Raw genomic sequence first — 68,397 nt, forward strand, 5'->3', positions numbered from 1 at the left:
TCTCCCCTCCCAGCCCCCGTCCTGTCCAGTGCTGTCCAGGTGAGCTTGGCACCATCCAGTGCTGTCCAGGTGAGCTTGGCACCATCCAGTGCTGTCCAGGTGAGCTTGGCACCTGGAGGCAGGTGTGTGTCCTCCGCACCCCCAGCCTGGAGGTCCGTGGAGAGGAGTAGCAGAGCGCAGTGGCCAAGCACTCCCTTTTGGGGCCACCATTTGGCCTTTCTGTGATCGGTGGCATCTCCCCTAAAGGGAGTCAAAAGCCAAAACCTGGCCCCTGGTTGTGTCTCTGCTTTGGCCAGAGGCTGGGAGAAGGGACCAGCCCAAGTAGGTCCTGGGAATGTCAAAGATACCCCTGCCCTGGCCCCACAGAGCCAGCCCGAGGCAGACTACCTCCTGCAGTGCAGCCAGGGGACGCTGGGCTCTCCCAGGCCCCTCTGGGCTTCTGTAACAGGAGACGATCCAGCTGCTGGGTGCCCGAGACCACGCCTAAGCTTTCTAGGCTGTGACAAGAAAAATAACAACTCGCCTAAAAGCTGGTCTGCAAAGCAAACACCGCTTGGTCGTGGTATTTCACAATAGAAATAGCTCCTTTGTTCTACTGGGCTAAACGGAGTGGCCTCCCAGGCCTGCCACCTGGACAGTCACGCCGGACCCTCCACTCAGAAGTGTAACGCTCTGCTGTGGCCGTCTGTACACGACTGAGCAAGGGGCCGCATTTTCGTTGTGTACGGGCCCGCAGTTCTGCAGCTGATGCGGGCTAACGGTGCTTGGAATGCCCGCCGAGGAGAAGCCGCGTGGACGTGTCTGCGATGTTCTGTTCTATAGGGTGATGGCACCTGGAAAACAGAAGTTGAACGTGTCCTCAGTGTCAGTGCCTGGGGCAGGGGGAGAGGGTGAGCCAATGAAGACAATGCTGGCGGGAGTTGAACTGTTCCAGGGGATGGTGGTCCCAGATGCAGTGCAGTTATTCTCCTTGGAGCCAGACATCTCCTGTGGTGACAGCCTGCTAATCCCCACCCTCTCCTTTTCCATGGGGGGTAGGGGGTGGTGTGGAGGGCACATGGCCTGCCTCCAGGTGCCATGCTCACCTGGACAGCACTGGATGGGGTGGGGACAGGCACATGGACAGCTGTCCTGGTGGAGGTTGGGGCAGGAAGCTGGGGGTGGGGTGCGGCACAGCAGGGGCAGCGGCGAGGACAGATGAATGTGTCGCAGGGAGCAGGCAGGCGAGGTGTCAGATGGGCACGCTTCGCTTTTCTCCTGGGGAAGGCAGGCTGTGCTAGGATAATGAGCGGGCCGTGGCCATTGTGAACAAAAACTGCTTTTCCCAGAACCCTTTGCAGCTAGATGTGTCCAAGCGACTAAGTGCTGGCCAAGGGGATGTACCTGGGAGTGTCTGCCACCATCCAGGAGCCTTCAGAAACAGTGGGTGCGTCTCCTTTCTTCTGAGTCATATGGCAGAGACATTTTAAACCTCTAGGCTAAGATCCGAAGCAGTCAGAAAAACACATGCTATCTGTTCTTTCACAATAGAAATTTACGTGAGGGTGTATTGGCACATAGCTGCCCTTTAATTTTTTTATTTTAATCCTGACCTGAGGATATTTTTCCCATTATTTTTCAGAGTGGAAGAGAGGGAGGAGGAGGAGGAGAGAGAGAGAGGAGGAGAGAGAAACATCCATGTGGGAGAGACACATCTATTGGTTGCTTCCCACAGGGGCCCTGATGGGGAAGGGATCGAACCTGCAACCCAGGTACTTGCCCTTGACCAGGAGTTGGACCGGAGACCCTTCAGTGTGTGGGTGGATACTCTAACCACTGAGCAGCACCGGCCAGGGCACAGTTACCCTTTACTGTTCAGTTCTTCCAACAGAGTCCCGTCTTTAAAGGGGATGGGAGATGCTGGTGGGGGAAGCAGATAAGTAAAAGCTCAGGCATGTGCAATGAAGAAGCGCTGAGTGGGGTAAGGGGGGTGCTGAGTGACAGCGGTGCTATTTTAGGGTGACAGGAACGGGCCTGAGGAGGTGCTATCTGAGCTGTAACAGACCGCTGGGGGAAGAGCACTCAGCGAGAGGGATACGTTCAAATTGTTTTGCCATAAAGGGGATCCCTTACTAAGACTCAGACTTACGTGTCCAACTACCTGTTGTCTTCTCCATCTGGATGTCCCAGTGGCAGCTCAGACTCCACGTGTTTACAATTTCTCTCCTGCTCTGCACCAGCTCCTCCGCCTCCCGGCTCTACTTCTGTTATTAGTGCCACTATCTCCATAATCACCTGGACTGAAATCTTGGACTTGTGTGCACCGGGTTCCCAGGTTGTGCTCATGGCTTCCACAAATGCTCTCCTCACAGGCCTTCCTGCCTGCAGCCGCTCTGGCTTCTGCCCACCTGTGGTCATTCAGCTTCTTTCAGCTCTGCTTTGACTTAATTCCCCTCTTGAAAAGCTTGAGTGTCTCTACAAATATAGCCTGCAGTCCTTACTCAGAACGAAGGTCCCCCTTTCCTTCCCACCCCATCTTCCCGCAGTTCCCCAAAGACAGCCTCTCCTTGCCTGTCCTCACATCCGGAGCCTGGCCGCTTCCTCCTCTGACTGAAATTCAATCGCCACTTCTCCCATGAATTCCCTCCTCGGTTCTCACTCAGCAGAGCTTTCTCTTCCTTTGACCTACAAAATTCGATCTGCACCCCCTTTTTTTTCTGGCCCTTTTCGATTGTAACATTGAGAAAAGTATTGAAAATGAAAATACAATCATTCATATTCCCATTTCAACAAGTGAGTTCACATCTGACTGGGGTAAAGGGGATGGTGAGTGAAAGAAGATATTCTTTTCCAGGCCTTGGCTATCTGAATGCATATTTTTCTATAATTGTAATCACAGTAGACAGACAACGTTGTTTTGACTTCTACCCAACATTTTCCCCATCTTCCTACAGTCTTTTGAAAATTGTAGGAGTGTCAAAATAAGTCTGTAAGTGTCTCATTCAAGGATGTATCTCACAGAGTTGATCTAGCACTGGGTATTGGATGTGTTTTGGTTTGGGCTATTATAAACTAGAAGCTTTCTGAGGGGGAAAAAAGATCCTAAGTCTTCTCTGTATTCCTAGCACCTAGCAAACTACTTCAATCAGTATTTATTAGGTGAATAGATGACAAAATGCATACAACAAACATCATTAGGCATAACTTTTTTTTCCCTGTTGATTATTTTCCTAGGATATATTTTCCTGGGCTCAGTGAACCAGAGTAACAATATTTTGGGGGAGTGTGGGGCATTGCACATTGTTTATTGCAGGCACTCGGTAAACGCGGGTACATAAATGTTCAAAGTATATATAACCAGGGTACGCATTTGTCAGACTGCCCTGGTCAGGAGGCAGACTATGACCATGGACTAGCCAGGGGTGGGCAAACTTTTTGACTGGAGGGCCACAATGGGTTCTTAAACTGGACAGGAAGGCCGGAACAAAAGCATGGATGGAGTGTTTGTGTGAACTAATATAAATTCAAAGTAAACATCATTACATAAAAGGGTACGGTCTTTTTTTTTTTTTAGTTTTATTCATTTCAAATGGGCCGGATCTGGCCCGCGGGCTGTAGTTTGCCCATGGCTGGCTAGACCATGCATGTCAAACTCAAAGGCTAACATGGGCCAAATAGACAAGGTTTAAGTTTCTTGGGCCACAAAAAAACAAAAGCTTCAATTTGCATAGAAATGTAGGTTTATTTCGATAGAGACATGCTGAATACAAAGAGCTAAAATAAATGAGTCATCGTTAACATAAAATAATAAAACATTTTAATAAAAATTAATATTTTTTCTTGAACATTAACTTACCAGACACTGAATAACTGCACAAATTCATAAGTGTAATGCAAATAAACCTATTTTTCTAGTTCTCCAAAAGTGAAATATTTCCTGTTGCACACACCAAACAAGTCAGTACAAGACTAATGGCATGGCAATCGGCTGCTAAAATATTCACTGCTGGTATTAGTGGAGAGAAACGGTGCGCCTGCATGTAAGGGAAATGAATAAACACGATTATAGTAATCAGTCATTAGCGAATGTTGTGGTTTGTTACTAATAATTATGTATAATACGGTATTGTAAAATTAAGTTATTTTTATTAAAAATTTCTTACATACCGTTATATTGGCTGGGCTGCAAAAATATTCGTTGTGGGCTGCATGTGGCCCGTGGACTGCGAGTTTGACATGCTTGGACTAGACTAAGGCTATCTTTATTTATTTTTTTCCTTTGGCGGGGGTACCCGGATTTGAACCGGACTAAGGCTATCTTTAAAAAAAAAAAATGTTTGAGAGAACCAAGATGGCAGCGTAGGTACGTACCAGTACTCGCCGCCTCCCAGAACCACATTAAAATTATAATCAAAATACAGAACCATCATCATTCAGAACTGCCTGAAAGCTGGCTAAATGGAGGTCCTACAACTAAAAAAAGTAAAGAAGTACATTGAGACTGACAGAAGGAGTGGAGGTGAGAACAGGCTGGTCCGACCCGACATGTGGCTTTTTTTTTTTTTTTTTTAATCGGGAGAGAGAGAGTCTCTGTGGAGGCTGCCTGTGAGGAGCAAGGGGTCCCAGCCCCACAACAGACCCCCAGCCCAAGGTTCCAGACTTGCAACTACGGACAATGAAAAACAGCATGGATTGTGGCTGAGTGACAGGGAGCTTCCATTTAAAGGACCAGCACACGAACTTACTTGGATTCCCAGTACCGAGTGGCTTTAAGGAACCTAGATACATATGGGGAGGAACTGGATTGTTTGGCATCAGGGCAGGAACTTGGGGGTGGCTTTTTCCCAGATGGGGGTGCTCCCAGGGGTCACTGTTCCTGTGCTGGGCTGACTGGCAGCCATATCTGAGTCCCCATCATCCTGGAGCACACTTTTTTACCCCCTGGGGGTTCCCTGAGACCCCACCTCATTGAATTTGCAGCCCCACCCAAGCTGTTTGCAACAGCTTTTCCATATGAATGGCCTGTCCATGCTCAGGTTTCAGACTTTACTAAAACCTCTGAAACAAGCTCCATTTGGTGACAGCATGCCCTGAACCTATCAGTAAAAGGCCCATAATCCAGCACTAGCACCAGCTGCCTTGCTTCACATCTGGGCCTCACCTGGGCACCTACAAGCCCAATACAAATAGCAAATAGCAGACATCTGCAAATCCCTCTGCTGCTCCTGCTGGGTAGCTCCAGGCAGTGGCTGACTTTGCACCTCCCTGGAGGCTCTAGAACAAGTATGCCTGGTGGATAGCTTCAGTCCAATAGCAGATTACAATTCTATACATCCACAAGTGATACATTCCAAAGTCAGACTCAGTGAGCACCAAAACCCCACTAAAGCAAGTCCTGCTCCATAGGGGTGTCTACTACACAGCAGCTCTCCCACTGTAGTCGCAGCTGGTTCCCACAACCAATTGGCCTGGAGCTCAATTCCTCCCAGTAATGCCAACAGCAATCAAATCTCAACTACAACGAGACTGTGCACACAGCCCACACAGGGACATACCTAGTGTGCTCAGCTCAGGTGACTGGGGAGGCTGAGCCACTGGGCCCTATAGGATACCTACTACACAAGGCCACTCTACTAACTCAAGGAGATGTAGCAGCTCTACCCAATACATAGAAACAAACACAGGGAAGCAGCCAAAATGCAGAGACAAAGAAACATGTCCCAAATGAAAGAAATGGAAGAAAGCAAACTACTGGATATAGAGTTCAAAACCAAATGTTGTAAGTTTACTCAAGAATCTTTTTGAGACCTCCAAGGAACTCAGTGAGACTTTCAAGAATCTTAGTGAGAATGCCAAAAAACTGGAAAAGGACCAGTCAGAAATTAAGCATACACTGACTGAAATAAAGAATAATATATGGGGATTCAACAGTAGAGAATTCTGAGAATCACATCAATGATTTGAAATACGAGGAAGCAAAAAGCATCCAATCAGAAGAGCAAAAAGAAAAAAGAATCCAAGAATATGAAGATAGTGTAAGGAGCCTTTGGGAACGTGTACCAACCTTTGCATATGGGGGTGCCAGAAGAAGAGAGAGAGCAAGATATTAAAAATCTATTTGAAGAGATATTGACAAAAAACTTCCCCTACCTGGTGAAAGAAATAGACTTACAAGTCCAGGAAGCACACAGAGCCCCATACAAGAGGAACCCAAAGAGGACCACACCAAGACACATCATAATAAAAATGCCAAGACGAAGAGAGAATCTTAAAAGCAGCAAGAATAAAAGCAGTTAGTTACCTACAAGGGAGCTCCCATATGACTGTCAGCTGATTTTGCAACAGAAACTTCGCAGGCCAGAAGGGATTGGCAAGAAATATTCAAAGTGGTGAATAGCAAGGGCCTACAACCAAAGCTGTCATCTAGAATTGAAGGTCAGATAAAGAGCTTCACAAACAATAAAAAGCTGAAAAAAAAGGAGGAGGAGGAGGAGGAGGAGGAGGAGGAGGAGAAAAACTATGAACAATAAAATGGCAACAAATACATATCTATGAACAATTGAATCCAAAAATCAAAATAAGTGAACAAGAAATCTAAAGAACAAAATATACTGGTGAATAAAATAGAATCAGAAGCATGGACACATGGAACAGACTGGTGAATCTCAGAGGGAAGGGGGCTGGGGGATGGGAAGAGATTAATCAAATAGTTTATCTATGAACACAGACAGTAGGGTGGTGAAGGCCTGGGGCGGGGCAGGAATGGGGTGAAAGGGGGTAGTGGGGCAAAAAAAGGGGGACATCTGTAATACTCTCAACAATAAAGATTTTTAAAAAATGTTTAATATGTTTTTATTGATTTTACAGAGAGAGGAAGGGAGAGGGAGAAACTTTGATTAGCTGCACCCCCTCCCCACCCCCCGCAACAAACTCCCTATGGCAGTGGTTCTCAACCTTGAATGAGGCCCAGAAATCAGGATTTTAAAAAGATTCCCAGGTGATTCTAATGTGCAGCCAAGGTTGAGAACCACTGCCCTATGGGGATCCAACCCACAATGCAACCAGGGTGTGAGTCCTGACCAGCAATTGAATCAGTGACCTCTTGGTGCACAGGACGCCGCCCAACCAACCAAGCCACATGGGCCAGGGCCACTAAGGCTATCTTGATTTCCCCATGGGAGAAGGCAGATTCCAGAGAAACAGCTCAGAAAATACATCCTGTAGTTGCTACATACATATTTGGAGAAAACTCTATGGTTTCAGAGAACAGGATAATGGTGTCCTGTGACTGGATCAGAGTGTTCCCAGCCCTCATACCTTGCATTCACCCAAATACATTCCCAGCTATGAGGGCTTGTGATGCCACCAATTTTGCATCTTACTGAGAAACTACTGGCAGATATGTATCTAGATGGCTTCCCCCACCCCCAGCCATATACACACCCTATACTATTCAATGTTTTCATAGAGCCCACCACAGAGGAATGCATGGACATGCAGAGTGGGCCCTCTGGCCTTCCCTTCTGAGTTTTGATCAAATTGCCAATTGCCAGGGACTTGCTTCTCTTCTCTATCACACTTATACTCACCAGCCAGAGAGCTCTCCATGCCCTTCAGCATGAAAAAAGTGCTCACTGAAAATTTCAGTCCAAAAAAAGGCTTGCTTTTCCAATGAATTCTGCTTACTTAACCTAATTATTGATTCAACACATATTTACCAAGCATCTAATACACACCTGCTCTCAAGGAAGCTGCAGTCTTGTTTACAGGAGTTTCATCCAAGAGACCTGCAGTTTGCCTTGGGTGTTTTTCTAGCTTTTGCTCCACTGTTGCACCTGCCAGGATAGGGGCAGGAGAGCAAGCCAGCAACACTCACAGCTCCCTCTCTAATAGAAACTACGGGGGTGGGTGAGTGGAGAGGGGGGATGTGTGGGGAAATAGAGTTGCAAGGTGGGAAAAAGCAGCAACGTATCCAGAGTAATAAGTAACCTCGAGGAAACGTAATTACTCTGGCTACATGGAAAATATCTAGTCTTACTGAAGAGACACTATTCTAGGATGCGGATTTTGCCTCCGAGTTCTGTCCAAGGCGCTTGGTCTAAGTGGAGTCTAACCACCACTTTAAGGCATTTAACTCCAGGAATGTTCAAAATGGCATAAAAAAGACTTTAAAGAACTCAAGCAGAACATTGCCCTGACTTTCTTTTTAAGGGCGGGTGACAAACTTGAGATGGAAGCTATATAACACTTTCTCAAACCACCAGGTTTGGGGGCTGGTGGCTTTAGTTCAGACTTTCCAGGAGTTAGCTGGACCCCTCTCCGCCCCTCAGGCTGTCCAGGGGAAGATACCCCTCCCCATTCGGAACACAAGGAGCCTTTCTTTGGAGTTGGAGCTCAGTAAGCTAATGCCTGTATCCTGAGCCAAAACTATCACAGAGCTGCCTGACTCGTTTACACACCACGTGTTTGAGGAAGAAGCATGCCTGGCTGCTGCTCCTGAAAAAACAAGTTTTGTCCCCGACAAAGCAGATCACCACCTTCTGACTTGCCTCCTATGGGTCGCAGTTCATGAAAGCAGAGTCTGATTCAGGATTGTTATTTTTTCCCTCCGGTTTAGAAATGGGAAAGGAGAATGTTTTCTTGGTAGACCAGAAAGCCCAGCCGCTAGGCTACAAGGACAGTACTGTTATGACTGGGGATGGCCTTGTCTGAGGGGGTAGAAGAAGGGGGGGGTGGGGCAAAGGACAGAGGAAGGAGACCACAGATACAGTTGGGCTAGGATGGTTGGGGTGTCAAGGCCATGAAGATCTGTAGTTCAGCACGACCCCAAAATGAGATAGTTGTGTTACAAAGCCAAAGGGGCCATTTCCTATGTTTACACTAATGTTATTTTGAGAGACTTTTAAATGCTTTTTTTTTTTTTAAAAAAAAACTACCTAAAAGTACTATCACTTTTAGCTTCTCAATGATCTGAGGCATCTTTATGTTAATCAGAAATCACAGTGTAAAGGTTAATTGCCCTGCCCCAGTCAGTGACAAAGCTCAGTCCTCACAAGTTACAGCCCATTTAGGCCACTAGCTGTCCTAGTTTGACAGGCGTTGGAATATTCATTTTGTTTTTAGGGCATGAAAAAACTTACTTATAGCTTTCAATTTCATCCATAGCAGTGCCCAGGGTTGTTTGTGTGTGACTTTGCTATGAAATATCTTTGGGGTCACTGCTGTCCTAGGTGGACAGGGTCCCAGGGACACACAAAGCTGTTCTCCATGTCCATCCTGCTGTATCAGACTCTTCTCCCTAATCCCAAATAAGGTGCCACCCCCATAGAATCAATAACCTGTTCCCCAGGTCAGTGCAGCTCACTCACTGTGGAAATGAAGTTGCTGATGGCCATCCAGGGAACAAATTGGCGATATGGCTCACAGCTAATGCCTACTAATCCTGCAAATTCAGCAGAGAGCCACTGTCATACCCAGCGAGAGACCTGGCAGTCACTGGGCCCAAGAAGCACAGGTGCTGACTGTGCAAATCCCTCTAAGTGGCAGACAAGGGCCCCACACAGATCCTTCCCCGAAGCCTTCTTGCCAGAGAGCTCAGCCCTCTGCTGCCTGCCCTCACACACTGTCCGGGACAGCTGGAGGGATACGGGAACCGGTAGCTTCTCCCATCCCTCCCGTGGGCCCTGTGGCAGCTGGGACAGTGTGCTGCTGAGTGCAATGGAAGACCCCAAGAGTCCATGGAACTGGTGGTGTCGTTTTCCTAACACCTTCACTTTTCACTTTCAGGCAGCCCCCCTGCGGCAGCTGTCCAGGAGCGTGTCCTCCTTACCTAGCCACAAAGGAAAGCCGCAGTGCTGGGCTGCTCAAAAGGTGCCTGTCCTTCAAAGAGATGAATGTAAGCCTTTCTCAAAAAGCAGCGGTCTTCACCGAGTTCTCTTCAACAAGCAGTACAGCTGTACAAAAACTGTTCTTTTATGAGGATGAAGCAAGATATAAGGATACTCTGTTAGAGAGACTAGAAGTCATTCATGAATCCATTCATATGACTGCTGGGTACCAAGAAAGGGGCACAGATCTAATCACCCTGGGGAGAAATGGCTGGCAGCTGGAGTAGTCAGGACCAGCTCCAAAAGGTAGGAAGTTTCATTAGAGTGAAGTCTGTCAGCAGGGTAGACTGTGGAGGTGACGGGGCATCCCCAGGGAGTGATCAGGATGACCAGAGGTAGCTTGCAGGGGGCCCAGCAAGGAGCAGCCTGCACCAGCTAGAGCCAAGGTCTGGGGGATAAGGCTAGCTTGGGACCAGATTGCGGAGGGCTTTAAATGTCAGGCTAAGGAATTTATCAGGGAAATGAAATGATCAAACAGGTGTTTTAGAAAGATGAATTTGAAGAGAATGTGCAGGATGAATTGGAAAATCTGGAAGCATGGCAACCATTAGGAAGCTGTGAGATTAATTAGGCTGTTGCAGTAGTCCTATGTGAGTTGATAAGGGTGTAAATGAGCATAGCGGCAGCAGAAATGGAAAGGGACAGCTGCAAGAGACATTGTTAAGAAAGAATGAATGAGGTTTGCTGCCTGATTGGATTGGGGACCCAGGGAGCTCAAGGAATCAAAGATGACACCAGAGTTTTGAGCGTAGGCAACTGCTGATACACTGAACAGAAAAAGGGATGTTAGAAGAGGGAGCTGTTTTCAGCAGATGCGAATTCAGTTCAGACAGAGCCTGCAGGATGCCTAAGTGGAAATGTCTGACAGGTCACAGGAAATTTAAACTAGAGCTCATGAGCGATGTTTTGGTTGGTGATGAACTTGAGACTCTCAAGTGCAGAGAAGTGATAAATGAAGTCGTTGAATGACTGAGATCTCTAAGGAAAAGCCTAATACAGTGAAACAGAGGACCGAAGACTGACCTCTGAGGAATGCCCACATTTAAAGGGTTTCTATTACAAACCTGAGTTTAGAAAGTGCCATCCACATGCTGCATGTCCTCACCATTAAAATCAGTTTAAAGTGTGTATCAGTTTGAGAAACCCAAGCAACATAGCATTTTTCTGACTCAGTAGGAACTAAATTATAATAACCTAACTATTCCCCTAAACAAATTTGGCTGAATTCAAGGCTCATATCCAGAGAAAAAAGAATAAATGATATAGTGAACATAATCTAGAAGATTAGTAGATTTAAGCCCACAAGGATGTCAAGCAATAAAAACTTGTGAAAAATATCCTATAAATAACATTTAATTAGAGAAAAGTAAATACTTACTCATTTTTAACATAGGACCAATAAATTTACCGTATTTGTAGTACACTGTCTTCCTGAGTGTGAATTTTTTAATAAAGGCTGCATTAAAGCATAAGCTGGCTCAAACATTTGTGAAGATGAGTTAATATAGGAAGGCTACCCAGAGTACAGTAAGCCCCACTAGACTTAGCATGCAAACAGAATATCTTTTCTTTTTTAGGCCTAGCCTTTTTTACTTGTATATTTACAGTATATTGTATTTTTTGACAGTCATTTAAAAAAAGGAAAATATTGTAGCTTTGAATTTTTGGACTAAAAGATGCCTTAAATCCTATAAAGAAATATTTTTGTTTTATGTATTGCTAACATTTTCTCTTTATGGCCTTTAATAAAGAATATGCACCAAATAGTCTAACAGCAAAGCAACTGTTATCCCATGACACCTTTAGTAACTATTGAAAGAGTAGAATTAGCCCTGGCTGGGTTTGCTCAGTGACAAGAGCAGCGGTTCTCAACCTGTGGGTCGCGACCCCTTTGGCGGTCGAACGACCCCTTTGGCGGTCGAACGACCCCTTTACAGGGGTCGCCTAAGACCATCCTGCTTATCAGATATTTACATTACGATTCATAACAGTAGCAACATTACAGTTATGAAGTAGCAACAAAAATAATGTTATGGTTGGGTCACAACATGAGGAACTGTATTTAAAGGGCCAGAAGGTTGAGAACCACTGGGCTAGAGCATCAGCCTGCGGATTGAAGGGTCTCGGGTTCAATTCCGGTCAAGGGCATGTACCTCCACTGCAGGCTTGATCCCAGCCCCGGGGGGCAACCAATAGATGTGAGAGTCTCACACTGATGTTTCTCTCTGTCTCTCCCGCTCCCTTCCACTCTCTCTAAAAATCAATGGAAAAATATCCTTGGGGGCGGATTAACAACAACAACAAAATGAAACAGACTTAGACCATAACATGTCCTCATATTTAACACGTTTAATTAACATTTTCCTCTAAAATATCATAGCAAACATATCAACATATATCAAAAGCAGTTAAAAGATAGAAACACCTTTCCAGTGGACATAAGACTTTTAAAAAACAGAAACAAGTTTAAAAAAATTTACAAATTATACAAAACGGGCTGCACATAAAATACTGACATGCAGTTATTCAGAAGATACTGGTTTTAGTTATTTCCAGGTGATGGGAATAGTCTAATATGGCAATCCAGAAAATATATGCAATTGTTGGCTGGCCTTAGAGGTACTACATATACACATTAAAAAAATAGTCATGCAAAACTTATAAACCTGGTAACTTCTCATTCTCCAGATATTTTGAATACCTAAAAAATGTAAACATATCATCTTAAAGAGAACTCTCATGGAATGAAACTTTTTAAAGTGGATGATACAGAGATAGGCCTCTTAGAAAATTTTCCCTATTTGACTTGAGTTATTAAAACCAAAGCAGCACTGGCCAGTATGGCTCAGTTGACTGGAGCTCTGTCCCATGAACCTAAGGTCACCGGTCAGATTCCTAGTCAGGGCACTGCCCACGTTGCCAGTTTAAACTCTGGTTGGGGCGTGTTTGGGAGGCAACCAATTGATGTTTCTCTCTCTCTCCCTCTCTCTTCCTCTTTCTAAAATCAATGAAAATACAACAACATATAGAGTGAGGATTAAAACAAAAAACAAAGCAGTAGTTTTCTTGATGTCCTCAGCTTCTTAACTAAGACCAAATAGTAATTCTATTAGCTAAATTTAATCGAAGAGTTGACTTTTTAAGCACAATGTGGTCAAACTTCTTTCATCAAGTTTAAAAAATACATAGGAACTAACTAATCCATTACTTAGGAGTTGATTTCATTTTTAAAACATGGGTCTTGGGCTGATTTGCCAAACACTGGGAAAAGATAGAGATGAAAAAAGGCAGACAATTTGCTTGTTTCTTATTAAGTACTTACACTAAATAATGTAATTGACGAGTCAATTTTTGTGGGGAAGAATCAGGTAGATGATTCTTATTTGAAAGTTACAATGAAAAGGGACTCATCTTTATTTAATTAAGGGGGACTGCACTGCTTTAGGTTAACAACAATCCCTGAAGGGTTGCAGTTTTGTAAGCAACTGAAAAATCTGAAATGTGATAAAAAATCGAGAGTAATGTCTGTTGTTGAAGATATAGGACATACTTTCACAAGAAAGTTTCCAAAATAAATATTTTTCATTAAATCTAAAGAGTCTGTAATATACACATGTCATAAAACAAAAGAGGTGGTGACTCAGAGATACTTAGATTCAACTTCTGATTCAGACAAATAAAAGTCCAAATGTTTGGAATTAAATGACCAACTACTCGCCAAAAATCCACAAAATATTCACACCAGAGAGACCAAGATTAACTCTCCTATAAAGAAAAAAGAAAGAAGTTTTAGTGAAACTGATTGCCAAGCACTGAAGGTCTTTTCTCATATAACTAAACACAGAGTACATGTTTAACTGATGACATTTAACAGTATTCTATAATAAGTTATGGTCCACATGGTTTATCAGATGAATTCTAGTAACAGTAATTACTTTCTTAATTGTGCTTAAAACCCAAATTTAGAATAAATGAATTTACAGTGTTGAAAATTAATTTTTCAGTGAGCCTCAATAACTATTATATCAGGTAGAGTTAACAGGATCATTTTAGTAGGTAAAATCAATGAATTTTACCTACTAAAGTGAATGTGTAATAAAATTTTTCTAAATGGAGAATACAGAGACAGGCCTCTTAGAGACATTTACCTATTTGACTTGAATTAGGAATTTTTCAATATTAGAGATGCTTTAGTGGGTTTGCATATGGGCATTAATATAGCTTAAACTAAACCATATTTCACATATAAAAAAAATCACTGAGGGGGTAGGTAGGGGCTGGGAGGAGGGGAGTAAGGGGGGGAAACAGGAGATATCTGTAATACTATCAACAATAAAAAATATATTTAAAAAATAAATAAAGAAAAATCACCCTAGCTGACCTGCTCAGTGGTTAGTGGTGGCCCACACACTGATGGATCACAGGTTTGTGTGCAGGCTCGTTTCCCGCCCTAGTTGGGGGGCGGAGGGGTGTGTGTACGGGAGGCAACCAGTTGATGTGTCTCTCTCACATCGATGTCTGTCTGTCTGTCTGTCTGTCTCTCTCTCTCTCTCTCCCCCCCACTCCCTTCCACTCTCTTTAAAAATCAATGGGAAAAAAAATATCCTCGGGTGAGGATTAACCAAAAGAAAAATCGGTTTCTACTCCAGAGAGTAATATAACTGTATTTAAAGTGTGACAAGAGGGCTATAAGAGAGATAAATTACTCATCTAACAGAGTAAGAAATCAATCAACTATGTCCAACACTGAAGAATCAAGAGAGAGCTGCACACCTCTATTACTTGGAATCATAGGAGTAATACCAGAATGACAAGCTACAGGAGTTTCAAGTGGTGACTTTGGGAAGTGGGCTTGGGTAATACAGGGAACTGCTTATTTCTGTCACTAACTTTTAGCACTATATGATTTATTAAATTATGAGTATGTACTCATTTTGATAAAAATTAAAAATATATTATTACAAAAATGCCCTTCAAAAAAGGTAATTTCTATCAGCCATTATTTTCCTATTTTTTCATACCCTCACCGACACACAAATGATAAATCTCAATTTGATAGAAAAATGTTTTAATTTGGGCTTGTCTATGAGGCTAAGCATCTTTTCATGTTTATTAACCATTTGCCTAACATTTTCTATGAAAAAGTCTTTTGTGTCTTTGACCACTTTCTATATTTGTCTTTTCTAATTAACTTACATGCTTTACATGTGATGAATATTAACTTAGGTTTGCTATATGTGTTGCAACTATAATGCTTTGTTTCAGTATGACATTTAACTTTAAACTTTATTTATGATGTCTTTCGCTGAACAGAACACTTACATTACTATGTGGTCAATTCTGTCTAGATTTTTTCCCCTTTGGAAGTAAGACATTCATCTTATTCCAGTAACGACACAGATACGTGGCATTAAATTAAAAATGTTTTTGGATCAATCTGCTGATTTACGGGCATGATTCCAAATGGAGTATATTTGAGCCACTTGCTATTTCCTTTAAGATACAGGGTAGTAGTTTTTAACCATTTCGTTATTTTAGACTATATTAAAAAGAGTAAGCAATCATACTTTTAAATTTAATTCAAAGTTATTTTCCTTGGTTAAAAAAACCCCAAAATAAATAAAACACAAATTAGTCTTGGTCAAAAATGTTTCATTTTCTACATATAAGTTGTACACTTAAAGATAAGCACTGTATCAATCTGTTTTTTGGCCTTTGAGTAAATTATTGTTTCATTGAGTACTTTTAAAGCTTTTACATTTTTATAACAAATTGTATATGGCACTCAACATAAGATTCACACCATCATGGCAAATCATTTATGCATCTAAATATCAATTTGGATCTACAGAAGAAAAGATAAATTTTCAATTAAAACAGAAACTAGCCCTAGCCAGTTTGGCTCAGTGACTGGAGTGTTGGCCCATAGACTGAAGGGTCCTGGGTTTGATTCCAGTCAAGGGCACGTACCTCGGTTGCAGGCTCAATCCCCGGCCTGAACCAAGGCCACCGATTGATGTGTCTCTCTCACATCGATGTTTCTCTTTCTCTGTCTCTCACCCTCCCTGCTACTCTGTCTAAAAATCATGGGAAAAATATCCTTGTGTGAGGATTAACAAAAACAAAACAAAACAAAAAGACAAAAAACTAAAACTTCATTGTTTATTTAAAATATGTCTAAAGCTCCAACCAATTGAGCCACCGTGGCTAGAAATTACCATTTTTGAAGGGCATTTTTATAATACATTTTAAAATTTTTTATCAAAATGCATACTCATAATTTAATAAACCATATAGTGCTAAAAGTTGATGACAGAAATAAGCAGTTCCCTATATTGCCCAAGCCCACTTCCCAAAGTCACCACTTGAAACTCCTGCAAAATCTTAAAGGAAGAAAATCAGTTAATAAATTATGTACTTGTGTTTTTAAAGCACAAATACCTACCCAAGCATTCCTGACTCTTTGGTCTTTATGATGTAAAGGAACATTAATAATGTATGAAACATATTATTTCGGCCCTGGAACAAAGACAAAGACAGCAAGATTTAAACTAAACCAAGCAAAAGAAAACAACAACAAAAAACAAGCAAAAAAACTAAACCAAGCAAAAGATTCAGTCTGATAGATAAATGCAGATCCTATCAATTCACATTCTACAAACTCAGAATTCCATGTAACTCAGATTTTCATTCACTCATTAAAGACAGTGCCTACTTTGTACTAGGAAGTGGGAATACTGAAGTGAGTAAGACAGAGAGGATCCACTAAATCAAGGAGCTTAAAGTCTAGTAAAAGGCAGACAGAAAATTCAGAATTACAAAAATTGTGATGAATGTTATGAGGAGGAGGGGGAAGGTGCCATGGGAACACATGTGGGCCTCTGACCCAGACTGGTGAACCAGGGAATGCCTTTCTGAGGAAGAGATTTTTAACTTGAGACCTGAAAGATGAGCAGAAAGTAAACAGACTGGGAAGTTTCTACACATGGAGAGTAGCATTTATAAAGGCCTGGAAGAGAGCTATTGTTAGGCTGGAGCCCCTGCATACTATACACACAAAATGCTCTATCTCAAAAATTAACAGCATAAACAAAAGTATGGGGATTAAAAAACTTTAAATCATACTTCAATTATATGTTAATGACAATATAAGTAACAGGTTAAACATAAATTTATTTTATCTACAAGTGACTACATGGCAGCATTTTGCTAGCCCTAAAATCACGCAATGATATGTAATTTCTGGTCTTTAAACTAGCTCGTAACTTAGGTTTTCAATTCACTGATCAACTTGTACCTACTTACTCTGATTCAGTCTTTTCACTCAAGAATCTAAAGATATATAATTTTTAAAACACAGTGTTTCTTTAAAAAAAAAAGATTTCAAAGGAAGTTCAATGGCCCAAAATATTTATACTTTTAGAAAGTTGAAATATTAAAATTGAAAAAATGAAATTAATATTCTTCCTTGGGAATCTGATGGAGAACACATTTTATAATTATAGTCAATGTAAAAATTTCTTAGTAAAGGCACTGATAACAAAAATAACTGCAAAGGTCATCAAAAGAACTGATGTTAATCAAGAATAAAACCCCTGGGTAATGCTGGCTTCAGAAGCACATATACGAAGATTAGAACAATACAGGGAAGATTAGCATGGACCCTGTGCACGGTAACACACAAATTGGTGAAGTGTTCCATATTAAAGACAAACAAACAAAACACTCGATAAAGTGTAAATTGGTACAATTCCCTTTTTTATAAAGTAGTTTGATACCGATTTTAAAAGCCTTGAAGATATTCTGTAACCTAGAATTTTACTTTTGGACTCTGAGCTAAAGAAATCACCCAAAATGCAGATAGCTATACATATAAAGATGAATATTCAGCAATATTTAAGGTAATTAAGAATTAGAGCACTGTCAATGTGGTTCAGTGGTTGAGCATCAACCATGACTCAAGAGGTGACGGGATCAATTCCAGGTCAGGGCACATGCCTGGGTTGTGGACTCAATCCCCAGTAAGGGGCATGCAGGAGGCAGCTGATCAATGATTCTCTCTCATCATTGATGTTTCTATCTTTCCTTCTCCCTTTCTCCCTGAAATCGATAAACATATATTAAAATAAATAAATAAGTAAATAAATATAAATAAATATATTTTAAAAAGTATTACGAAGATTTTTAATGGTATGGAAATTATAAAGTTAATCTTTAAAATCATTTACATAAATGATTTCAACCCATAAAAAAGAAGAGAGGGCCCTGGCTGGTGTGTTCAATGGTTAGAACATTGGCCCAAGGATGAAGGGTCGAGGATTTGATTCCTGGTCAAGGGCGAGTACCTGGGTTGCAGGCTCCATCCCCGGCCCTAGTCGGGGCACATGCAGGAGGCAACCAATCAATGTGTCTGTCTCACGTTGATGTTTCTCTCTCCCTCTTCATCTTTCCCTCCCTCCTTTCCAGTCTCTCTGAAAAATCAATGGAAAAAATATCCTCAGGTGAGGACTAAAAAAAAAAGTACAGAAAAAGAGCAAAATGAAATTTACCGAAAACAATACACCAAAATGTTAACAGCTGCCTCTAAGTAATAAAATGAGTGATTTTTCTTTATACTTTCCCCAATTAAACATATATTTTATAGTTAAAAATGGGCTGAAGCAAGAAACACATTTTCCCTAATTTAAAAAGTTTACCTATTCCATAAACAAGAGAGTCTAATTTTAAAAACATCATCAAAGCAAGTCATCCATGACATTCTATAATAGCAGCTTCTACATTTAGAAGTACCTTTGGAAGATTGTAGACATGACGCTGGTAGATTAGCTCATAATGGGGAGGGTTGATAGCACTCTGATAAATGCAAAAGACATTCTCATTTGTCACATCTGTAAAGGAAACATGCTACATGAAAATCAAACAAAATCACCAGATGTATTGCATGTAAAAAGTTCAACTCATTCTTTTAGAAGAGGCTTATACCTGGTTTATTTGGTGTCTGAACAAAGTGCTGAGAAGTAAATGTTTTTCCATCAGGGTATTTAGGATGTGGAGGTAATCTGGAATCGAGGTAGGTGCAAAATACATGCATAATGATCTAAAAATGAGAAAACAATTTTTGAAAATCAGCATGAAAATCTATCATGGATGTAGCCCTTTAAAAACATCTGTGTTCTTTTCCTTCCTGGCTGCTTGAAGATCAATCTTCATCATGAATGACACAGTCACTATCCTGACCAGGAAGTTCATGACCAACAGAAGACTTCAGCGGAAGCAAATGGTCATTGACGTCCTTCACCCTGGGGAGGCAACAGGACCCAAGACAGAAATCCGGGAAAAACTAGCCACAATGTGTAAGACCACACCAGATGTCATCTTTGTGTTTGGCTTCAGAACCCACTTTGGTGGTGGCAAGACAACTAGCTTTGGCATGATTTATGTACGATTCCTTGGATTATGCAAAGAAAAATGAAACCAAACACAGACTTGTAAGACATGGCCTATATGAAAAAAAGACGACCTCAAGGAAACAGAGAAAGGCACGCAAGAACAGAATGAAGACAGTCAGGGGGACTGCAAAGGCCAATGCTGGTGCTGGCAAAAAGAAGTAAAGATTCTTCAGTGACTTTATCTGTGGTGTGATGGTGCAGAGTTTTCATGAGAGGATTAATAAACCAAACTTTTATGTGTAAAAAAAAAAAAATCTGTGTTTATAACTCTAATTTAAATTTTTTTCCTTAAAGAGAGAATTAGCAAAAATGCTTTCAAGTGGTTTAAGATGAAATCTGTAAAATGAAAAGATAAAAGACATTCCTAGTTTTCTGTTAAGTAGATCATTCACACGCGTATAGCTAATGAGCAGCAAAACCAAGATAAAAAAATACATATTTATTCAATTCTCAATTTGAATATCAGCATTTAAAACATCATTTTCACACAAAAGTCACTATAAAAAATAAAGAACATGATTTTGAAAAACTCATAAATGACCCAAATTTTTATAATCTTTGATCTTACAAATCTAATTCTAGGAATCTTTCTTTTTTTTAAATTTTTTATTTTCACTTTTATTGATTTCAGAGAGGAAGGGAGAGGGAGAGAGATAGAAACATCAATGATGAGAGAGAATAATTGATTAGCTGCCTCCTGCATGCCCCCTACTGGGGATCGAGCCCACAACCCGGCATGTGCCCTTGACCGGAATTGAACCCGGGATCATTCAGTCTGCAGGCCGAAGCTCTATCCACTGAGCCAACCAGCTAGGGCAAGGAATCTTTCTTAAAGTAGTAATTTCAAATAAGAAAGAAATATGCATCATGATATTCCTTGCAATATTATTTAAGATAGAAAAACAAAAATCCCTTCCCCTATCACATTTCTCAAACTTTTAAGTCTAATATTGGAGAACAGTTAAATGACAGTATGTAATAATAAAAAACCTAGCTAAATATTGCAAAAGTGAAAAAAAACAAGATATATCATTTTACATACATGATTACAACTGTGATAAAAAACATTAAAAAAATAGTACAACCTAAGTAAAGGGAAAAAAATACACCAAAATAGTAACACTTATTGGGTTAAGATGCTGGTACAATTTTAATTTTTTATTTCTACTTTAGTTTCCAAATTCTTTTTAATATTTATTTTGATAACGGGAAAATAAAAACACAGAAATCCAGTAACAAAACTGAAAAAACGCCCTGGCCGAGTAGCTCAGTTGGTTAGAGCATCATCCTCATGTGCCAAGGTTGCGGGTTTGATCCCCAATCAGGGCACATACAAGAAGCAACCAATAATGCATTAATAAGTAGAACAACAAATCGGTATTTCTCTCTCTCTCCAAAAGCATTAAAAACAAACAAACAAAAACCACTGAAAAACAAGAACAAAAAATAAAACTGCAGACTTACAGCAGAATCAGTGGGCAGGTCTGTATCCCACTTGCGTCCTTTGAAGTCTCCACCTCTATTCCATCGAAACGAGCTCATACAGCCTCCCTGAGAAAGTTCTGTGGCAACAAAGGTGAAATTTAAAAAGCTAAGACTATGCGAAAATGAGGGGAAAACGGCTAAGGGTTCATAATAAGAGAAGCATACCATCTTAAAAACCTGATTAAACAACCCGTAACATAAATATAAAAGATTAACTTAAAGATCACCAGAAGAAAGAATTACATAAATCCAAAATGTGAGATAAGACTAATATTCTGGATTCTTAAAGTCAATGTCATGTAGGCAAAAGGTGGCAGACTCGAGACAGAGACCAAAAAAAAAAAGAAAAAGAAAAAGATGAAATAATACATTTAATGTGTGAACCTACACTTTATTCCTAGTTAGAAAAAAAATAGGGTATATAACATTATTTGGACAATTGAGAAATTTGAATATGAATTGTATATTAGATAATATAGAAATATTTTTAATTTTTAATTGTATTATGGTAATGTAGGGGAATTTCTTTTAGGAATTCGCATGCTGAAAAATAATAATGCCTATACAATATACTTTCAAATGAGCAAAAAAAAGTGTGTATGTATACATATATGTACATGTATATGTGTAGAGAGAGAGAGAGAGAGAGAATCAAATATGGAAAATGTTAATAACTATTCAATCTAGAAGGCTTATACAGGGTTCATTGTACTTCTTTGTATATTTGATTTATATTTTATATATATTATATTTTATATATAATACTTTATATATAATTTGTATGTATATGAGCGTGCGCGCACACACACACTTTTTTTTTTTTTTTTTACAAACCTACCTATGGGGCAATCTTTTTTTTTTTTTTTAAATATATTTCTTTATTGACTTCAGAGAGGAAGGGAGGAGAGAGAGATAGAAACATCAATGATGAGAAAGAATCATCGATCGGCTGCCTCCCGCACACCCCCCACTGGGTAACAAGCCCACAACCCAGGCACGTGCCCTTGGCCAGAATCGAACCTGGGACCCCCCCCAGTCTGCAGGCCGACGCTCTATCCACTGAGCCAAGCCGGCCAGGGCCCTATGGGGCAATCCTGCCAAAAAATTGTAACCTAAATTTTCAGGAAATACAGAGAACAGAGGGTCATTAAAAGTACACCATGGGGATGCATTCAACAAAATCCATACCATGGTAAACACTACTGGACAAACAATCCAGTTCTTTCAAAAAATAAGCTTTGTGCAGTGGCAGTATTGTAGCCAATGAGGTTTATCCAAGGTGCGATTATTGCTAATTAAAAAAAAAAAAAGTTGCAAAGAAAAAAAATGATGAATGGGAAACCTATAGCTTAAAAGAAACAAATATAGCAACCAATCACAACATATGATAATATTTGAATCCCAATTCAAATAAACAGTACCAAAAAAAAGTAATTACACATTTTAAGAGATGGTTGGATATTTGTATATATACTGTATATTTCATGATATAAATAAATTATCATAGCGCAGGTGGTATGGCTCAAATGGTTGACAGCCAACCTATAAACCAAGAAGTCATGGTTTGATTTCCGGTCAGGGTACATGCCCGGGTTGCAGGCTCGATGCCCAGTAGGGGAAGTGCAGGAGGCAGCCGATCAATGATTCTCTCTCATCACTGATGTTTCTATCTCTCTCTCTCCCTCCCTTCCTCTCTGAAATCAATAAAAAAAATATATATATTTAAAAAGAAATTGTTAACAATATTAGATGTAATAATTATATTATAGTTATGTTTTTTAAAAGGTTTTATCTTTTAGAGATATACAGAGGTATTTACAGATAAAGTGATAATGATACATAGGATTTGCTTCACACACACAGGAAGAGAGGAGGTAGATTGGGATATGGAGAGGGCAGAGACTGCTCGGGGACTGATGGTTGTTGGGACCGGGTGCTAGGTACAAAAGTGTGGAGCATATGTTGTGTCTAGTTTTATGTATGTTTGAATTCTCCTTATATAAAAAGATTTTTAAAAGTCATGATAAATGCTTATTCCTGTACCTCAGTCAAACCTAGGGGGAAAAAGGGTGCACCATAATATTTTGAAATTAAGATTTACAATAAATCTGAAGAGTGAGATACTATTTCTAAAACTTGCTTTAGAGATAAGAACATTTTACGGAGTTTATCCAAATGAAAATAGGCAAAAAGAGAGTGTGTGGGAATATCAGGGAGGATAAATTTCCTGATTCTCAAGTCAGCTTCCTCAGATGACATTTACCCCAAATGATCAGAAGATAACAAAATGTAAAAAAAGGAGCATAATAGCCCTGGCCAGTGGGGCTCAGCAGTTAGAGTGTCAAACCTGAGCACCAAAGGGTCATGGGTCCAATTCCTAGTCAAGCGCATGTACCTGAGTTGCAGGTTCCATCCCTGGCATCAATGTTTCTCTCTCCTTCTCCCTCCCTCCCTCACCCCTCCACTCTCTCTAAAAATGAATGGAAAAAATATTTTCAAGTGAGGATTAACAAAACAACAACAACAACAACAACAACAGAACGTAAATATGACATGAAAATGGAAAGAAAAAAGAATTACCTTGCTGAAATTATAAAGAATGTCAAAGTGGCACCATTTTTGATAGTTTAAGAATAGAAAATGAGTGAAATATTCATTGAGCCCTTTTAGCTCATTTTTAACTCTTTCTATATAGAATAAAATTATTAACTAACATATTCAAGGCTAAGTATATTATTTTGACAATTCTTAAGCATATAAAACATAAAACCCAAGTTGTTCAACTATAAATCTTAATAAGCTGTAATTAAATATATTTTTATAAAACGTAAGATAATACTTAGTGATATTTTTAATTTTTTGAAAAAATTTCCCCCTTTGTTATCTTTATTTATAAAATCTGAAAGTAGTGAAAAGTTCTCGTTTTTTCCCCCCTCTTCAAATCAATAGTTACCTTTGATCCTTTCAAACAAGTATTCCTGATTTGGGGTAAGGTCTAGATACTGCACAATTGTATTCAGAGTTGGAATGAGAGGAGCTTTGACCAGAGCAGCTTGTTTCAAGCTGGTAATATTAGCCTCTGTTAAAAATAAAACACACCAAAAACATTATTATTTACTTGGGCCTCTAAAAAATACTTAAAATGCTCTTCCTACATAAACGTTGAAGGAATACTAGTAAATGACAGCAATAATAGTTTATCTTAACAATTTGCATTTATCTACTTTACTTATAATTTATTTTATCATTTCTGACAAAGGTGGCCAGATATCTCTCCCTCTCTTTGTCTCCCTCCCTTCCTCCTCCCAGCCCCCCAAAGAATCAGCCAGATCCATTTTGGAAGATATATAAACAACTAATACACTACAGTCCAGCCATAAAAATAATACTGGATAATACTTAACAAAATAGAAAGAGCAAGGGGAAAAAAAATAAGACTCTGATTTAATTAGAAATATATACATATATATGTCCCATATTTCCTCAACCCCTGAATATACACTTTTCATGTTCTTAAATTATAAGATAACTTACAATTGATATATATAGTTAATATCATAGTATTTCTTAAAAAAATAATAATTGGTCATGACTAAATTGATAATGGTTATTGCTGGAAGCTGAATGGTAAGTAATATTCTTTGTGTATTTTTGTACTTTTTGAATTTTCTACTTGAACACTGTATACTGCTTTTGTAGTCATAAAGCAATGGTGTTCTTTTTTAAAAAGCACATCATGCTGATACTGACAGATGTTACAACATGGATGAAACTTGAAAACATTATTATATTAAGTGAAAGAAGCCAGTCACCAAGGACAACATATTGCATATCCCATTTGTACAGAATATCCAGAAGAGGTCTATCTATAGAGACGGAAAGAAGCCTGCTAGTTGCCTAGGGCTGGAGGATGGGTGGTGGTGGGAAAGCAGAGGTGACTGCTAAAGAGTATGTGGGTTTCTTTTTGAAGTGATGAAACAGTCTTAAGATTGACTATGGTGATGGTTGTACAACTCAAACCTTTGAATTGTAGACTTAAATTGATGAACTATATGTAAGTAAATTATATTTCAATACAACTTAATATTAAAAAAACTATATTATAAAGATTTAGTTTTATTTCCTTCACCTCAAGATAACAAAGGAAGTTGTTAAATAGCCCACTACAGAAGAAATTTCCCACCTGCAGATTCACCGAAGGGTAAATCAAATGCTGGGCTCTATTTTCACATACCTCCTATTTGCAGCTCTGGACAACCCATGCGTCTCATCTGTGTGCTGACAGACTCAATCTCTTGTACAAGTGACACTAATATTGTCTCATTGATCCACTATGAAAAAATGAGGTAAAGATTTTACACATGTAACTCCAAAGCATTTCTCAAATAATTATTCACAAGACTCTTAAGATTTTTTTTTATTGTTGTGTACTTTAAATATTACAGAGTATAGTGAAAGAGAATGGAAGTAGCAGCTACCTGAAGTTCAAGTTAAGTAAGCTGATTAAGTTATAGTCTTAAATCACATATGCCTGTTTGGTTTTTTTTTGAAGAATATATGAAACATCCAGTTGTATGTTAAGTTTTTCTTAAATGTTTCTTTCTATGCTTATTATACTAAGCTAAAAGGATTAACTCAGCAGGCTCACCCAATTCCCTAACCACGTAGCAAACAAATGTATTATATTTGAAACTGGCTTGTGAATATTACCATATTACTTTAGGACTAGGAATTTCAAATGCCACTTTGTGGGGCTATTATCTAACTAATTCCAGGAAATGAAAACACTGTCTAAGGAAATAGCTTATCTGGTTTATTTGTGTTGTTTCTTTTTTTTTTTGTGTGTGTATGTTTTTAGAAACTTCCACCATTTCTGTTTCCATGCGCCTGTTTAACCATAAAATTAAAGGATGAAAAAAGTTTCAGGTCATATCAATGTCTACTATTCCTTAAAAAAAAAAAAAAAAATCCCCCAAATTCTAAATTTCAGAACACTGTAGCCTTAGGAATTCAGATAAGGGATCGTGCTTATATTTCTTCAAAGCTAATACTCTCAACCAAGCCTTTATATTTTAAATATATTGGTATTTAAACAAGCCTATATGTGGAAATAAGAGAGAGTACAATTCTAAGATATCATTTCACTCATTCATATTTCCAACATTTATTTAAACACATTCTACGTTGTCAGCTACTCTTTCGCTGCAACAAACTGACCTAAGGGGTTCAGGAGAGAGATCTAGGCCCCATTCCCAGAAAGTCTGATTGAGTACTTCCAGGGCTGGGCTCAAGAATTTTTATTTATCTATTTTAATTTAATTGTATTTCACTTTTTGTTAATTTTCACCCAAGGATATTTTTCCCATTGATTTTTAGAGAGACTGGAAAGGAGGGAGGGAAGGAGGACTGAGAGAGAGGGAGAGAGACATCGATGTGAGAGAGACACATCAACTGGTTGCCTCCCACATTTGCCACAACAGGGGCCAGGGATTGAAGTGCCCTTGACTAGGAATCAAACCCATGACTCTGTGGTGTGTGGGCCATTGCTCCAATCACTGAGCACACAGGACAGGGCAAAAATTTTATTTTTATTTATTTTTTTATTGCTTAAAATATTACAAAGAGTAGTACATTTGTCTCCTTTCCCCCCCCCCCCCCTTGACTTTCCCCCGGCCTCCCCTACCCCCCCGTGTCTTGTGTCCATTGGTTATGCTTATATGCATGCATACAAGTCCTTTGGTTGGTCTCTTACCACCCCACCCCGCCCCCCGGCCCCACGCCAATCCCTCCCCAGCCTTCCTGCTGTAGTTTGACAGTCTGTTTAATGCTGCTATTTTTGTTCATCAGTTTATAATGGTCCTTATTATCCATAAATGAGTGAGATCATGTGGTATTTTTCTTTCACTGACTGACTTATTTCACTTAGCATAATGCTCTCCAGTTCCATCCATGCTGTCGCAAACGGTAAGTATTCCTTCTTTTTTACAGCAGCATAGTATTCCATTGTGTATATGACAGGGCAAAAATTTTATTTTTAAAAAGTCATCCCGCCCTAGCTGGTTTAGCTCAGTGGGACTGAAGGGTTCAGGGTTCGATTCCAGTCAGGGCACAAGTCTGCAGGGGGTACAGGAGGCAGCCAATTGATGATTCTGTCTCATCACTGATGTTTCTATTTCTCTCTCCCTTTCCCTTCCTTTCTGAAATCAATAAAAATATATTTTTTAAAAAACCAACCATCCAGACTTCTGGTTCAAGAAAGTAGGCTGCTATTTTTCATCACTCCCTCTTGATACCCTATTTAAATTATAATAAAAGAATGTAAAAGGAGTGCAAGTGATTTCAAGGTATTTCTAGAAATGAATAGCTGCAGATGAGTAACTGTTGCAATATGAACCAGGGGAAGAAGTGGTGGCCTCTACAGAATCTACGTGGACACCTGCCGTGGAGGAGTGGCCAATGTGCCCAGCAGAACCTGGGACATACAGGCACTACAGAGGGCGAGAAAGAGAGGCAGGGGTTGAAACAAAGGAATTAACGCACTCTGTACATTGAAGAATTGGCCTTCCCAACCTCCAGGCCAAAAACAGAGAGGTTTCTTCTTTAAAAAAAAAAAATCAAAGAAACTGATATGTATTCATCAATCAGCTGCCTCCCACATGCTCCCCACTGGAGATTAAGCCTGCAACCCAGGCATGTGACCTGACTGGGAATGAACTTGAAATCTTTTTGGTATATAGGACAACGCTCCAACCAACGGAGCCTCCCGCAAGAACCTCATTTTGTTTCCCACACATTTCTAGACACACAATAGGCTCTGACAAAAAAGCTCTTTGAGCCGAAGCCGGTTTGGCTCAGTGGATAGAGCGTCGGCCTGCGGACTGAAAGGTCCCGGGTTCGATTCCGGTCAGGGGCATGTACCTGGGTTGCGGGCACATCCCCAGTGGGGGTGTGCAGGAGGCGGCTGATCGATGTTTCTCTCTCATCGATGTTTCTAACTCTCTATCTCTCTCCCTTCCTCTCTGTAAAAAATCAATAAAATATATTAAAAAAAAAAAAAAAAAGCTCTTTGAAAAATAAAATTGAGATGTTGGAAAAGGGAAGAAGGTCATATTGTTCCTTTATCTATTCAAAAGACACTGATTTAACTAAACATAGAGGGGGGAAAATCCCTTAAAAATGGACACACACACACACACAAAATGGACACCATAAGGTAAATGTCATGTTTATCCTTATATATGTTCCATCCATATTGCACTTTTACTAATTCTGATATCTAATTAATAATTAAGAACTCTAATTGATATTCTAATAACATACTTTGTATATTAAGAGGCACTAATAATATCCAAAGAGTAATGTCAAACTTACATTTCTGAACTTAGCTGTCCATGAATCCATATGGTCAAGAAGTTGTCTATTCATAGTCACTCTTGCCCAAACCTATTAAAAACATGTTTAAAATGAACAATCAGTAAGGAAAAAAATCTTGCCAGAAATCAGTTATTCTTTTCCCCAACCTCAAAAATATTTGGAATACTTTGGGGGAAAAAACTTCACACATGTCAATAATGATCTAATATGCAATATTTTTTTATTATGCATTTGTTGCTATTCATGCAGACATATCTTTGAAATTCCTAATGTCGGTATGATTAAAAAACATTCTTCTTGCTTTTTAAGAACAAAGTAAAAATCCTGTATTTAGTATTAAACTGATGAAGTTAGACTGTCAAATGTTCTAACCTAAATATATTTTAAAAGCAAGAGTCCTGTTTATGTTAAATAGAAATTGATACTTGAGATACCTTTTTATAAAGGAATGCAGAAAAATGTTTTAGGCAGGATACTAAGGTCAACTATGTGTCATAAAGAGTAAAACATGCAGTATTATTCCATTTTAGGTACAGATTTAGATAGGAGACTTTCTACTCTTTAATGTGACAAATTTATGTTATCTGCCAGTAAAAGTGGAGGTTACAGGGGCAAAAAAAGTTCCAGAAGTAAAAAAGATGACTTTCTAATAATCTGTAAATCATAAATATTAAGTCATTTTTATTTTCATTTACCTCCTCTGCAGCTTGTTTAGAACTGAGATCGGCTTCATCTTTGCTAGCACATGGAGCCTGGGACCTACAGGCAAGCTGATATTGAAACTTCTTTAGAGTTTGTACATAATCTCCCATAGAACGATTGTAGTTCCAGAAAGTAGGACTGGTGGAAGGCGAGGTAGAATCTGGGCTCCCTACAATGATTAATTTAAAGAGTATCAGTATGTAGTAGGCATTTTGACATCTAGAGTTAGTATGTGAGCACAGGGTACCTAGGCACAGAGGCAATGGCAACCAAGGAAGACAAAGCCTCAAGGTGCTTCTCTTTTTTCTCCTCCCTAACATTATTTTTTCTTTAGAGAACATGAACTACTTATGCTAAAAGTTAACAAGGACATTTCGGAACAGTATTAATTTAAGAGCCATAATCATAAGTGTGGAAAGTGGTTTGTTTGGTTGTAAAATTAAGCTTGTTTCACTCTCTAAGACTTTCAAATGATTCAACGAGAAATAAAAGAGAGATTTATTCAGGAAATAAATAGGCTAAGGAAGTTCCTTGCTTAAATCTTTCTGAATGGGATAACTACAGCCTCCTATTAATAAACTACTCTTTGGGCTAGCAACTAAACTCACTCTTCCCTGCACTATACTGTGTTTACTCATATCCTGTTGTAATTCCTGTGTTGAAATAAAAGAGAGTGCTGATCACACTTCTGAATAATTTACTTCTAGGAAATGTAAAAAGTTATATTTAGGGACTTAATCCTATAATTATGGGAGTAATTATCACATTAAAGTCAATTATCTTTCTTTTTTAAAACCTTACCTGAGGACATGCTTTTTTAAAAAAATTGATTTTAGAGAGAGAGGAAGGAAGCGGGAGGAAGGGAGAGTGAGAGAGAGAAACATCCACATGACAGTGAAACACAGATTGGTTGCCTCCCACACATGCCCCAACCAGTGATCAAACCTGAAACCTGGGCACATGCCCTGACCAGGAATCGAACCCAAGACCCTCCAGTGTGTGGGACCAACGCTTCAACCAACCAAGCAACACTGGGCCATAGTTTAATTCTTTCCAAATAGAATGTGAGCTTCTGGAGGGCAGAGAGTATTTTTTCCCCTAGCACTTAGCACAGTATTTGAATAAACAGCAAGTTTTGAAAGATAAATTATATACTTATAAAGGGCTTATTTTTTCAGAGTTTAACTAATATAAAAAACTAGAGGCCTGTTGCACGAAAAGACTCGGGCAATAGACCTTCCCTTCCCCTGGCTGCCAGCACCGGTTTTCCTCCATCACCCGGGACCCAGGCCTTCGCTCCGGCCGGAGCTGCCTTCAAGCCCTGGCTGCTCTAGCTGGAGCTGCCTTCAAAGCCCTCGCTGCTCCAGCCGGAGCCACCTTCAGTCTTTGCTCCGCTGCTTCGTGCCGTATGCAAATCAAGCACCATCTTTGTTGGCGGTTAATTTGCATATTGCGCTGGTTAGCCAATGGGAGGCGTAGCGAAGGTACGGTCAATTACCCTGTTTGTCTATTATTAGATAGGATACCAATTGATACTTCATACCCACAACAATCACAAATAGAAGTAAGTTTTTTTTAATCTTAGCAGAATTTATAAGAAGAATGGCTATCTATATATATAAAAAGCCTAATATGCAAATAGACCTAACAGAACAACCGAACAACCGGTTACTATGATGTGTGCTGACCACCAGGGGGCATGTGCAGAACATGGCAGGCGTTGGCTGATGCAGGATGGTGGAGCAGATGAGAGGGCGCCAGACCAAGGCAGGACGCTGGTCACTGTCATCAGGGCAAGTTACTGAAAATTCTTTGCTCCTGTGGGCTGTGGTCCTGCCCAATGCTCGCGCCCACTGCTGGCACTGGCCCGATTGCTCCACACTGTCAGTGGGTGTGAGTGGCGGCAGCCGGCCCCGATTGCCCCTCAGGGCTTTCTTCACTTCCCCCTGCTCCTGAGGGGTGATCAGGGCAGGCAGCCACCTTTTGCACCCACTCCTGGCGCTGGCCCTGCTAGCATTCGCAGCTGGCGCCAGTGCCGGAGCCCTTGCTCGCACCCGCTGCTGGTGCCAGCCCCAATCGTTCCGCACTGTCAGTGGGTGCAAGTGGGGCCAGCACCGTCAGCGTGTGGGAGCAGTGGCAGTGGCAGGAATGGAGCTGCTGGCAAACAGGGGAGGGGGGGCAGGGGAAGGGAGGCTTAGTGGGAGGGGCTGGGTGGGGGCGTGGAGGATGGGCTGACACCCGCCCCTGTGGCCACTGCAGCCTCACAGCCCACAGTTCCTTTCAAGGTGCACAAATTTGTGCACTGGGCCCCTAGTATAAATATAAATATTTATTAAAATAAAACACTTTATTTCAATGGATAATGGAGCTTGCAAAAAAGTTAAGAGGAATAGCCAGTGGCTAGAAATGAAGAGAGAATTGAAAATCAGAGTGGCCTGTGTGTAAGCTGATACTGTGGCTGCTCTGAAGAATTTTGTAGGTTTTAGGAAACCTATCAGCTTGGATTTCAGTGGCCAAATGGGAACTGGAAATGAAGATGTAGGAAATAAAGATGTAGGCCTCAAAGATGTAGAGAGTTGGATTGAGACCTTTCTCCAACCTCCATCTCTTGCACCTGGCATAGGGCCAGGAACCTCAAAGGCCACATTCTCGGTGGATAAGAAAATAATCTGACCACTGGGTACCAAGAGATAACAAGGAAGCTTATGTGTCTTAGGCTGTTGGGAGATTAATCTTTTAAGCCTAGACATTACTCAAGTTAGTTCAAAGTTAATGATATTCCTTGGGGACCTGGCAGAGTCATATATAAACTTCTCAGAGAAAACAAGGCTTACATCCAGCCCACCCAGGATAGAAAAAGCACAGATAAAACTCTATTGAAGACGAGCCTACCAAAAACACAAAAGAAAAACCAGATGAATCACAAGGAAAAAAGCTCAAAGCATGAATCCACAAGACAAAAAAATGTTAGTATTTCACCTCCATGAACGTCAGATAACTGAACTATTAGACAGAGGCTTTGTTAAAGTATGTTTAAAGTGATTGAGATAGGAAGAGGAATTGAAGACAGAAACAAAACAAGATCCTCTAAAATAAACCAGGCATATTTGAAAGAAAGCCAAATAAAACTGAAAAATGAAAAAATATAAATTAAAAAACTCAATTAGTTAATTAAAAAGCAGTTTACATTGCTAAAGAAAGAACCAACCATGAGTCCCAACTGGCTAAAATGAACAAACTGTGGGGTGAGGAGTAAACAGAAAGTTCTTTACAGAAGAATGCTAAACAACTAAATGTAGAAGAAATGAAAAGTATTAGCAAGCCTACATTGTGAAACTACCACTATATTAACTTATTGGGAAGGGACCATCAATGGATGCTAGCTAAAATCACTTGTTGAAAGGCTATAGGGGGAACAGTACCATATATTCAGTCTCAAAGAATCACACTACAGATTATTTATAAATTACAAAAGGGAAAAGCTATTATGGAGAAATCAGCTTGCCATCACCTTGGCCAATGATCCAATTTAACATTATCAATAAAGGAACAAGAAGATATCATGTGTCTCCTGATGTCATACACTAAAAGGAATGCATCACCACCTAAGTTGTATTCTTGACAAAAAATATTTAAACTGATTCTAATGAGAAAATGATCACATAAATCCAATTGTGCAATACAATTAACCTAACCTCTTCAAAATGTAAATGTCATAAAAGATGCAAAAAAGCATGTTTTCTAGATTAAAGAAGACAAAAGAAGCATGACAACTAAATGCAATACATGAACCTTAATTAGATTAGTAAAAAAGGGGGGGGGGCTACAAAGGTCATTACTGTATAGGAAATAGGAATATGAATAATGGTAGTATCTTAAGCATGATAATCATATTGAAAATACTTAAGATAGAAAGGAAAATGTCCTTGTTCTCAGGAGATGCATGTGAACTATTTAGGGATGAAGTGGTTGTTTAGCAAAAAAGTGGGTATGTGAGAAAGAGTACATGAGGGCCTGGTTTCTCACGACTGGAGACAGAAGTTACAAATACAGAAAGGGAGAAGAGGCTAGAATAAATCCAGCATGGCTGGATTGGAATTGGAAGTATTAGTTTGAATTCAAGGTTTTTAATACAGTTGACCCTTGAACAATGTGGGGGGTTAGGGGCACCTATCCCACCCTTCCAGTCAAAAACCTATGTATAACTTTTGACTCTGCCAAAACTTAACTACTAATAGTCTCCTGTTGACTGGAAGCTTTACCCATAACATAAACAGTCGATTAACACATATTCTGTGTGTTATATATATTATATACTGTATTCTTACAATAAAGTAAACTAGAGAAAAGAAAATACTATTAAGAAAATCATAAGATCCCTAGCTGGTTTAGCTTAGTGGATAGCACACTGGCCTGTGGACTGAAGGGTCCCGGGTTCAATTCTGTTCAAGGGCACATGCTTGGGTTACAGGCTTGATCCCCAGTAGGGGGCATGCAGGAAGCAGCCAATCAGTAATTCTCTCTCATCATTGATGTTTCTATCTCTCCCCCTCTCTCTCCCTCTCTGAAATCAATAAAAATATTTTCAAAAAGAAAGAAAATCATAAGAGAACATGTATTTACAGTACTGTACATATTTACTGAAAAAACAAAACAAAACACTTGTTAGTGGACCCATGCAGTTCAAACCCATGTTATTGAAGAATCAACTGATGGATTAATATAGATGGATAGATATAGAAATACATATAGATGTGTATGTGCATGTACATACCTATATAATAAAAGTCCAGCAACCGTTATGGTGGAACAACCAGAACAACCGGTCGCTATGACACGCACTGACCACTAGGGAAAAAAGGTTAACACAGGAGCTGCCCCTGGTGGTCAGTGTGCTCCCACTGGGGGAGCGCTGCTCAGCCAGAAGCTGGGCTCACGGCTGGCAAGCACAGTGGAAAGCCAAGCGGTAAGGAGCGAGTAGACGAGCAGTTAGGAGTGAGAGGTCCCAAATTGCAAGGGGATGCAGTCCAGGCTGAGGGCACCCCCCCCCCACGAATTTCATACATCGGGCCTCTATTATAGATATATTTCCTAGCTGTCTGCTGAGAGGACCTAGAGTAATGACACCCCATTAATATGGCATATCCAATAACCAGATACTAATTTCTAAATATTATTTTTCACTAAAAGCAACTACGGACTCTTAAAGAAACAGATTGACTTCAGAGCTAGGTAGTAGGAAAAATACAAAAGAAGTATGAAATATCTTGTGGTTCACAAAAGATAAAAAAAAAAAAAAGAATGAATAATGTCATGTCTAAAGAACACTGAAGTCAGAGGCCCACTAGCCAAATCTGAGACAATATAACCATTAAAATAAATGACATAATTGAGAAGAAGAAAAAGGTCCATCTTAGAGTACAATGCCAATAAATAAATATGAAAGGTGGTTGCCCAGCAATGTGAATGCACTTAATACCACTGAATTATATACTTAAAAATGGTCAAAATGTGATGATGGAAGGAGACTTGACTTGGGGTTATGAATACACAATACAATATACAGTTGATGTATTAAATTGTACACCTGAAACCTATGTAATTTTTTTAAGCCTTACCCAATGATTTTATTTTTTTAGTGAGAGAGGAAAAAGAGAGAGAGAGAGACAGAGAGAGACACTGATCTGCTACCTCCCATACGTGCTGATGGGAGATTGAACTCATAATCTTTTGTATATGTGATGCTCCAATCAATTGAACCACTGGGCCAGGGCTGTAACCTATATAGTTTTATTAACCAATGTCACCCCCAATAAATTCAATTAAAAAATGGTTAAAATGATAAATCTTACGTATATATCACAAAAAAGTTTAAACAAATAAGGTATAAATGTTAAAAGAATGACAGAATTAGAAAGCCACGACAATAGTAATAATTAATTTTGAAAAGAATCTCAAAAGGATATTAAAACTAGTAAGTCAAAATTTAATGAGAAAGAGGATATTTGTATAGTCTCAAAATAGCTTCCTCCCGCCAAATACTTATTATTTACAAATTCATTTGTACAAAATACTTAACTAAAATCTATGGGCACACAGAAGCCCCAGTCGCCTAATGGATAAGGCATTGGCCTCCTAAAATCTATGGGCACAGAAGTGTTAAAAGTATAGGGATACTCATAGATGTACCCAGCAAATGCTAACCAAATGAAAACATTACAGCTGTGTTAATGTCAGACAAAATATTCTTGAAGGCAAAAAGCCCAAGTGATAAAAGGAGTAATTGACCAGAAAGATATTAAGGATTCTGAATTTACATGCACTTAACATAGTCTCATAGACACTTAACAAATTTGACACAATTACGAGGAGATATTTACTGGAAGACAATCAGTGAGAGTTTTTAACATAGTTCCTTTGTGACTAATTGATCATGCAGACAAAAATTAATAAAGAACTTAAGAACACCACCAAAAAGCTTACTAAATGAACAAATATGGGGTCCGATATTTGAGACTATGCATTTTTTTCAATATAACAAGAACCATTTATAAAAAGTCATCACACAGCAGGCCTAAAAGCAAGTCTGAAAAAAATACCAAAAAATCAATAGGGTACAGATCAGAATCTCTAACCATAGCACAATCAACTTAGAGAATAGAAAAAAGATAACCAAGCCTTTCATTTCATATATTTGGAAATTAAAAGCAACACTAATCAATAATAACAATATTTCCAAACAACTCCTTTATGTCAAAGAAGAAATAAAAACGGAAATCAGAAAAGCTCTGGCTATGACAAGGATATGTAGAGGGTTAATAGATTGTTCTTTGTACTATATCCTATAATTTTCAGTGTTTTTGAAATATTTCAAAATTTAAAAGAAATAGCACGCATTGACAAATAACAAGATAATATTGATTTGTTTCTCTGACATTTGTGGCAATTCCAGGCCAAATTATATTAAAAATCAATGGAGAGATTTAAAGTGACACAAAGAGCCATGGTCCAATAACTGGCTTCCTCATTGTGGCCATGCTTTAGCACCTAATGTGCTTTCTGTGAAAGTTCCTGAGGGGGAAAAATCATTACTCTGCTCAATAACCTAATCTGGTGTCAAATAATTGACTTTGTAATAATCAAATCCACCACAAATAGATTAACATTTTCTAACATTGTTTCCCAAGGTAAATTAAAGATAAGTTTAAAATGTTTTGAAAAACAGCAGCACTTCCGCCGTAAATCCCTGCTCTGTCCTTCATCGTTCCAGGCCACACCAACCTTCCCAAAGGAGACAACTATCACTTCACTGAGCTTTGCTATACCGACTACTTAAATAGAAATTATAGCTTACATTATATAAAAAAGCTTTCAATCTTAATGTAGATGAAAGGTTCAAGATTTCTCAGTTCAGCTTTATTTTACTTCTTAAATTTGGAACTTAACTCTAACTGCATAAAATATAAAAACAAAATATATTTCTCTCCTATGCTACACAAGGTATATAAGTTAAAAAGGCTTAACATTTTTGTACAGGTAATCCAAGTAACGGAAATAATAGGTTAAGGATAATGTAAAGTGACACCATATATATGTTAGGTCTAAAAATATATGTACATACCCAGCTTAACTCTATGCTGTTTCTCTTCTTCACTTCTAAGAAAAGTATCCAAAGTTCGTAGGTCTGTCATGTAGTCGTGTTTGTCAGTAGGGGAGTTATAGACAGTGGGTGAAGAACGGTAGCGAGATCGCACTCCACTGCTCTCCACGGGTCCGACAGTGGTAGGGTACGAAGGAGAGGGACTATAACTTGCCAACTATACAAAATAAAAATAACCTTTATTTTATTTAATTGATATTTACTTTTGTTTTGGCTTTTGACTTTCAAAAAGTAATACAGCAATACTAAAATCCAGACCACTGACACCACCATGCTGACCCGGATATGAAGCAACAGGAACTCTCGTTCATTGCTGGTGGGAATGCAAAATGGTACAGCCACTTTGGAAGACAGCCTGATGGTTTCTTACAAAACTAAACATACTCTTACCATACATCTAGCAATCGTGCTCACTGGTATTTACCCAAAGGAGTTGAAAGCTTATGTCCACACAAAAACCTGCACACAAATGTTTATATAGTTTTATTCATAACTGCCAAAACTTGGAAGCAACCTACTTTAGTAGGTAAATAGACAAACTGTGGCACATCTGGACAATGGGATATTATTTAGCACTAAAAGGAGCTATGAAAAAACATAAAGGAAACTAAATGCATATTAAGTGAAAGAAGCTAATCTGAGAAGGTTACATACAGTACAATGACAACTATATGATATTCTGAAAAAGGCAACATTATGGAGACAGCCCTAGCTGGTTTGGCTCAGTGGATACAGCATCGGCCTGAGGACTGAAGGGTCTGGGGTTTGATTCCAGTCAAGGGCATGTACCTCGGTTTCAGGTTCCTCCCTAACCCAGGCCCTGGTTGGGGCTCGTGCGGGAGGCAACCAATCAATGTGTTTCTCTCTGCTTTTCCTGCTCTCTTCCACTCTCTCTAAAAATCAATGGAAAAGTATCCTCAGGTGAGGATTCAAAAAAACAAACAAAAAAAACTATGGAGACAATAAAAAGATCAGCTGTTGTCAGGGGTTGGGGGAAGGATGAATAAGTGGAACATGTGGATTTTTTTTCTATTTTTAAACATTTTATAACTCATTAAACAGTGCCTGTATAAAAATTCACACAAAGTTGCTAGAGAGCGTACAATTTCCAAAAATGTCCTGGGTTTTTGTTACATTCAGTTTTCTAAAGATGCACTCAAATCAATGATAAAATGCAAACATTATGTGATGGTTCATTTTCTTTGGTAAAATTATTTTCATTATTTTGTCTCCTCACAGTATTAACTCTGATAACACTTTGTGCAGGGTCTGCTATCACTAGGATATCAGAAAAACATTAAGGCTGGATCTACGCAAGGCAAGTATTTCCAAATGGCAGTAACAGCTCTTGGTCCCCGGCCCCACTTCATAGCACCTATCTACACAGGCAGGGAGAGAGCTCAATGGGCTCCAATCAGGGGTCTTGAGAAACCCCCTCCCCATCCCGCAAGAGGCAAATGTTTTGGGGAAAGGTGGAAACTGAGGGCCATCTCTACAGGAACCCCGTGGCCATGCTGTGGTTTGGTCAGGCCAGTGACTCTTAGCATTTAAACAGCGATCCATTCATCACTCAGTAGATCCCATTGGTGGGTTGATGACTGCTGCTGATATGATACCCCTCCCCCTCAACTTACAGAAAGGAAGGTTCAGGGCTGACACTGAATCCTGACACTGAATGGGGAGGGGCACGGAGCATGAGGATTTTTTAAAAAAATATATTTTATTGATTTTTTACAGAGAGAAAGGGAGAGGTATAGAGAGTTAGAAACATCAATGAGAGAGAAACATCGATTCAGCTGCCTCCTGCACACTCCCTACTGGGGATGTGCCCGCAATCAAGGCCGACGCTCTATCCACTGAGCCAAACTGGTTAGGGCAGCATGAGGATTTTTAAGGCAGTAGAAACACTCTGTATACCATAATGGTGGATACATGTCCTTGTATATTTGACCAAACCCACAGAATGTGTACCATCAAGAGTGGACCCTAATGTGAACCATGGACTCTGGGTGAGAATGATGTGTCAGTGTAGGTTCTTCAATTGTAACAACTGTACCACTCTTGGGCCTGATGTTGACAGTTGGGAAGGCTGTGCCTGTGTGCAGGGGGTATATGGGAAATCTCTGCACCTTTCACTCAATTTTTCTAGGAACCTAAAACTGTTCTAAATATAAAGCCTATTTTTTTAAAAGTAATATATGCATGTTTTAAAACAACTAAAAAGTACGAAAAAAAAAAGTCACACTTAGAACTTTGCCACCCAGAGATAATATAATCCCTTTTCACATTTTATGTATTTTCAAATCTACATGTATATGGCTATGTCAATGTATTTTTTCACATAAATGACAATACTATCCATTTTTAATTTTATGTCACTGTTTTATTTAAATTTAACCAAACATTTTCCTATAATATCCTTTATAGCCCTGGCTGGGTGGCTCAGTTGGTTGGAGTGTCCTCCCATGCACCAAAATGTTAGTGGTTTGATTCCTGGTCAGGGCACATGCCAGGTTTTGGGCTCAATCGATATCCTCGCACATTGGTGTTTCTCTCTTCTCTCTCCCTTGCCGTCCCCCTCTCTCTACAAGTCAATAAAAATATATGTTTTTTAAAAACAAAAACTTCTAACTAAAATCTGGGTCTATTATTGGCTCTAAAATGGGCAATTTGGGTAACTCCATTACCCACTGTTGCTCCATTTCTTCATTGATGAAATGAGGAATTTCAACTCAATAGATTGTATAGGTATCTCCAAATTCTGAAATAGCTTGACTGGTCAAGAGAAAAGAGTCCTTACCTTATTATAACCACTGATGGGTGAGTAGGTCATTCCTGGGCTGTAAGAACCACTGCCCCCTGACGACAGACCTTGTAGCTGAGGGCTGTATCCAGTTATACAGCTGGTGGTGAACTTGGGGCTGGTACTGGGGGAACGAGATGGGCTGTAACTCAACACACTCTGACCCTGAATTGAAGAAGGTGGAGAGGGAGGAATTTGGGTTGCTGCCAGGTCATGTGGAGGAGTAGTCTGCACAACTAGAAGAAACATAAATAAATGGCAAATAAAATGTGTGTGTATATAAATAACATTTCTATGAAAACAGATTTAATGAACTGAATCTTTTTCTTCAAAAAACAAAAAACAACACAAAAAGGAAAGTAAAGAGAACTTGGTTGTTAAATTACATAAAGTATTATTACTGAAAGACACAAATTAGTTGTTTACCATTTCCAGAGTTCAAAATAAGAAATTAGCTTCAATGCAGCAAGCATTAGTAATTTAATTTTAATTATAATTAAACCGAACAAACTTTCAGGAGGCTATTGATTGCTAATTTCATTTAATCTATACAAACAGGAATAATAGTCATTGGTCTTAAGACAATTTATTATAGACCTGCTTAATATAGTTGAACCAGATGGCCTAAGACCCTTCCAGCTGAGTCTAGAAAAAGGGAAAATTAAACTGAGAAAGAGTTATTGCCAACCTTTCCCCCATCTTTGCAAAAGATGCAAACACTTACCAGCTGTTTTTAACCCTAAAAGTGTTTGCTGTCCAGGGCTAACAACCAGACTTGTTGGTGCCACAGTATATTTGAAATATCTCCAAAAGTCAAACAAAGCATTTAGGCTGAAGAGAGATGCAAGAGCAAGCTCTGTAAGAGAACAACAATTCATTTATTTATTTTTTAAAAAGGGTGTGTGTGTGTGAAACATTTAAAAGGGGAAACAGAACTCTTTATACTTAAGCAAATTAACAAAATTGAAAACAAGGGGAAACAAAACTCTTTACACTTTAGCCAATTAACAAAATTAAAAACTTCTTTTTCCTAGCAGTTACCACTTAATGTCTATTATGTGTAGGGTACTTACTACTAAGTTTCAAAATAGTATCACTCATCCTTAAAACTAGTACAATAAACATTTTCATCTTTATTTTAAAGATCAACCAACAGTTTAGAGAAATAAAGTGATTTTGCAAGAGCACACAGCTAATTGTTGATTCTAACTCAGGAACGGAGATTCCAAAACTCTTGCTCTTCCATTTTCCACACTACTTCTATCCCAGACGTTAGACTGATGTGTACATTAGACGATGGAATTTCCTTTAAAGGCCATAGGACTCTCTACCCAAAGACTACTGAAGAGCAGACAGGGAGGTGAAGAAGCGAGGAGACTGAGGAAGGCATCAATGCTGTAGAAATCTGATTGGTTTTGAAAGGTGAACAATTAGAGAAGTAGGGAAGGCGTTGCCGGGAGAGTAACACATACAGATCTCACTACCCCCAAACTATTTTTCTTCACAATACCTCCTTATTCTCTAGAATTCTATTGTTCAATGCGATTGTCTCCTCTCCTGGAATGTCCCTTCCATGGGGGCAGGGACTTTGTTCCCTTCCTGCTGCATTCAGTTTTTGGAACAGAGTAGGCACTCAAATATTTGTTGGATGAAGGCATGGATACTAAGCTGAGGTAAACCCGAGCGCAGTTTTTCATTGACAGTAACTCTAAATCACAGTGAAAATCAATGACTTACCAATATACCAGAGAGGCCAGTATGTCACATTATAATATGAACTAATCAATTTTCCAGTCCTGAAAAAATTAGAAAGGCTTTTCAATGTCTTTACAATACAAAACACACCAAAATAAAAACAAACACACACACACACAAAAAACCTGTGGAGCCAACCATTGGCCTCTTAAAAAAAAAATTTTTTTTTTCCCCTGATTAACTTACATTTCAGTATATATCATTCCAGCCATAGACACATTTAGGAGTCCCCAGGCTAAAACCACTTTCCTAGCTTCTGTTTCTTTTCTCATCTTGATGGTTCTGTCAATCAGGGAAGCACTAGGGCTAGACTCCCCTTGCATCTATTCAAAAACAAAGAGCACCAGAATTAATCAAAAAGAAACGACTCGGTTGAAGAAATCACACTCGTGTCCTTCATTAACAGCGAGTAAAAGTTGCACATACTTTCCCTGTCTTTAAAATGTCTTTCCCTTAGCCCTAGGATTGGTCCAGGATGGCTATCAGTCAGATGTCAGGCAGTCAGGATGATATAAAATAAAATAAAATAAAATAAAATAAAACAAAATGTCTTTCCGACATGTTTTACAGTTTAGTATCCGGATATGAAAAGGGAACCCTGAATTATAACCTCATTAGCAATGTACTGTCATCAACAAAGAAGTGGCTGGTCACTTAAGAAAACAGCTTCATGCTTCAACAGATAAAAATGTCTTCGCTTGTAATTTGTGTGTTGGTGGTCATGTCTGCAATCGCACTATACTGTGTTTTTGAAATATGTCACAAGGACTAGCCCAAGGGCTAACTTAGGAAACCCCAACACCAAGTTTTGGGAGACACTACCCCCTCTGCAAGGTAAGGCTTTAAAAGCACCCTAAGTAACGCCTTCCGCGGCGGCCACTCACTGCCCATGCGCTTCCCTCTGCACGCAGGCGGATAAACTGAGACGTCAGTTTGCTTTTTAACTTTTAGGAGGGCCAGTGTTCATGTGAGGGACTGAGGGCGCGTGCGGAGGGGTACGCATTCGGCCTTGGTCTACACTGGGGTTTGCATTGTCTTTGTTTTGCTGGACCTCATCTCTCGCGGACAAGTGTAAGCTTTGTTCCAGTTACATGGAGTCGCATCCCCGCGCACAGAGCAGTGCCCTTCCCGCCACCCGGCCGGAGTCCAAACTCCCCAGGCCAACCGGCTTCCCGCCCGGCTCTCCCCGTCCGAACTTCGGCAACCCCTATCGCCTTTCCTCCGTTCCTCTAAGGGTGGCGGGCCACCGGGCCACACCCCCCGCTTTGGCTAAGCCCGCGGTAGATGCGCGGGCCCTGAATTCCCACGGCCCGCGTGGATTTGCGTCCAGGAAGCACAAAAAACGACCCCGAACACGCACCATGATCTCTAGCCGGAAGCCGCTGACTCGCGCCAACTCTACTGCACATGCGCGGAGCCAACGGTCAGGCGAAAGAGACCTGCTTACAGGTCTACGTTACCGGAAAAACGGGTTCTCTCTTCTCGCGAGAAGAGAAGGGGAGGGGCGGGGAGAGACGGGAACTGAATGCGTTACCAGGGAAACACTCTCGGATTTGTGGCTGGCGCTCAGGTGCGGGGAGAAAGCTGAGCAGCAAAGATTCAGACCAGGTTCCGAATCCTCATTGATAACTATAAGAAAGCAAATTTCTGTGTATTAATATAATTATAGCTTCTCTAGGGCACTTATGGACTCACATTTTAAGACATTTTATTCAGTAATTGGTCGGTTAGAGTACGTTGTGATGTGTCCAGACACCATCAGCAATGACAAAGCATTTCTCACAACTGTGTTTTAAAAAAAAATGTTCCGACCCCATGTTAATTCTTAAATATCCGTGTAATGAAGGTGCAGCAGTAACAAGAAAAACTCAAATGTGTTTTGTTAAAGTTGTTAGTGGTTTTGAGGGTTTTTTAAAAAAAATTTAAATTTCCTGCATTTTCTTTGGAAGAACTTGTAATCCCGGGGAAAAGTTCATCATAGAGTTCAGTTTGGTTTTATTGAACAAATACAAACGCCTGCAGTGTGTCGCCGAACCATGCAGGGGTGTAAGAGTAAAAGCGCTCTGATGACTGCCTCCAGGAGCTCTGCTGGGGGAAGGAGGGCAGGTGCATTGGGAGGCACCTGGGCCCAGGTCGGGCTCCCCACTAGCTGCCTGGAGGAAGCGGCAGGCCTCAGGCAGACAACCATCAGAATGGGCAGGGCCTGAGGACGTGCCCTTGAGGATGCAGAGAAGTGTGCCCCTAATAAAAACACCCCATATCACAAGCTAGTGAATTGTTACATCATGCAAGTCCCAAAGACCAAAATTTTTCTTAAAATGTTCCTAAAGTCCAATAGAAGAAAATGACGTTTCCTTGTGGTATTGCATATTGAGAAAATGAAGGTATGCTGTGGTTTTACAGATCTGAGAGATTTTTTTTTTAGAGTGGGATTTTTATAATTTTTAGATTGTCTTAATAGCAATGGTGTTTTGCTCTAGCTTTAGATTGAGAGATGAACTAACTTGAAAATTGTTCAAAGTGAAAGAAAGGGTTCTATGTACAGTCAAATTGAGAATACCAGGCTCCTCCTTACCCCATGTCTGGCTCTTACCTAAGAAGAAATTGTGTACATTTGATGTCATTCACAACAGACACATGGATAATTTCCCTTTTAATGCAATCTATAAATTACTGTGCATTTATTCAAGGCTTAATAAGGAGCGCTACTGCTACTTGGCATTACACATTAGTTTGCTAGGGTTGCCTTAACAAAACACTACAGAGTAGGTGGCTTACACAAAAGAATTTTTTTCAGTTTTGGAGGTTAAAAGTCTAAGATCAAGATTCCAGCAGAATTGGTTTCTCCTAGGGCTTGTCTCCTTTGGTTTACAGATGGACACCTTCTCTCTGGCCTTTTTTTTTCTGTGCTTGAACAGCCTTACTGTCTCTTCCTCTTCTAATAAGGTCACCGGTCATATCGGATTAGAGCCCCACCCTTATGACCTCATTTAAACTTAATTACCTGTTTAAAAGCACCGTCTCTATAGACAAATTGAAGATTAAAGCTTTAACATATGAATTTTGGGGAACACAGTTCAGTCTATTACGCATTAGAATGCATATGTTAATTTACAATCATAAGAGACTGAATAAAATGAGTACTTCAGAGACTAAGATTTAAAGACATTAAAATACTGCATGTAAAGAAAATATAGTACAGCCCTGGCCATTGTGGCTCGTTGGCTAAGCGTTGTCCCATGCACCAAGAGATGGCCAGTTTGATTCTGGGTCAGGGCACATGCCTGGGTTTGGGGCTCCATCCCTAGTAGGGGGTGTGCAGGAGGCTCTCTCTCTCCCTCTCCTTTCCTCTCTCTCTCTAAATTCAGTTTAAAAAAGAAAATACTATATTGACCATTGAACAAAATGGGGGTTAGAGGCACCAACCTCCTCACAGTAGAAAATCCAAGTATAACTTTTGACTCCCCTAAAACGTAACTACTCTCAGTATTTGCAGGGGTTTGGGTCCCAAACCGGAATCCAAGATTGCTCAAATCCCCTATAGAAAATGGCATAGATCCGTGCATACAGTCAGCTTTGTGCATCCTTGGGCTCCCAAATGCAGATCAAAACATTACAGGTATTTATTGAAAAAAAAAATCCTATTAAGTGGACCCATGTGATTCAAACCAATGTTGCTTAAGGGTCTATTATATATACAAATTTAGGGATGGGGGAAATAAGGCAGAACACACTATATTAAGTCATGAGGAAAGACCATCAACTTTCATAAAAGTAATTTAAGTAAATCTCCAAAAATTTAGGAATCTCAGAAGGGTTTGTCAGTTCCTGTCACGGTTGCTGAAGTGTATGTCACAATAGGTTGTCAAGGAAGTTGTCATACATGTGGAGCGAAGTACTTCCCAGTCACTGTCATCCCTCTGAGCATGTTTTACTTCTGAAGCAAGAAGCCCTCATGGGAGAACTTCTTTCCTTATTTTGGGCAGTGGATCCTCCCCCCAGACCTCTAACTTTTAGCATTCCAAGTCAGGATCATGAGTGCTGGCAGGATGACTCCTGCGGGGCAGTAGGGACCTTACTCTTCTGGTATTTTGTCATTATATTGGTCTTGATGTTCTTCTCTCGAGCTCCTTTCTGGGTAGGATATTCTTTTCATTTTAAATAATATCTTTACTGTACACTAGGTGTTTTTTTTTTTCATTAAAATAAAATTCACTTTACTTTGATGAAACAACTTTTTTAAAGTTTGTTTTCTAGTTTTAAAAACAATACAATCTTATTGTAGAGCAGTGGTTCTCAACCTTCCTAATGCCGCGACCCTTTAATACAGTTCCTCATGTTGTGGTGACCCTCAATTTCAATGTTACAAATTGAATATAATTAAAGCATAGTGATTAATCACAAAAACAATATGTAATTATATATGTGTTTTCCGATGGTCTTAGGCGACCCCTGTGAAAGGGTTGTTCGACCCTCAAAGGGGTCACGACCCACAGGTTGAGAACCGCTGTTCTAGAGAATCCAAGAATATAGAAAAGGATGAAGAAGAAAATTTAAACTACTGTAATCCTATTTCTTAGAGATAACCACTGTTAACATTTTGTAGTATGTTCTAGTTTTTCTTTTTCTCTATAACAATATATATTTCTCCATTTCTCTATCTTTGATCTTACATGGTTAGCATTTATGTTATAGTGTATGCTTTCATATCCTGCTTTTTAACTTGATATTGTAACACTTCTCCAAATTATATTCACACAGCAGAATTCTTAGTGACTGCATACTTTTGTTTTGTCTGTGGTTGCACCATAACAAATCTGCAATTTTGAGATATTGAGGTGGTTTGTACTTTGTTAATATGCTGTGTAATGCTGGGATAAATTCCCTACTGGTTAATGACCTTGAAATTCCTTGTGTAGCCAGGTAATTTTAATTACAAATAAAAAAGTCGTTTTATTTATTGAAACTAAATGAAACTAAACAGAACTAAAGTCGCTACTCTAGACCACCTCCTAGCAGAAAAAAATACCATCCTCTTAGGAATGAGGTAGCTCAGTTTATCAGGACTGTTATGTTCCAATAAAAAATGACTGTGACCAAGCTCTTGTAAGTCGCTGACGTGGGATCCTTGCTGGCCATTAATACCAGGTTGACGATTAATCAAACCACCATCATTTAGCATTGCAGCCAGAACCCTGGGCTGTCGGTGGTCAGCTAGACTGAGTGCTATATCAGCTCTAGATGGAGAGGAGGAGGTTTGTTATGTCTATGCCAGCTGGATTCCATTATAATAATCAAAGACTCTTTCCCTCGTCATTTCTTCCCCCTTAAGAAGTTTTTTTTTTAAAAATATATTTTATTGATTTTTTACAGAGAGTAAGGGAGAGGGATAGAGAGTTAGAAACATTGATGAGAGAGAAACATCGACCAGCCGCCTCCTGCACACCTCCTACTGGGGATGTGCCCACAACCAAGGTACGTGCCCTTGACCAGAATCGAACCTGGGACCTTTCAGTCCACAGGCCGACGCTCTATCCACTGAGCCAAACCGGTTTGGCTTAAGAAGTTTCATCTAAAGTTTAAATGCTTCATAAGGTAGATACTTTGCCAAAAGGAGATTTAGAAGCGATAGCTTATACATATCTTAGACTCCCTAGCTAAGTCTATTGAATTTGTCTGGTCTGGCAAGAAAAGCTACTTTAGAAAATTAACAAAAAATTGAAATTGATTCCTGGCAATTTCATCATGAAGACCACTTACGAGACCTAAGCTGTGTTCTACTCCCTTGCTTCTGTCATAGTCATAGTGACCCAAGCTTCTAGGACCTCAGATTGCATAGGGCAGTGGTCAGCAAACGCATTAGTCAACAGAGCCAAATATCAACAGGACAACGATTGAAATTTCTTTTGAGAGCCAAAATTTTTCAACTTAAACTATGTAGGTAGGTACATTGTTATTAACTTAATTAGGGTACTCCTAAGCTGGCCTTTGCTAAAAAAGTCCTCAATCTGATTGAGGTACGTTCGCTGAGGTCGACCCCTTCCAACTCTCCCATCCTCACTCGTCTTGTATACTTGTTTCGTCTGTCTCCTTTCCGAAAACCGACTTCTGCGCATGGGCCACGAAGTTTCAATCGCACTGTACGTGTGCGCCCTTACGTGGTATTTTGTGGAAGAGCCACACTCAAGGGGCCAAAGAGCCGCATGTGGCTCGCGAGCGACGGTTTGCCGACCACTGGCTTAGGGTCCAGTCTCCTGTTTGTAAGCAAGTTAGATATCAGTTATCTATCCTTTTTAAAATTGATAAGGCCCAAAGAAATTAAGTGACTTGTCCAATCTCACACAAACTTGGTAGCAGTAAACCCAAGTTTCCTGCCATATCATTTGTTTGCTTTAAAGCATAGTTGAAATGTTGAATTAATTTATTCAGTGCTAATTAAAACCTTAATTATCTTAGAAGTTTCATCTTTTATTTTGTTCAGCTGAACTGCTTCTTCTAAAGGGTCCCAGATTTGAAATCTGAGAATCATATAAGGACTAGTCAAGGAGGACGGAATTTTTCCTTCCCTTTGAACTTCATTTTCTCTGCTAAACTATAAGCCTTTATTTACAAACCTTGAAGTAATGGTAAAAGTGTGATGGAAGTGTGGTGGTAATTATCCTCAAACATGAAGCACACTGATTTCCTCTGTATTTGCCACTTTTTTTTATTTTTTTTATTTTTTTAATTAAATCTTTATTGTTCAGATTATTACATTTGTTCCTCTTTTTCCCCCCCCCATAACTCCCCTCCTCCCAGTTCCCGCCCCACCCTCCGCCCTCACTCCCCACCCACTGTCCTCATCCATAGGTGCACGATTTTTGACCAGTCTCTTCCCGCATCTCCCACACCCCTTTCCCCCCCAAGAATAGTCAGTCCATTCCCTTTCTATGTCCCTGATTCTATTATAATCAACAGTTCATTCTGTTCATCGGATTATTTATTCACTTGATTCTTAGATTCACTTGTTGATAGATGCATATTTGTTGTTCATAATTTGTATCTTTACCTTTTTCTTCCTCTTCCTCTTCTTAAAGGATACCTTTCAGCATTTCATATAATCCTGGTTTGGTGGTGATGAACTCCTTTAGCTTTTCCTTATCTGTGAAGCTCTTTATCTGACCTTCAATTCTGAATGATAGCTTTGCTGGATAAAGTAATCTTGGTTGTAGGTTCTTGATGTTCATCACTTTGAATATTTCTTGCCACTCCCTTCTGGCCTGCAAAGTTTCTGTTGAGAAATCAGCTGACAGTCGTATGGGTATTCCCTTGTAGGTAACTGAGTTTCTTTCTCTTGCTGTTTTTAAGATCCTCTCTTTATCTTTTGCTCTTGGCATTTTAATTATGATGTGTCTTGGTGTGGTCCTTTTTGGATTCCTTTTGTTTGGGGTTCTCCGCGCTTCTTGGACCTGTAAGTCCATTTCTTTCACCAGGTGAGGGAAGTTTTCTGTCATTATTTCTTCAAATAGGTTTTCAATATCTTGCTCTCTCTCATCTTCTGGCACCCCTATAATTCTGATGTTGGTACGCCTGAAGCTGTCCCAGAGGCTCCTTACACTATCCTCGCATTTTTGGATTCTTTTTTCATTTTGCTTTTCCGGTTGGGTGTTTTTTGCTTCCTCGCATTTCAAATCATTGACTTGATTCTTGCGCTCCTCTGGTCTGCTGTCGGGAGTCTGTATAATATTCTTTATTTCAGTCAGTGTATGCTTAATTTCTAGTTGGTTCCCCAATATAACATCGAGGGTCTCATTAGTTTTCTTGTAGATCTCATTAAGTTTATCGGCGGCTTCTAAACAGTTCTTGAGAGACCTTAAAAGTGTGGTTCTGAACTCTATATCTTCCATTGACAATTTTGTCCTGTTTCTTTGTCTCCGCAGTTTGTTATGCTTCCTTGATGCACCCCCTAGTGGTCTTTGTTCGTGGTCTTATAGTTAAATTTTGATTGTTGTAGCTAATACCAGGGAGGGTTTGACCTCCAGGCCAAGTGGCTATGAGAATCAGCTGTGTCAGCAGTGAGAGAACTTCTGTTCTCTAGGGAGGTGCTAATCTGGCGTTTGCCTGAGGCTATCCGGCAAATGCCTCTGTGCAGGGCTTGGGCGGGGCAGGTCGCACAGGATCAACAGGGTGGGCTGGAGAGAGCAGTTATGGCTGCTCTCAGTCCTGTCCCCAGGGGCTCTGCCTCTCTGAGTCCCAGCAATGGCTGCAAAGCTCGGAGAGAAAGCTGCACTCGCTCTGACCGAAGCCAGGCAGACCCGCTTCTCCCGTTTGAGTCTGGGTCCCTAAAGACTCGCCCGGATCTGGAGCTCAGAGTCTGCGACTCCCTCCCGATTGAAAACGCCAACCGCGCCCTCCGCCGCCAGCCCGCTCCGCGCACTCCGCACCTCAGAATTTGACTTCAGCACTGCGCCTCCTCTGAGTGTCCGTATGCGTTTCTCTTTCCTCCTAGTTGTAGGACTTCCACTCAGCCAGCGTTCCAGTGGTTCTGGGTGATGTCCGTTCCGTCTTTTAGTTTCACTTTTGAAGTAGTTGTTCAAAGCAGCAAACTCCAGCGTTAACCTATGCCGCCATCTTGGTTCTCCTAACTCCCTATTTGCCACTTTTTAAGAAATTATTTTTAGTTGGGGGCGGGGAGGGAGAGAGAGAGAGAGAGAGAAAGAAAATATGAGAAACACTGTTTGGTTGCCTACTATACATGCCCTGACTGGGGATCAAACCCAGTATGTGCCTTGACCGGGAAACCAACTGAGCCACACTGGCAAGGGCTGGATTTGCCACTTTTGAAGATGCATTTACCTTTTTCTTTCAGAGACTATATATGCTGCGTTTAGCTTATATATTTGTTTAGTGTTTGTTTGGACAGCTGATCAATGATTCTCATCATTGATGTTTCTATCTCTTCCTCTCCCTTCCTCTCTGAAATAAATAAAAATATATTTTAAAGAAGAGAAAGGAATGGGCCAAAGATCTTAGATTGCAATTATGAATACCCAAGTATGGCACTTTTCAACCCAAAGAGTGTTTGATTTTGCATAAATTCATTTTTTCTGTATTTAGACAATTTGAAAAATTAGAGGGGAAAAATTACTTTACCACTCAAAGTTAGCCGTTGCTAACACTCCTGGAATCCTTTAAAATCTTTTTTCTTTTCATATTTTTAGCTAACTTGTGATCATACTGTATATACAACTTTGCATCTTGATTTTTAACTTAATATTATAACATTTATTTCTTCATATTATAACATACTTTTACCATAATCATCTCCACAACTATATATTATATGATCGTATAATTATACTGCATTTAATTAACCATGTCTATTTTTGAATTTTGCATTTTATATTATCTGAATTACGCTGTGATGAATATTTCTGTACACAAAACCTTTTCTCTTTGGGGGGTTATTTCCTGGTGAAAAGTTCCCAGAAGAATTATGTGTCAAAAGTGTTATGAGTATTCCTAAAATTTTTGATATATTCTGAAGGAGGAGGAGCTTTATATTTGTACCAGTAGCCATGACCACAAATCCTTGCGCCGGTAGGTGCTGCCGCCCTCCTGTAGCTCCCCCCTCCCCCTCCCCCCTCCCCTCTCTCTCCTCATCCCCATAGTTTGCTGCCCTGCCCCCTCCTGTAGCTCTCCTGCAGCTCGCTTGTACCTCATACCTCGCTGGCCCACCCTTCTGCTGATCTGTGATCTGGTCGTGATGCACTTGGTCATTATGCCTCAGAGTGGAAAAATTACTTTACCACTCAAAGTTAGCCATTGCTAACACTCCTGGAATCCTTTAAAATCTTTTTTCTTTTCATATTTTTAGCTAACTTGTGATCATACTGTATATACAACTTTGCATCTTGATTTTTAACTTAATATTATAACATTTATTTAGCATATTCCTCTCTTATTATATAGGATTATTTGACAAAACCATCTTCAGCATGAAAAAATGGGAGACTGATCTGATAAATGGGACAAATACATTTATGGAGTATTAGGCAGAATATTTGAAATTGGAACTATTCAGAGAAATCTATTTATTCTGGTTGCCATATTCACAGATAATATATGTTTTGGTTGCATTTTGCAGGAAAGTTTCTGAAGGATTTAGGAGATACTAAGTCTATGAATTGAGGTAAAGATCTGAAAGAATTATTGATAATGTGACTTGATAAAATGCCCTTTAAAAAGTAATTTATAGTCCTAGCTGGTTTTGCTCAGTGTTACAGCATCAGCTTTCGGACTTAGGGGCCTCGGGTTTGATTCCCAGTCAAGGGCACGTCAATGTGTCTCTCTCACATGGATGTTTCTCTCTCTCCCCCCCTCCTCCTTTCTCTCCCTCCCACTCTATCTAAAAAATCAATGGAAAAAATATCCTCCAGTGAGGCTTAAAAAAATTTTTTTTAAGCAATTTAAAACACTAATAGTACTATCAAATCTCTTTTTAAATGATATTTCTCTATAATATGAATACAGAAAAACTTTATAACCTATAGCCCCTTATTATTATTTTCCCTCAAGTCTTTGTTCCTTTTGCTTGGTTCAAACATTTTGGTAGATTCTGCTATCAAAGTATGTTCTTCCTAATGGGCAGCAGAAGTGAAACTGAAAGGCAACCAACTATGATGACCGTTGTGTGTGCCATTGAGTGACTCCAACTCCTGGTGACACTATGAATGAGTGGTGGCCACAATGTCCTGTCCTCAGCAACCCTGCTCCACTGCTGTAGACTCATGCCTGTGGCTTCTTTGGGAAGTCGATTCATCTCATATTTGGTCCTTCTAGTGAAGAATCCGCTATTTTCTATTTTCTCTGCTTTCTTATGATGTGCCCAAAATAGGAAAGCTTCACTTTTGTTATTTTTGCCTCCAGAAATGTTTCAGGTTAAACTTGCTTTAGGACCCACTTGTTCATCTTTCTGGTGGTCCAGGGTGTCCATAGAGTTTTCCTTCCGCACCACATTCCAGATGAGTCCATTTTCCCCCATCAGCCTTCTTTACCGTGCAGCTTTTGCATCTGTACATGTTAGTTGGGACTGTGAAGGTGTGAATGATCTGAGGGTGTGTATGATGTAAGGTCACCATCACTAATCTATATTTCTGAAACAGATGTCTGAGAAGAAAAAGGATGAAGATAGTGGGACAAGCACTTCAGTAAGCAAAGGTGAGAGTTGGTGCATATTTAGTATTGGACTTTGATGAGAGAACTATGTTGCGAGTGTGGAAAGCAGGCAACAGAGGTGAACAGCCAAGCGTGTTATAGGGCCTCCCCAAGACCTGTGGCAGCTTATTGGACAAGCCCCTTGCTTTAGTGCAGGATAATTTAGCTGCTGTAATTTAGTAGGGGCTATGAATTACTGGTAGGTAAAGCTCAAGTTCTTTTCATTCCTCAGCATTCTCCCTTCACACAGCTTCCTTTTTACATACACTTACGGTTAGTGTTACTACAGGATTATGAGCTGTAAATAACATCTTTTTCAATAATCCATAAGCAGTTGTGTGCTGGAAAATGTTTAACAAACGACTCTCCAAAGATGTGTGTATACATTTTAAAAAATTTAATATAAAGGATGTATATAACGTAATTTACAAATAATCTATATAATAAAAACCCAGCGACCATTAGGGTGGAACGACCGGATGACCAGAATGACTGGTTGCTATTACGCACACTGACCACCAAGGGACAGACACTCAATGCAGGAGCTGCCCCCTGGTGGTCAGTGTGCTCCCACAGGGGGAGCACTACTCAGCCAGAAGTTAGGCTCATGGCTGGCGAGCACAGCTACGGTGGCGGTGGCAGGAGCCTCTCCTGCCTCCATGGCAGGGCTAAGGAGCAGTGAGCCAAGTGGTAAGGAGCAAGCAGGAGGGCGGTTAGGAGCAAGGGGTCCCAGATTGCAAGAGAGGGAGCAGGCTGGGCTGAGGGCACCCCCCCCCCAGCATGAATTTCATGCATCAGGCCTCTAGTAAAATATATAATACTCTTTATGGTAAATTCCATATAGACCACTGATTCTCACAAAATACTTTCCTTGATTTTTACCAGACTCTTGCATTCTTAGCCAACTTATGTCTGCAATTGATCAACAAGTGTAGTTCCATTATGAATGTTACTTTCCCTAAAGAGTAATATGAAAGAAACAAGATGTATCTTGGAACTTAACTTGGTTGTCAATGATGTGAGTGACTTCTTGGCAAATTGGATAATAGCGTTAGAATATTCTGGAAGAATATTTCCTTATTTTTTGGAGGTGCTATTCTCAATGTAGTGGCTATAGGCATGATACTTTTAAATGTAAATCTAGGTTAGTACCATCTTCTCCATCACTTTAAACCTAGACAGTCAACAAAACCATAAAACAATGCCTGACTTTTGGCTCTTGTTGATTTTTATCCTTCCCAAACTGATTTCAAGTCACTAATATGTCACTGAACATGGAGCTGGGAAGGAGATGCACAGTAGCACATCATTATGTGGTATTTCCAACACCCAACAACAGACAAATAGCTTCAAGAGCATACATCATAATAAAATGTAATAAAATAATTAGGAAGTGATGTTTTGAGCATTATGTTTATTTGTAATAAATTGATGTAATGGTAAATGTTGATAGTTTAATTTTTTACTAATGTCTGTGTTTAACAACTATCTCACAAAATTTCTGAAAGCTTAACTAAGTTATTGACCAGCCAATTCCAGTACACCACTGTATAAAGAAAAGATTCTTTTTAGTTTCCTGCTATCCAAATCACATTCATATAAGCACGTGAATCTTTAAGACTTCAAAGGAGAAAAGGGTCCTTCTCTGGAAAAGTTTAGAGATTTTCCCCTTGATCTTATATCAGGGCTCATGAAACTTCAAAAGTCATATGTCAAGCATCTATTTGACCTTCCGGTATTTGGAAGATCTGGTATGGTACTGGAAAATGCCGTCAGCTGCCAACACTTGCAAGTAAGTGGAGAAAAGTGGTGGCTTGGCAAATGGCAACTAAGAGTGAGCCCACACATGTTATAGGCTCTTAGGTAATGTGAAGGTATGGTAACCAACAATGTGCCTAACCTGTTGATTTGTTTCATTGATTGTTAGCAAGCAAAGATACTTCCCGTAAGTGGCAAAACAAAGATGGTGCCTGGGACTCTCCACAAAAGATGAAAAAACCAAAGCAGATCCAGCTTACTCCTATAACTGACTCAGAAGTGGCTTTGGTAAATGCCTATCTTAAACGAAGACGATCTATGCACCATTCTCAGTTCAGCCAGGTGAATCAGACCCAGCCTGACAGTGATACTACTGAGTATGACAGTGAAGAATCTGACTCCGGAGCCTCCTCGTGGAAGGAGAGTGAAAATGAACACCCATCATCAGCCGGTATTAAAAGAAAAATAGTTCAGAGGCAAAAGAGTGTGGGAAGCTACCAAATCAGGGAAAGGCCCTGCCTCCACTGCAAAGCCATGAGAACCAATGAATGGTTGACACGCCATTTCCTTCAAAACACAACAGCAACAGCCCCAAAGAAGGGAGATATTCAAGAGGAAAATTCTGTACCTGAGATTAACACAAAATTCAGTAAATTTTGAATTTTATCGAGTCTTTACCTTATTTGAAGCTAAATGAAAGAGATAAAACATGAAAAATCACCAGAGCTGTAGGTGAGGAGGCTTTTTATAATAAAGTCTCTCTATTAACAACAAAACCCTAGCTGGTTTGGCTCAGTGGATCGAGCATCAGCCTGCAGACCAAAGGGTCCCGGGTTCAATTCCCGTCAAGGGCATGTACTTTGGTTGCAGGCTTCTCCCCGGTTGCAGGCTTCTCCCCGGTTGCAGGCTCCTCCCCAGCACCGGCCCTGGTTGGCAACCTACCAGGAGGCAACCAATCTCAATCCATGTGTTTCTCTCATGTCAATATTTCTGTCTGTCTTTCCCTCTCTCTTCCACCTCTAAAAATTCAATGGAAAAAGATCCTTGGGTGAGGATTAAAAAAAAAAAAATTAAAACAACAACAACAACAACAAAAATACTTGGAACCCAAGAGATAAAATTTCAAATAATTATCCAAAAACAGGCCAATGAATTTGTTCATGGCACCATTGGAGAATCAGAGATCTGCATCTACTATCTTTTTTTATTCAAAAGAGCACAAGACAGATATTTTATCCCTTGAGTAAATGTTTTTTGTTTAAGGAAGCTCTTTAAAAATATATTTATGTTCAGAACCATTTACAATTATTCATATGTTTTGATGCTCTGACTGACAATGAATTAAGTGAAGTTGGTTAGAATAGAATTGGCCCATATTCTCCAGGTCCATATTTTCAGGTGACTAACTCTATCTGGGCTGTATTGCTGCACATGCATCAGCTGGAGGCTGGTGAGGAGGAGGAGCTCAAGAGCCTGGAATAAGATCTCTGATTCTTGGAGTAGACCAAGGAGGGAAGGTAGACCTAGAAGGGCAGCTGGCCCATGGGCTGTCCATTGTTATTGTCCAAAGGGCATGGCAAATGTTAAAAAAAAATTTATTCTGACACTATGGTAAGGAAGACTTTATTCAACACTATTGTTACAGGGGTCAAATCTATTGCAATAGAGGAGAGAAATCAAGCTCAACTCCAAATACAGCAAGGACATGCCATGATTTATAGCCAAGGAACAGGGTAAGGGGGTCAGTGAATAGAAATCATTAGGAGGAAACATCAAGGATAAGGGGTTTCTGCTAAACTAACCTAATAGAATTCTTGGTGAAGGCAGGCCAAGGACTTACACATCAAAGATGGAAGATGAGGAACTCGATCAGATGTCAAGGGTGATCAGAGCTCAAGGGTGGATGGGACACTCTCACTAAACCTACTTAGCAGTATTTTTGTTAAAACTGGGCTGGACAGGCCAAAGATAGGATAGACAACCGAGTTGAGATCTGGTCAACAAGAGGGCTCAGAAGAGCCTGACTTAAAGTTTGATCTTTGTCGAAAGTTAGCTGTAACCTAGACATAGTTGGGGCTGGGCTTTCCAGTATAGTGGGGATCCCAGCAGTGGGCAACTGAGTAGGCCTAGGGGAGAGGGTGGCCATTCTGGCTATCACTCTCTAATGGCAGAACCCAGCTGGGATAGAAAATGAAACCCAGATTCCAGAGAAGAGGGCTGGCCAGGATTGATAAGCAGCAGAGACTCTGGTCACTAAGCTAGTTCAAAGAAGGGCTTTAGGTCTTAGGGGAGGACTTAAGTGCTACATATGATAAAGATTGCAACATAAGGACTGAGCCTTTTATGGGAGGGAAGATCACAGAGCTCTGACACAGGGCTCATGAGTCACTGATAACAGCAGCTTCCTTAACTGATTGCTGTACAACAGAGACCAGGAGGGCAATGTGGGAGCCTCAACCATCAGAACTAGAGTCCAACAGGCTATTAGAGTCCAGGACATGGGGGCTATTTCTGAGCTTATTTGAGGAGACTGTCTTATTCAGATTGCCTCACAATTGAAACTGGTCTACCTTTTCCATGTAGATGTCCTTTACTTCTCCACACCCTCCTCCACTGTGTTCCCTCAGGCAAACTCACTAGGCCCTTTCTAATGCTCCAGTGCACATTGAAAAGTCCTCCATCTCAGCACCCTTAATATTTTGATGAATGTGTTTGTTAGTTATATATATATTACATATGTATATATATGTTGGCAAAAGTAGGTTTACAGTTTGTATGGAAAAATACATGCGGGTTATGATTATTACAGTAGTTTTATTCACTCTCTGTTTCATGTACTCAACTGTAAACTTACTTTTACCCACTTCTGTATATGCATATATGCATACCCGTAAAGGTAGAGTCCATGATTTGTCACCTTTGTATTTCTGTGACCCAGCACAGTGCCAGACATGACAGATAAATAATGCAGTTGAATAGATATACAAAGGGATGCACAAACTCAAAAAGGAGGAACTGAGGAAAGCTAGGTGACAGAGAAAGCAGGGCAGAGGCCAACATCTAAAACTTAATAAGTATGATATTTCTAACTTGATAAGATCAAGATCTTATTTTGTTTATCTAAAGAGCACCAACACAAAACACAAAAGACACGTAAAAATATAGTCGTAGTTTGCAGAGGCAGGATTTAGACCCAAGTATTCTGGCTTTAGAGTTTGAGCTCTTAATTACTATGATTTAACCATTATTCTCTGAAGATGGAAGATCCTGATTTTAAGGTAAGTTAATCACTACCTCCTACACAGCCATAAGTGATGTCTAAGCAGATATAATCTTACCAGGAAAAGATGACTATTATCTAGATAACAGAGTAAGGGAACATGTCCCAAATGTCTTGCTTGTGGGTTTAGATATAAACCAATGACACTATTTTCTGAAGAGTCATTTATATCAAAGACTTACTTTTTATGGTCTTATCCATGGGGCTAGAACAGATCAGAGTTAGAGGGTAAAAGACAGCCACCTAGAGTAAGAAGGAATTAGGGTTGAGATAAACCAGGGTCTGTAAGTATGAGGGGATTAACTAGGGTAATCTGTGAGTACATTAAACTAAAAACAGGCCAAACAAAGCCAAGGAAAGAGATCCACTGGATCAAAGGACTAAGGCAGTGGTTCTCAACCTTCCTAATGCCTCGACCCTTTAATACAGTTCCTCATGTTGTGGTGACCCCCAACCATAAAATTATTTTCGTTGCTACTTCATAACTGTAATTTTGCTACTGTTATGAATCATAATGTAAATATCTGATATGAAGGATGTATTTAGGCGACCCCTGTGAAAGGGTCATTCGACCCCCAAAGGGGTCTTGACCCACAGGTTGAGAACCGCTGGACTAAGGCAAAGGCGTGGGATGAGGAGCGAAAGCATAGCTAGGCATGTTGGAATGGAATTAATGAGCAAGGTACAGAGCCATTGATGTGGGAGACAGTTCATGGAACCAGGGCTGCAAACTCTAGTCTTGGCTGGATGTTGCTTGTAGGCAGTCTGGTGTGGGCTATCAGGGTGGGGTCCCTGAGCTGCATAACTTCTCCTCTTCAGTTCCCCCTTGGTAAATGGGATAAACGAGGCTGCGTCTGGTTGCGACCTGTTTGGGTGGCATGGAATCCCTGGGCTTGCCTCCTAGCTGTGGCCCTTCCATGCAGCTAACTGCAGAACTGACATCTGCGACAATGTCCACTTACATCAAACACCATCATTCTTGTCAGGAATTGCCATGCAGGGAGCTATGTGATGCAGGGAAAAGTCCAACAGAGATGGATGTGGTGAAGAATGCGAATACACACATGGTAGGTGATTGGAGAGGGTTGGGGTAGCTGGAAACTATGGCACCGGACAGATAGGCTCAAGCTCTGAACCAGTATCTGCCCTTGAGGACTGGGTGGTGTGGATTTGGTGGCAGGAGAAATGAGCTAGTAGGTAAAATCTAAACAACAACAACAACAACAATAATACTGATAACACTAACATTTAGAGAGTGCTTGCCATAAGCCAAGCACCGAGGTAAGCATTTTGTAAAGATTATTTACCCTTCACAAGCCTGCAGAATACATCTTTCCCCAATTTTATGAATAAGGAAACTGAGGCTTAGGGAAATTAAATGATATACCCAAGGTCATACAGCTGGTGAGTGTGGGGGAGCTGGGTCTTGTCTGACCACAAAGATTTTGTTTTTACCATGATGATAATACATTATCTGCGTTCTCAATGGAGAGCGATTAGATAAGAACTTGGGAGAGCTATACCAAATACCAAACTGAATCCAAAGTGAACAGGGGCCTGTTAATGGAAAATGGAGCGGAGTCAGATACCGAGCAGCCATGGGAGCAGTTTAGTAAAGCTGGAGAGGGCTCACACTGTTGAGTGGAGAGGCTGTACAACATAGGGTCTTTTTTTGAGGGGGGGGGGGGGGGGAGGAGGAATAGAAAATTAGCTGGAAAGGTTGGTGAGGGTAAGAATGAACTTTGCACTGAGTATCTATACTAATAAAAAGGGTAATATGCTAATTAGACTGGGAGGCCTTCCAGGAGACCTTCCGGATGTCCTTCCGGACAAAGCCATGGTGGCGGGGCCAAGGCAGAGGCAGTTAGGGGCGATCAGGCAGGCAGGCAGGCAGGCGAGCAGTTAGGAGCCAGCAGTCCTGCATTGCGAGAGGGTGCAGGCCAGACTGAGGGATGCCGCCCCCACCCCCTGTGCACGAATTTCATGCACTGGGCCACTAGTCAAGGTATAAGAGGCAGTGAGGTTGATGACCAAGGATTTGAGAGGAGAATGGGGAGAAGACAACATCCAGAAAACCAGGTAGCAACCACTGCTCTTCCCCACTGCCATCCCTTTCTCCCAGGAAGGAATACTATCTCCCAGCAGATGCTAGAGTAGTTTCCAAAACAGCCACCCATTAATAGGGTGTGAAATCAAATTTAGTGGGTCGTGACTAGCATTTATTAGAAAGTAAGTAGAAAATAACAGAGTATTGCACATAATAAGGGTAAGTATTGTCTCTGCTCCAGTGTGTGTGTATTCAGTTGCAATTTGAAATGTGTTTCTTACTATGGCAAGAAAAGAAGCCCCACAAAGCCAGTGCTCAGAGTAGCTTTCTTTGCAGATTTTCGGTATTAACCAGCTCTTCCACTGAGTGAGTGAAGGCAGTTGTCACTGCATTTTTGATGGTTGTACGCTAGCTATTAGTAAAATCTTCATCCACACCAGCGGTTCTCAACCTGTGGGTTGCGACCCCTTTGGCGGTTGAACGACCCTTTCACAGGGGTTGCCTAAGACCATCCTGCATATCAGATATTTACATTATGGTTCATCACAGTAGCAACATTACAGTTATGAAGTAGCAACGAAAATAATTTTATGGTTGCATCACATGAGGAACTGTACTTAAAGGGCCAGAAGGTTGAGAACCACTGATCCGTACTATAGGATGGACCAACTGTTTAGATCAGTGAAAAGCCTGAACTGAATTCGACTACTTTAAAAGAATTTAAGGTTTATTATTTCTATATAGAGTAAGTGGAAGCAAGCTAACCAACTGTTGCCTGGTACACAGGGGTGGGCTTAGCCTTGGTGAATAGACAAGCATAATTTGTAATTGACATTTCAAAGAAGCCTTAGAAACAGGCCAGCCTTTGTTTAAATCATAATTACCCAGTTTGTATGTAAAAGGATACTTCTAAAGCTTTTCAAAACAACTGGTTCTTTTAAGTAGATAATTATTCCCCTTCCAATCTTGTTTACACTATTCAAAACTTTAGTGAACTCTTTTTTTTTTTTTTTTTTTTTTGCATAGATAGTACAAAGGTTAACTTCAGCCAGTCCTTCCTTAAATTATTACAAATTCCCAATTAGTGGACTCTAAATAGGGTCTCCCTGTAACAATATACGAGAGACTTGTATGATGTGTTCTTTATTGCTTTGAATAACATCTGACAAGTTTCCAAGTGCCAGGCCACCTGGGTATTCTCTCCGTCAGGAACATGTGGTCACAGAGGTACTTGCGAGGAGGGAACAAACATGTGGGGGCGGGAAGGAGATAAAGGGAGAAAATGCTTTTTTTTTTTTTTTTTTGGTACCTATTATATATCAACAATATTAGATTATAGTCACTTTTCTGTTGTAAAAAGGAGTTGCACTTTTAATCTAAATTTAACAAAGGTACAGATGAAAATAGAAAACTGATTTTTTCTTTAATGTCAACTGGAAGTTTTTGGAGAGGCCTAGAGAAGTTGGAAGATGCATAATGAAAAAAGATATACTTGTCCTTTTACGAATTACATTTCTCATTGCAAATATCCACTTAGTGCACCCAAGGAAATACGTAATATGCTCTAAAAAAAAAAACAAACCCACAAGAAACTAAAAAACAAAAATGTTATAATCCTGGGCCATACTGTTTTCTTGTCCTTATCTTTTTCTTTTTTTAAATCTTCTGAGCTTGGCTTCTTTCACAGGCAGTTCCTCAAGCTGCCTTATTACAGGGGTCTGTTGTCCATAATTGTCTTTGTTTATTAGGGCCCTCTCTCACCATGAAGTTTCATGTGTTCAAAATCTTGATTTAGCAGTGAGAACAGCAGGCAGGGAGCCAACCCTGCTGCTAATTAGTGTAAATCAAAAGGGGGAAACGAGGAGATAAAAACCAGGCCCCAGTGGAAGGGTCTGCAGCCAGGGTTAGTGAGACTGACTGGCAGGTCAGAGTTGAGTAAGAGACAAAGGGGCTTGGAGAAATGCCCCTTAGGGCCGGGGTCTTTTTGTCTCTCTTCTCTGATTGCACCCCTTCAGCTGCAGAAAGGGTCTGTGGCAGCCTCCTTTGATTGTTTTCCTTCCATTCAAGCGGACCCTCATTTTTGTCCCGTTGTTCCACCTCCCTTAAAGACTTGGAATTAGGTCCTGATTGTTTAAGCCAACCATGGCAATGCGGTCCGTCAATGAGGGGTTCACGCATGGGTTCATGATCTAATTCTGGAAACGGTAGTTTGCTGGTGGGGGCATTCTCAGAAAAGTCTTTTTGGTCTTTAAAAAAAAGACTTGCCCAGGGAAGAAATGGTCCCTTTTTGTTTGGTGGAGGATTTCAAGTCTGCACGTGATGTCTGCAGCCGTGACAGTTACACGTGTCCATAAAGGCATTACTCTGAATATGTCAGAGTGAGACTGTGGTAAAGACTAAATCCTGAGCTGCTGAATTAGCAAACTCTGGAACCATCCTACTATTTGACTTATTAGGCAAGAAAATTCTCTTTATTGTTTAAGCTTTTTAAGTTGGCTTTTCTGTTACTTGCAGCCAATACAGAGTCTTAGTCATCTTCTTATCATCTATAATTTTTAAAACAGCTCCTTTAACCTGGGAAGCACTCCATAATACAGCAGATGTTAAATACTAAACAAAATGCATGTTTTGATGGGGTCTGTGGCTATTCATTTATAAAGGTCTATGTAAATGTTGTGGACCTTTTCGGGGGTGACTGCTTTATTACTCTTCTTTCTGGGAGCCTCTTCTACCCCAAGTCTCATGAATGCTGGTACAGTGTGATCCTGCCAGTTCCCACCCCACCTTCACCTGGTCTAGGCACTGATTTCAGTAATACCTTCTTCTTTCTTTTGTTAATTCTCACCCGAGGGTATTTTTTCCATTGATTTTTAGAGATATTGGAAGGAAGGGAAGGAGGGGGAGACAGATAAACATGCCTGTGAGAGAGACACATTGATTGGTTGCCTCCCACACGTGCCCCAATGCGGGGTGATGGGGGCCCTGTGGGTGGAACCTGCAATTCAGGTATGAACATGCCCTTGATGGGGAATCAAACTTGAGATACTTTTCCCTGATTCCAGTTACTTCCTGAGGCCCAATTGTTTACCCACTCATGGGTGTCATGGCATTTCACTAGCAGCTTCTTATAATAAATTTCCCTTTGAGATTATGCTAGCTCAAGTGGGTTTCTATTACTAGAAACCAAAAGAATCCTTAAAACAGTGGTGTGTTGGTAAATGTTTAACAATTGCCTCCGATTGTTAAAAACCCTTGTTTTGATGCACTTGCTGATTTATCAGTGATATAAATACTCCCACTATTGCGTATTTCAAGCTACCAAAGTGACATCACTGAACGTGGAGTTGGGAAGAGATGAGCACATTGGCTCTGGCAAACTGGTCTGAGCCAGCTCCAGCTCACACTGCCTAGGAATACAACATAAAGCATGCTTTTCAGAAAACTCACATGATATAGAGGAGATTCAGGGCTATATACTGATGGCCGGTAAGCTGGGAATTCTGGCATTAGAATATTTTAATTAATTTCAAATGTGCAGAGTCTTGGAGCTCAGGGAGTAGAGAAAGTAGGATTAAGTTTTTAAATAATACTGAAAAAATATTTTTTCAGTATAATAATGATTCAGGTATATTGGGATGAGGTGGGAGGTAGGGGCCTTGGATTGAGTAAAGAGGGTGGGAGTGCAACTGGGAAGGTGTTAGGAAGGTGACCTGTGTGAGGGCAGGGTCCAGACCTTGACAAAAGGGAAATATTACCTTGTTCCAGTCAGGAGGGACATTCTGAGGGGTGAGAAGCCACGGCTACCTGGTACCCCAGGTTACCATACCAACAAAGGGCTAAATTTGGTCATTTGGCCATATCCTGTAAAGTCTCCTGATCTGCTTTGTTTTTGTCTGAAGTTCCTTTAAAGAGAGACAAGCCGCCTGGACAGCATGGCTCAGTGGTTGAGCCTCAACCTATGAACCAGGAGGTCACAGTTTAATTCCTGGTCAGGGCACATGCCCAGGCTGCGGGCTTGATCCCCAGTGTGGGGTATGCAGGAGGCAGCCGATCAATGGTTCTCTCTCATCATTGATGTTTCTTTCTCTCTCTCTCTCCCTTCCTCTCTGAAATCAATTAAAAAAAATATTTTTTTTAAAAGGGAGAAAAGCCTTTTTTTTTTTAAATTTATTGCTTAAAGTATTACAAAGGGTATTACATATGTGTCCATTTTATCCCCCCGCCCTAGACAGTCCCCTAGCCTCCCCTATCCCCCAATGTCTTATGTCCACTGGTTATGCTTATATGCATGCATACAAGTCCTTTAGTTGATCTCTTACCCCCCTACCTCCTGCCCCCCCAACCCTCCCCGGCCTTCCCGCTGCAGTTTGACAATCTGTTTGAGGCAGCTCTGCCTCTGTATCTATTATTGTTCAAAAGTTTATAATGGTCTCTATTATCCATGAATGGGTGAGATCATGTGGTATTTTTCCTTCATTGACTGGCTTATTTCACTTAGCATAATGCTCTCCAGTTCCATCCATGACGTTGCAAATGGTAAGAGTTCCTTCCTTTTTAGAGCAGCATAGTATTCCATCGTGTAGATGTACCACAGTTTTCTAATCCATTCATCTACTGATGGGCACTTAGGCTGTTTCCAGATCTTAGCTATGGTGAATTGTGCTGCTATGAACATATGGGTGCATATATCCTTTCTGATTGGTGTTTCTGGTTTCTTGGGATATATTCCTAGAAGTGGGATCACAGGGTCAAATGGGAGTTCCATTTTCAGTTTTTTAAGGAAACTCCATACTGTCTTCCATAGTGACTGCACCAGTCTGCATTCCCACCAGCAGTGCACAAGTGTTCCTTAAAAAGGGAGAAAAGCCTTTTACTGCACAAAGATAAGATGAGAAGGCATTAAATGCATATGTAGGGTTGGAGTAATACTATTGTTGTGAATGAAGTCAAATAATCAGTAAGAGTAAGTCCTGCATCAGATTCCTACCTCCTTTGATGAGGGGACGTTGGGAGGGGTAGAGAAAGATTGTATTGAGACTTGAAGAAACCCATTCCAGTCTAGCCCCCTTCCCACTCTTGAGTCCTCTGCCTGTAGGCCAGTCACCAAATCTTTAAATGTTGAACTCTTCAAATGTTGAACCTCTCCGCAATGTTAAGACTAATCTCAAAGGTCACCCCTCTAACATTTTCTGTGGCTCTCCCAGGAAAGCTGGATTCCCACAGTTAAGACCCCTGTTGTAGACCTGCTCATAGCTTACTCTAATGAAACCCAGTTTTTCAAATGTTTGATGTTCAAATATAACTGGAATTTTTGGACACTATGCACTGGTACTCCTAAATTCCCAGAACTTGAATTTTTGTACGTAAGCTCATGAATGAACTTTTCAAACAACTGCATTGTTTAGTTTTATTGGCATCAATATCTTCGTGCATCAGTGTTTGCATATCTAGTAGAATATTTAGTCTTTGACATTTATACATGGAAAATGAATGTGTTGGTGTTAGCGATAAGAAGAGTAGATTTTAATAAATTTAGTGCAGTTGAAACAAAGCTGGAAATCATTAGACAAGCTGGAAGGGGTGCATTTTAGTATCAATCATATATTTGGACTTAAGCCTGTTGACTCTGTTCATGTGTGGGAAAAAAAAGATCAAAATTAAAAAACACATAAGATGTTGAGAAATATATTCCTGAAGAATATATCCGAAAGGTGATGTGAATGAATTCCTTATATAAATATTAATACCAGATGAAACAAGATTGAAAGAGAAAACAAGGAAATCATAAAAGTGCTAGAAAAAAGTGCCAGCAAACAGTTTTCTAATCTCAAAGCAGGGAAGAGTTTTCCAAGCAAAATACAAATAAATCCAGAAGACTTAAAGACTGATACTTGAACTGCTTAAAAATATTGAAACTGAGAAAGAGAGAGATGAGAAGGGGAGACAGAGAAAGAGAGAATCAGTAAAGTAAAAAGACAAAGACAAACTAGGAAAAATTTGGAACACGAAATTAGGACAACCCTTAATATTCGTAACATATAAAGAGTTTTAAAATAAGATAGGACAGCGGTTCTCAACCTGTGGGTCACGACCCCTTCGGGGGTCGAACAACCCTTTCACAGGGGTCGCCTAAGACCATCGGAAAACACATATATAATTACATATTGTTTTTGTGATTAATCACTATGCTTTAGTTATGTTCAATCTGTAACAATGAAAATACATCCTGCATATCAGATATTTACATGACGATGCATAACAGTAGCAAAATTACAGTTATGAAGTAGCAACGAAAATAATTTTATGGTTGGGGGCCACCACAACATGAGGAACTGTATTAAAGGGTCGCGGCATCAGGAAGGTTGAGAACCACTGAGATAGGAGATTAAAAATGGTGGCAGAGAAAGTAGATGCTGCATGGACATGCTCCCAGGATCAAACTGGAATTGCAACTAAAATACAGAAATATTCCCTGAATAATCAACTGAAGACTTGCTGGAGAGAACCCTGATGACCCAGGACGGGAAGTGGAGACCACATAGAGACTGTAGGAGGGGCGGGCGAAGAAGGGCTGGCTGGTCTCCCAAAGACAGCAACTCAAGTTCCAGAGAGAGAGCTCAGCTGTGGGGGATTGCCACTAAAGACTCGGGTCTAATCTGCAAGCTGGGCCCCCCGGCAGAGCACCAAAACTGAGAAGGGTGCCCATATAACATCTGGCTGTGAAAAGTAGCGGGGTTGCTATCTGCCAGGGAGAAATGGCTGGAAATGCAGGCACCCTTTTAAAGGGCCAACACACAAAATTCCCTGTGCAGACACGCACCTGTGCTCCAGCAGAGGGAGGGCAGAGTGGACTGGAGCTGTGTGAGCAGAAGTCACGGTTGGGATAGAGCTCAGAAGGCAGACACCCGTTTCCTGTGCTGAGTCATTCCCTCACCCTGCACAGGTCATCTTTCTCATGCAGACATTTGCTATTCAGGTGGTTTTGCCTGGGGCAGTGGTCAGCAAACTGCTGCTCGGCAAACCGCAGCTCGCGGGCCACATGCGGCTCTTTGGCCCCTTGAGTGTGGCTCTTCCACAAAATACTGGCTCTTCCACAAAATACCGACTTCTGCGCATGGGCCACGAAGTTTCAATCGTACTGTACGTGCGCACTCACACGTGGTATTTTGTGGAAGTGCCACACTCAAGAGGCCAAAGAGCCACATGTGGCTCGTGAGCCGTGGTTTGCCAACCACGGGCCTGGGGGGGAAGACAATTGACCTACCCTATTGGAGAACACATTGCCCCATGGTGTAGAGTTTCTGTGGCCCATTCAGAAATTGAGAATAATAGCCTCCAAGCAGCTGGAAAAACCTCGCCACACCTGTGGACTATTGCATGTGGGCTATTCAAGACTGAATCCAGGCAGAGGTGGCTTTGAGTATTTGCTTGATCTAATTAGTCAGAAACAGCGTTTGACATTTTCATGCACTAGAGATTGAGAAGTGTAGCAGATCTACCTAATGCATAGTTACAAACCCAAACTGGAAGCCAAAATGAGGAGACAAAGAAACAACCTCAAATGAAAGAACAAGAGAATTCTCTAAAAGAGATAAATGAAATGGAGATAAGAAATTTATCTAATATAGAGTTCAGAATAATGATGATAAAGATGCACAACAGCATGAGAAAAGGTATAATAACTAAGAAAACAGAAATAAAGAATGACATAGCACAAATAAAGAACACATTGGAAGGTGTACACAGCAGATTAGGGGAAACTGAGGATTGGATCAGTGAATTAGAAGACAGGGTAGAAAAAAATAACTCATCAGAGAATCAAAAAGAAAAAAGCAATTAAAAAACAGGAGGACAGCTTAAGGGAGCTGTAGGACAACATGAAACGTAACAATATTTGAATAGCAGGTGTGCCAGAAGAGACAGAAAGGGAGAAAGAGACAGAGAACATGTTTGACCAAATAATGGCAGAAAACTTCCCTAACCTGGTGAAGGAAAAAGTCACACAATTCAGGAGGCACAGAGAGTCCCAAGCAAGAAGAATCCAAACAGGCCCACACCCAGACACATTCTAATTAAAATGCCAAAAATTAAAGACAAAGAGAGAATCTTAAAAGGCAGCAAGAGAAAAGCAAACTGTTACCTACAAAGGAGCTCCCATAAGGTTGTCAGCTGACTTCTCATCATAAACTGTACAGGCCAGAAGGGAAAGGCATGAAGTACTCAAGGTAATAGAAAGCAAGGATCTGAAATCAAGATTACTATGTCCAGCAAGGCTATTATTCATAATAGATGGTGAAATAAAGGACTTCCCAGACAAAAAGTATGGAACTGCCATTTGACCCAGTGATTCCACTTCTAGGACTATATCCTAAGAAACCTGAAACACCAATCAGAAAGAATATATGCACCCCTACGTTCATAGCAGCTCAATGTATGATAGCTAAGATCTGGAAACAGCCCAAGTGCCCATCAGCAGATGAGTGGATAAACAAGCTGTGGTACATTTATACCATGGAATGTTATACAGCAGTAAAAAATAAATAAATAAAAAAGAATCTCTTACCCTTTGAGATAGCATGGAGGGACCTGGAGAGTATCATGCTAAGTGAAATAAGTCAATCAGAGAAAGACAAGTATCACATGATCTCACTCATATGTGGAATCTAATTAACAAAATAAACTGATGAACGGAATGGATTCAGAGACATGGAAGCATGGAACAGAGTGAGGAATCTCAGAGGAAAGGCGGGGGAGGGTCGGTGAGTGGGTGGGAGGTAATCAACCTTGTATGCATATATGCATAACCCATGGACACAGACAATAGGGTGGTGAAGGCCTGGGGTGGGAGGCGGAGGAGGGATGGAGGGGGTCAATGGGGGAAAAAGGGGGACAGATGTAATATTTTCAACAATAAAGATTTAAAAAACAAAACAAAACAAAAGATTAAACCAAACAAGTTAGTAGAAAAATGGTCACAATATATGAATAGAAAGTTCACAGAAGAGGAATTCCAAAGGACCAA

The 68,397-nt window shown here is 40.3% G+C and overlaps 2 protein-coding genes and 1 pseudogene across 3 annotated transcripts; 2 read left to right on the plus strand and 1 right to left on the minus strand.

The window, feature by feature from the left end:
* Positions 1–12,196: 12,196 nt before the first annotated feature.
* TMEM209 (transmembrane protein 209) lies at positions 12,197–41,417 on the minus strand (the record flags this gene model as incomplete). Its single annotated transcript, XM_081102744.1, has 14 exons — positions 12,197–13,631; positions 16,312–16,385; positions 18,657–18,754; positions 18,849–18,963; positions 20,780–20,877; positions 23,754–23,879; positions 25,035–25,131; positions 28,172–28,243; positions 28,870–29,045; positions 36,498–36,693; positions 39,337–39,575; positions 40,064–40,195; positions 41,077–41,135; positions 41,281–41,417. The coding sequence occupies 14 exons, from the start codon at positions 41,415–41,417 to the stop codon at positions 13,577–13,579; spliced, it is 1,674 nt and encodes a 557-aa protein (XP_080958870.1). The 3' UTR covers positions 12,197–13,576.
* LOC308527417 (small ribosomal subunit protein eS24-like) lies at positions 19,078–19,477 on the plus strand (annotated as a pseudogene). The gene has a single exon. The product of its transcript is annotated as a small ribosomal subunit protein eS24-like (transcript).
* Positions 41,418–45,049: 3,632 nt separating the features above from the next.
* SSMEM1 (serine rich single-pass membrane protein 1) lies at positions 45,050–55,626 on the plus strand (the record flags this gene model as incomplete). The annotated part of the gene is made up of 3 exons (XM_081102769.1): positions 45,050–45,232; positions 52,239–52,293; positions 54,218–55,626. 3 exons carry the CDS (start codon positions 45,050–45,052, stop codon positions 54,706–54,708), a joined length of 729 nt encoding a protein of 242 aa, XP_080958895.1. The 3' UTR covers positions 54,709–55,626.
* Between the last annotated feature and the right edge of the window lie 12,771 nt (positions 55,627–68,397).

This window comes from Myotis nattereri (genome assembly GCF_964212035.1).
Source record: "Myotis nattereri genome assembly, chromosome: 11".
NCBI classification, from domain to species: domain Eukaryota; kingdom Metazoa; phylum Chordata; class Mammalia; order Chiroptera; family Vespertilionidae; genus Myotis; species Myotis nattereri.